The sequence below is a fragment of the Pongo abelii genome, chromosome 14, assembly GCF_028885655.2.
Source record: "Pongo abelii isolate AG06213 chromosome 14, NHGRI_mPonAbe1-v2.0_pri, whole genome shotgun sequence".
Lineage (NCBI taxonomy): Eukaryota > Metazoa > Chordata > Mammalia > Primates > Hominidae > Pongo > Pongo abelii.
Window position 1 is genome coordinate 59750811 of NC_071999.2, and position 72089 is coordinate 59822899.

At 35.0% G+C, this 72089-nt stretch overlaps 1 long non-coding RNA gene across 1 annotated transcript; it reads right to left on the reverse strand.

Moving 5' to 3' along the window:
- Positions 1 to 6850: 6850 nt before the first annotated feature.
- LOC129049539 (uncharacterized) lies at positions 6851 to 37239 on the reverse strand. The gene is made up of 6 exons (XR_008512701.2): positions 36742 to 37239; positions 24193 to 24303; positions 23307 to 23416; positions 8880 to 8937; positions 7480 to 7598; positions 6851 to 7095 (listed from the first exon to the last, which is right to left on the reverse strand). It is a non-coding gene; the product is annotated as an uncharacterized LOC129049539 (long non-coding RNA).
- Between the last annotated feature and the right edge of the window lie 34850 nt (positions 37240 to 72089).

Here is a 72089-nt window from a genome sequence, read left to right on the forward strand (position 1 = left end):
CCCTCCAAAATAAGTAAACCAAAAGCCCCTTCATGAGTTCATTCATTCAATGGCTACTTTTTTTACTAATGTGCCAGGCATTATGCTGTTGACTTGAGAGTCAAGGGTGAATAAAATTTTTTACTGTGTGGTAAGAGGTGCAGATAATTAAACAGACAATTACACACTAGTGTAAACAGTGTTTTATGGGAGCTTGTAAGAACAACATCTGTTTCAGAATTATGGGGTCAAGCAAGGGTTAGCACCTAGTGCAGAAAATGATGTCTAAGATGACATCTGAATGATGAGTAGGAGTTAGCCAGGTTAATTTGAGAAGGGAAGAATGTCACAGAAGCAGCATGGGAATACTTGAGGCAGAGAGAGAGCACAGTGCATACAAAGAAATAAAGTAAGTTTAGTATATGGCTTATGGGAACTGGGATTCAGATATAATATTAGGTGAGAAGCATGAAGAGGTAAGCAGAGGTCAGACACTCAGTGCCTTAAAATTAATGTGAAGGTAATTTAATAGTTATTATGGGAAATGGGGCATTCCTCTAAACTGAAGTACATTGGGGTCAGGTGGAAAAAATCATTAATAAAGGTAAGAGATGTTAGAAGGTAATGATGTAACCTAGGCTAAATATTTTGGAGGCACCTAATAGAATTGTAGCACTGAGGACAGAAAAAAGTAGACCTATCAGCACTATCGTTTTAATAATGCATAATTAGAAAATTGGGTAAAATAAGGATACTTTCTATTGTTTCCCATTTTCACTTATCTTCATGCTTAAAATTAAATCAACTTTCTATCTCTTACATATTGCCAGCAGCAATTGAAGAATAAGTTTATCTGGTTAGTAAAATTCTCAATGATTCATAATCTGTTTAATCTCTTAATCTGATTATTGGAAGAACAACTTTGAATGAATCATAATAGGATGTCAAGAACACTTTCTGGTGGTCACAATTTTCTTAGCGTGTTTCTAGGTGATGATGCTTCAGTCATTAAGCATAGATCTACAATGTAAGCAGCAGTAAAGAATCTACAATGTCCATAGGTTGTGAAACTACAAATTAACAATTTTAATGACTTTACTTGTCAAAATTACCTCATTCTCTAAACTGTCATATACAACTTCATAACTTCATGAAAATGTCATTTCTCTTAAAAATGATATGGCACGGTGTGGTGGCTCACACTTGTAATCCAACATGTTGGGAGGACTGCTTGAGGCCAGGAATTTAAGGTCACCCTGGCCAATGTACTGAGACTCCATCTCTATAAAAAAACTTGAAAAAATAATAATAGTTGATTTAAAAATGTAGAAAGTAGAAATGTTTCTGACAATAAACAATTCAAAAATATTGTATCACTTAAAATATAATTAAACATAATCTTGATAAGGAAAATATGAATTAAGATGAATATAGTAAATAGATTTAGTTAATAGTCTATTATGTAATTGAACAAATTAATAGAGAAACTTTCATTTTTAGTAGGCCCTAAAGCTCTGTATAACCATCATGTCCATCTATCATGCCATCCCCATAATGAAGAGTTATAGAACAATTGATAAATTAGTAGTAAAAAGACTTACCTTTATTTAACATCCACTATATGTTCATACATAATCAATAGTTTTTGAGAGAGAAATTTAAAGTACCTTAATGTTATCAAATTCCCATTGAAGAAAAATGAGATCTATGCTAGTCTACACATCACACCAATGAGAGAATTGACAACACCAAAGAATTAATAACTACCCTAATATCACAAAATCAGCAAGTGGCAGAGCCAGTGTTCGGAGTGAGGTCTGATAACCTTCATTATTCGTGTGTTTTCCACTGTTCCCTGCATCTCATGTTCTTTAACATAATACCTCAATAAGGCAAATGTTGGAAAAAGAGTATTAATTGGACTTTTAGCTTTTTGTTAACTTTTCTATTTTTTGTGTATTTACCTCAGCATTATTTGCATATTCACTATCCATGTATTCATTCCTTCATCAAAAGTATTTATTGACTCAATTGTTATTATTCACTGCTCCTGCCTTAAGACAACTGACTTGTAAAGCTAATTAACACTGTGAGACAAAATAAAGTGCTATCACAAGAAAGTATATTATTAACAACTAATGACATTGTACACATAGGAATGCTTTTAAAAAGGAAAGCGCAAAATAACTGCCTATTCAGGCATTAGAAAATAATTTTAAAAGCAGGAATTTTACGATAATAAATATTCTCCACCCTTTCCAGGGATACTCTTGTAGAATTACTGTGCTTAATAATTCTGAAAGACTTTTCCCTTTCTAATGTATCTGTCTTTGGAATTTAATTCATATTGCCTGTGCTACAAGTTGGATTCTGACATTGCTGGCTGGCATCATTGAAAAGGCACCACAAACTAACTGATATCTCAAAATGTTGATACTTCAGTTATTCTCATTTTAACATGTCCACTTCCACAAATTCACCAAGACCTCTAGTACAAGTTTGCTCAATCATATGCTTCCATAAGACACAGCCTTTCTCACACGATTAGACAACATAAAACAGAATGGAATGCACCAGAACAGAACAGCATAAGAGATTACACATTCTTTTGCTGTTGTTGTTGTTGTTGTTGTTAGACGGGATCTTACTGTGTCCCCCAGTTTGGAGTGCAGGCATGATCTTGGCTCACTGCAACCTCTGCCTCCCAAGCTGAAGAAATCCTCCCGCTTCAGCCTCCTGAGAAGCTGGGACCACAGGCATGCACCACCATGCCTGGCTAATTTTTAGTATTTTTTGATATAGTCAGGGTTTTACTATGTTTCTCAGGCTGATCTCAAACTCCTGAGTTCAGGCAGTACACCCGCCTCAGCCTCCCAAAGTGCTGGGATTACAGGTATGAGCTACTTGTGCCTAGCCACATTCTTCTATAGACACATTATAAAGCAAATCATGTACACGAAAGCCCAGTTTGTCCAAGACATTTGCATTCATTTCACTCAAATTTTATGATGCCATCGTGAACCCCTAATCCTTTCTTTTGCTAATCTATAACTTGCAAAGCTAATTCAGTATAAACGCTGAATTTTTCAAATCAGATTTTTCAAACACACATAAAAAGTATTGAGCAAGTAAGATTTCCATGAAATAAACCATAACATGACTAGGAAGAGCCAACTACTTCAAATAAGATAATAACAGAAGAGTGACTAAGATGACTTCTGGATGAGAATTTTTATTTCTATCCTCCCAATTTTTGTTTGACAGACTTTATGTTTTATAGGTTTCCTCATATTAAACAACAGTATTTCAGAAAAGATAAGTGATAAAACCAGAGTGAAGAGACAGACAAAAAAATAGGTTTTTAAACTTTGAAAAGTTGCAAAAAGTTGCAATAAGAAGTTTGTCTAAGACTAAAGATAGACTTCATAAAACAGATATCAAGAGATTTTGGTGGGGCTTGGCTGCAGGTATGGAAGTTGAGCTCACTAGGAAAAAAAAAATTGCTCCTTGTTGGGATATATAGAAGAGGGACTGAAGAAGCTTTAAGATTATATTGGAGTGAAGTTGGTGTTTTGCTTTCAGAAAATGATGATTATAATTTGCATTTTGAATAATTACTCCATATAGGCAGAACTCCTGTGCCGGGAAAAGCAGTCTTATGTTATCTTTTCATCCCCAATGGGCCATAGAAGAATGGGTCTTGGTCCTGGTACACTTCATTATCAAGTGATACATAGTCTGTGATGAACTTGTCACCTTGAGCAGGAATATCTTTCCCTGTTTGAAGCTCAATGTGCACTCCCTTGTTCTGCTAAAGCACGTACCTCGGGACTTCTGACTTACCCCTAGCTTTCAGTATTTTATATTTGGGAGAGATTTCTTCCACTGCAGCACTAGAGGCGTACATGTAAGCAAATCGCCCTGCTTGGGCTCCCAGGGAAACCACTAGCCCTGATGAACCAGTGCAGACTATTGGAGCAGATGTTGTTCTGCCTCTACATGTAAGTAAAGCCTTGGTCCAACCAGTGATTAATCATGTAGTGTTTTCCTTGGGAACTCTGATACCAAGAGTCCTTCCCTGGAATTGACAACTGAGTCCACAGTGGACTGCTCAACAACTAGATTGTTAGATTTGCTATGTAATTTAATGCAGTCTTCAAACCATCTCTATTGTTAGGCATTTTATCAACATTTTAGAAATACGAAAACATGTTTCGAAGAAACGAAGTAACTTTGCAAACTTTATTAGAGAGTAAATGATAAAATTGTAATCAGCTCTGTCTTAACACAAATCACGGATTTTCTTTACTATGCTGTCAAGCTTAATCATCATGAGAATGTTGGCCCAGGCTTTGTTTTCTAGTCCATAGAAATTCCTCATATAATATTAAGACATAAACATATTTTAAAAATGTATAATACTGGTTTTCCCCCGGGTCAAATTGTGTCCGGAATTGGTGGTTTCTTGGTCTCGCTGACTTCAAGAATGAAGCCGCAGACCCTCGTGGTGAGTGTTACAGTTCTTAAAGATGGTGTGTCTGGAGTTTGTTCATTCAGATGTGTCCAGAGTTTCTTCCTTCTGGTGGGTTCGTGGTCTCGCTGACTTCAGGAGTGAAGTTGTAGACCTTCACGGTGAGTGTTATAGCTCTTAAAGGCAGCGCATCTGGAGTTGTTCATTCCTTCTGGTGGGTTCATGGTCTCGCTGACCTCAGGAGTGAAGCTGCAGACCTTCGTGGTGAGTGTTACAGTTCATAAAGGTGACGCATCCAGAGTTGTTTGTTCCTCCTGTCTGGAGTTGTTCGTCCCTCCCAGTGGGTTTGTGATCTCACTGGCTTCAGGAGTGAAGCTGCAGACCTTCGCGGTGAGTGTTACAGTTCATAAAGGTCGTGCAGACCCAAAGAGTGAGCAGCAGCAAGATTTATTGCAAAGAGCGAAAGAACAAAGCTTCCACAGTGTGGAAGGTGACCTGAGCAGGTTGCTGCTGCTGTCCTGGGTGGCCTGCTTTTATTCTCTTATCTGGCCCCTCCCACATCCTGCTGATTGGTCCATTTTACAGAGAGCTGATTGGTCCATTTCACAGAGAGCTGCTTGATCCATTTTGACAGAGTGCTGATTGGTGCATTTACAATCCTTTAGCTAGACACAGAGTGCTGATTGGTGTGTTTACAATCTTTTAGCCAGACAGAAAAGTTCTCCAAGTCCCTACCAGATTAGCTAGACACAGAATGCTGATTGGTGTGTTTACAATCCTGTAGCTAGACACAGAGTGCTGATTGGTGCATTTACAATGCTTTAGCTAGACAGAAAAGTTATCCAAGTCTCCACCTGACCCAGAAGCCCAGCCGGCTTCACCTCTTGATGGCACTTGGCATGGGACTTTGTGGCACCTAGCCCAGGCACTCCAGCAGTCCAGAGGGAGCTCATCCCCCAATCAAGCCCAGCAGGCACTGGCTGGCTGTGCTGAGTGCGGGGCCCGCCAAGCCCACGCCCACCTGGCACCCACACCGGCCTGCGAGCGCCATGCACAGCCCTGACTCCTGCCTGCACCTCTCCCTCCACATCTCCCCGTGAGCAGAGGGAACTGGCTCTGGCCTCGGCCAACCCCAGAAAAGGACCCCCACAGTGCAGCTGAGGCTGAGGAGGCACCAAGAGTGAGTGAGGGCTGCTAGCACATTGTCACCTCTCAAAATTAACAACTTTTAGTAGATATGTTTTTGGATTTTTCTTTTGGAAATACATGTTAGTACTCATTTTTATTCTTCACTTAAAAATCAGATAGAACATTGTAGAAATAGCACAACTCTGAAAATTTTTTATTTTTCTATTAAGCTTATATTTTTAATTGTTCTATATTTCAAGGAGATGTTTTTAAGGAAACATATATTTTGCTGATTACAGGCCTCTTGTATTAATGGCAAAATAAATTACATTGGTTCATAGTTCTATATTGGGTGAACTCATAAGCCCTTTCTTACTTGACCCTAAATTAGTCAATTTCTATAATTAAAATTTTATTGTTAATTATTTATTTTCATTCTCACTTTGCTTTTGCTGAAGAGATGTTGGCACTTTGGCATAAGCTTAGCTACCTCAGGCATGAATATTATTTGTTTCCCTTAATTTGAATTTATGCCAGAGACTTGGTTGAAATTGTTATTACTATGCTAAACATCTCCAGTTCCTGGTTTACTCACAACCTCTTCAGTCAGCATAAGGATTAATTATAACTCAAAATAGATTGCCAATTATCCTCATTTACTATAACCTGCTATCTCATTAACTTATGATTGGAAAACCCCATTGATATCAGGAGGTTTACTGGATTGCAAAACATTCACCCACTAGAATTTAGAAATTACTGAGATTACTGAGCAACTGCTGACAACTATTCCCCAAACTAACATACTAATCAAAGCTACTTTTTTGTAATGTATTAAAAACTAGCATCTTTATTTGTCCATGTTCTATACTTTATGTAAATAGCTAGAGCTTTTTTTTACTCTCTTCTATTTCAGTAGAGTATCTTTTAAATTCTGTACTAATTTGTCGTTTCCATTGTTTTTCACTTGGCATCCTTCTTTACCTTCTGTTGTATTTTTACCCTTTAATTTGCTTACCTTTCTTTTACAAAATCTCTTTTCCGACATTTCCTGTGACAAATCCATGTATCCATGAATAACTTATTATGAAATCTTTAAGCTCAAAGTAATACAATTTTTCTTCTTTTTTTAGACATTTTTCATGGATATATTAATCATTTATAAGTGTAAGCTGTACCTGCTCTTGGCCTTATTTTTCTGGCAAGAACATGTTAACAAAACACCAGGGGTTTGGTGTAGGTCCTGCTGCTCACCACACAGAAAGCCAATCACTGAGACGACACGTATTGCCAAGGAAGAAGGCTTTCTTTAATCAGGTGCTGCAGCTGAGGAGACGGCCACTCAGTCTCAAATCCGTCTTCATAACTGACTAAAACTAGGAGTTTATACAGCAGGGAAGTAATGTAACCATATTTAAGAAAACAACAATTAGGGAGGGGCAAAGAGGCATCTGGTGCTGCAACCTGGTGAGTTTCAGTTCTTTAACACTTTTTTTGAGAGGCCTGAAGGTCCTTTCCTGAGGAAAGAACACAGATAAAACAAATGCAAGTTTAAAGCTTTAACAGCAGAAGGGTCATTTTCTATGTTTATCAAAAAGAACAGCCTATGGGATTATTGGGCCAATTTCAGTCCCTCCTTTCTATTTATCAGTTCCTCAATCATTAGGAATCCTGTTGTGGCTCTTTCTGGCTGCTTCACACTGAGGAGGGGTGTTGTTGGCAGCTCCATACCATGAGTGGCCATGTGGCCACCAAGGAATCAAAGGTTAATCTAATAAAAAGTTTTCTTCTGAAACACATTTCTCCCTATGGTCTCCCACTTGCACCAAAGACAAATCACACCATCACCAAATTACCTGCAAAATAAGCTTCAGTCCCATATACTTGGCCTGATTACTCACATAAAGTGCAGTAAGAATCATTGTCCACAAAAGCTCTCCTAAATTGGACTTGATGAACCTCTCACAAGGCTATTCCAGTCAAAGCCCTGGGAAAATAACCAGTTCTTCCAACTGTGCCCCTATTACAAAAGAAAACAGGTTCTTATTAAATGTATGTAAGAGAAAATAACTATCAAAATTTTACTCTGTACATTCAATAATTTTCAATGTACGTTGCACATATGTATATACTCTACATATTGTAGTTTATAGTCTGTTTTATAGGATAAAAATAAAATCTATTGGCTTTTTTTCTTGTTAGTATCTCTACAAATAATTTATAAGCTTTTCTTTCAATAGCTCTCTTATATATTATTTAACTGCTCCCATGTTTAACCAATCCCATATTGGTTTAGTTTTATTTTTAACCTTTCTAGTTTTTTGAACAGTGTATTACTTAGTATCATGTAACACAAGCTTTGACCACAACCTTATTTTCTTGTAATAAATAGCCCTAAATATATTGTTGGATAATTTAAAATATTTAATTGTTAAATATATAAATATGCTATCAAATTTTTAAATTTCCAGCAGTAGTTATGAGTATGTCTCTTGCTTCATGACTTTTCCTACCATAATACCCTCAATCCACAGAACCAATGTATGGAGTCTGCCGTATGGAGTATACTCATTTCTGAGTATACATATTCCAATTATACATTCTAGAACTAGAAAAATAACCATATAATGGGTTTAGGGATCCACTAAACCACTATGGGATGGATCTGGGCTAAAACTCCATTAATCATCTGACCTGCATACGCCTCTTTTCAGAATAATGGACCACAGTGTCATTTGGATCTCCCAAAATTAATGTCAATGACCAAAGTCTTAGTCCATTTATTTTGCTATAAAGGAATACAGGAGGCTGGGTAATTTATAACAAAAATAGGATTATATGGCTCATGTTTCTGCAGGCTGTACAAGAAGCATGACACCAACATCTATTTCTGGTGAGGGCTTCAAATTGCTTCCACTTATAGCAGAAGGTGAAGGGGAGCAACTTGTAGAGTTCACATGGTGAGAAGAAGAAATAGAGGGAAGGGAGGTGCCTGATTCTTTTTAACAATCAGGCCTTGCAGAAACTAATATAATGAGAACTCACTCATTACCACAAGGATGGTATCAAGCCATTCATGAGGAATCTGCTCCCATGCACAAACACCTCCCTCTAGGTCCCTCCTCCAGCATTAGGGATCAAATTTCAACATGAGGTTTAGAGGGGTCAAACAAACCAAACTACAACATTCTGCCCCTAGCCACTGCCACCACCCAAATCTCATGTCCTTCTCACATACAAAATACAATAATTCTATCTCAATAGTTCCTAAGAGTCTTAACTTGTTCAGGCATCAACTTACTACTTTGAAATCCAATGTTTCATCTGAGGCTCAAGGCAAGTTCCCTCCAGCTATAAGCCTATAAAATCAAAAACAAGTTATTTATTTCCAAGATACAATGGTGGTACAGGCATTGGGTAAACATTCCCATTCCAAAAGAAAGAAATCTGCCAAACGAAAGGGGTAGCAGGCCCCACACAAATCTGAAACCCAGCAGGGCAGACATTAAATCTTAAAGCTCCCCACTGACTCCATGTCCTGCATCCTGGGGACACTGCTGCAAGGGGTGGACTCTCAGGGCCTCAGACAGTCCCATTCCCATGTCTTTACTTCTCTCATGGGTTGAAGTCCAATGCCTGCAGCTTGTCCAGGTTTCAAGCTGCTGGTGGCTCTATAATTCTAGGGTCGGGAGGGCTTTGGCCCTGTTTCCACAGTTTCACTGGGCAGTCCCCTAGTAGGGACCCTATGCAGGGTCTCCAACTCCACATTTCTGTTTGGCATTGCCTTAGTAGACTCTGCAAGAGCTCTGCCCCTGAGGCAGGCTTCTGCATGGGTACCCAGGCTTTCCCATCCATCCTCTGAAATCTAGGTAAAAGCCCCTAAGCCTTCATCCCTCTTGTATTTTGGGTGCCTGCAGACTTAACACCATGTGTTCCATGTTTCAGCCAACCAATCAAACTGTTAGAGCTTTTTTAACCCTTCAATCTACAAAATAGAATGCTCTTGCTCAGTTGACCCATAACAATAAATTCATCTTGATCCAACTTTATGTTCCACCATTATCTTTCACTCTTAATATGTATTCTCACACGTATTCCCCAGATTTCTGTCTCTATACACTGGAAAAAAATCATGCAGTTCTTTTAGTGTACAGTATGCTCATGTTTTGCTTCACCCAAAAAGAGGTCTCGCTTTTTGCTTCACCCAAAGAGAGATGCTGAGAATAATCAGCAGTGCCTTGAAAGGCAACAACCTCAAAGGAGGTTATTACAATTTCTCCAGGCAAAGCAGGGTTAATCTTTTCAGGCAGGAGTGATGGAAAGGCTTCTACTACCGAAAAGGAAAATTCAGCAGAATCTAGGGAGTTGATGTCTCCAGCTTTACCAGAATCTGACTATATTTCCTCAGTGCAATTTTCAGGATCTCATTCCTTTCCTATCAGTGGCCTCAGTTTAACAGAAGACATCCTGTTGAGATGGTTGAGAATTCAATTTGTTTTGTGATCCATCCACTCTCAGGATGAGACTCTGTGTTTATATTTCAGAATCTCCATCCTGCAGCTACAGGAAACAGGGTTTCTTTCAGGGAAGATACAGAAGATTTTAGGTCATTTATTCAGAGCTTGTGCTGAGATTCTAATGTGCTGTCTTTTTTACCCCCAATTTCTCCCCTAGAGCAACCAGCTAATCTCATAGTGCTCATTACTTTAAATAAAAATATTCTAAGGTAGGAAAAAAAATGGTAATCCAAAATTTTATATATACATACACACACACACACTATATATATATATTTATTTGTATATATAGATATATTTTATAAATATAATTTGATATATTTTTATATTTATAAACTATATTTATATATAAATTTATTTTTATTTATATTTATAAAATATAAATTTTATATTTATAAATATAAAGTATTTTTTATTTTTTATGTATAAATAAATATAAAATTTATTTATAAAATATAAATAAATATAAATAAAATTTATTTATAAAATATAAATAAATATAAATAAAATTTATTTATAAAATATAAATAAATATAAATAAAATTTATAAAATATAAATAAAATTTATATTTATAAAATATATATAAATATATTTATATAATATATAATTATATTTATATATTATATATAATATTATAATATAATATATTATGACATATATCATATATAAATATATAATATATGTATTATATATTATATGTAATATATAAATATATAATATATAATATATAATATATAAATATATAATATATAATATATAAATAAAATATATATATTAAACATATATAAAAATATATATTAATATATTATATATTTATATATTATATATAATATATATTATTAATATATAATATATAAATATATATTATATATTAATATATATTTATATATTAATATATTATATAAATATATATTATATATATTTATATATTATATATAAATATATGTTATATATAATATATATTTACATATAAATATATGTTTATATATCAATATATAAATATATATTTATATGTAAATATATATTTGTTAGAATAATTTAATGGTGATATTCTGTATATTTCTATTGTAATATCTCACCTTGGGCTACTAGTTTCCTCTTTATCACTGGAAATAGGGACATTTAATCAGTTTTAAGACCAAATTCCAGAAAACCAAGTACAAAATAAGAAAATTTATCTTTAATATTGTATTCCTCTAGAACAATGTTTGGTATTGAAATATTTACTCTTTTCCTGTAGCAGCTGCAACAAATTAGCATAAAAGGTCACTTAAGAGACATTTATTATCTCACAGTTCTGGAGGGCCAGAGATCTGAAACCAAGGTGCTGGCAGAGGCACTCTCCCTCTGGAACCTCTAGGGGATTCTATATTTCTCGCCTTTTACAGCTTCTTGTTGCTGTTGATTTCCTTCACTCTTGGCCACATGGCTTGCTCCTCCATCTTCATATTGTTTTCTCCTCAGTGAGTCTGTGCATAAAATTTCACTTTGCCTTGTTCTCACTTGTGATGGCATGGAGAGCCTACCTTGATAATCTAGCATCTAAAACACGTCTTTTGCCATGTAAGATAATATTAACTATTTTACCCTATGAGGTAATATTTACAGGTCCAGGGATTTGGACATGACATGTATTTGAGGGCGGGTCACCATTCAGTCCACTAAAATCCTAAGATTCTGCACTACTCAACATCACTTTGTTGTGTTTGAAGCATGGCATTGCCGTTTTCTTTAGTATTTGGTAAGAAAAACCACTCATCTTTACTATCTATTTTTGTGATGTTATAAATAATAATATTTTATTTTCTATTATACTTTTTAGTGACCATTGATAGTATGGAAAACACAGATGGCTTTGTAGGTTAATCTTGCATACAATAAATCTACTAATTTTTTCCATAATTCTATAAATGTCTCTTGATTTATTGTTTCTTTATGCAGATAATCATATCTTCAAATAACAGCACTTTGCTTTTTCCCTACCAATCCTTATAACTAATATATCTTGTCTTTTAATAATCTTGTTGGCTATGAATTTCTATCCTGTGCTTATCAGTAATTACAATAGTGAAGATGCTTATCATGTTTCATATTCTAAAGAAAGTATTTCTAACAGTTTTCCACTGAGAATTAGGTATTAATTTTTAATGTACAGATACACAGGTCAAAATAAGAAAATGTCTTTCTTTTACTTATTTTCTGGTTTTAAGCATATTAATCACATTATTCTAATTATATATATATACACACACACACATATATATATTTCTTTTATATTATGTGTTTGGCATATCTTTGGGAGAGGTACATTTAAAATGTCCAGCTACAATAGTTTATTTGGTCTCTTTCCCTCTCTAATTTTTTAGTTCTTCTTTACAAAATTAAGCGCTATATAAAATTGGGGGTTTTAAATTTTTATAACTTTTTTATCTATTTTCTATTTATAAGTATTTAAATTATTACCACTCATGATAATTTCGGCTTATATATTATTTTACATTAAAATTTTTATATTGAATATTTTCAGGTTCACATTGCCTGTAATATCTGGCTTTAACAATTTAGTTTCAGAGTTTTATATGCTTTTTAGTTCATTGAATTTCTCACAGACAAGATATTCTTTGATTATTAAGATATGCTTGAATTATTCTTGGATTCTTGTCTTTTCTGATTGATGTGATTATTCCATATTGTAAAGGGTGGCCCCCAAAAAGACATGCTGCTTTCCTGATCCCCAGAATCTGTGTACCTTATACGGCAAAAGATTGAATATTACTTTGTGTGGCCAAAGATGTGATTAAACTAAAGCTCTTGAAAGGAGGAGCTTATACTGAATTATCCGGGTGCGCCCCAAATGCAACTATATGTACCCTAATAAGAGAGAGCCTCAGGAACTCCAGGGACAGACACATAGATGAGAAGACATATATAAAAAAGGCAATGTGATCCTGGAGGTAGAGGTTGGAGTGATATGGCCATGAGTCAAGGAATGCCTGAATCCACGGGAACCTAGGAGAGGAAAGAAAGGAATTCTCTCCTACACCCTTTGGAGGGAGCACCACCCTGTTGACACCTTGATTTCAGACTTTGAGCTTCCAGAATTGTGAGGGAATAAATTTCTGTTTTGCTAAGGTTGTGGCACTTTGTCATGGCAGTCCTAAGAAACTAATACACCTCATGGACTTATATTGTAATTACTCTTGTACTAGTATTAAGTTTTGCTTTCTTGTTGGATATTTTCTGCTTAAAACTTTTTAAAAAAACTATCTCTTATTGTTCAATTGAATAAATACACTTTATCTACTGGGTTGAAATTTAAAATTCACTAAACTTCTCTGTGCCTCAGTTTTCCCAAATCCTAAATAGTAAAATGAATGCATGGCTTGTTTTCTGTGTAGCTTACTTGTGAGGATTAAATGGGTTGCTGGGCCCCAAGTCATTCGGTTTTCACTCCTACATGGCTGTGCTCTCTAACTAAATTTTAAAACTTAGGCTAAGACCGTGGATAACATAGGCTTGCAATAATAATAATAATAATAAATATAAATAAATAAATATAATAATAAATAATAATAATAACTACTTTTTATTCCTGAGATTAAACTTTATACACATTCTATTCAGTAACATAAGCAACCAGGGTAAATATGGAATGCACATATGAGTACAAAACTTAAAAATTGGTATGAAATCATAAAATACAGCACAAACATAGTAGTTTTAGTAAACTAATATTAAATGAATGTTAAACAGTATCCATTAGAATTATTTATCATATCATATTTTATTGAATAAAACATTTATCATAAACACAAAAAGTGTCCATAAACCTCAGAAACCAACACTGAGTGAAAACATTAATAATTAGTAACATTGTATTCTAAATACTGCCACCAATTTTACAAATGCCTTAAAATTATTGTCACTCTTTTAGAATTTTTTCAAAATAAACAAAATTATTATATGACATTTAAATGAAAAATGAGGAAAAATTAAAGAGTATATGATTTAATCATTGGGAAGTGATAAAAAATTAGTTTATTCTTACTATTTTTTCAAGTTATATAGAACAATATAATTAAGCAACCAAAAATGAAAAGTATATTTTATGGTGTTTTAAAATGTGGTTTTTGGAATTTGAAAATAAGTAAACATATGTAGAGTACATGTTTTAACTCTAAATAGATAAAAGCTTCATGAAAATATAAGAGCTAAATTAATTGCAAACTCCTAGATTTAAATTAAAAGTGCTTAATATGTTGTAAGAAGACAGGAACAGATGCCCACATTTATACTAGTCAGTGTAATTCATATACTTAGACCTTAAAATGGCACACACTTAAACAACTTGGTAAAGTATTCATTGATTTTTCAAAAATGTACATAGGAGTTTCTAATTCATCTATAAACACAGGTAAAACTAACTAGAGAGAATATTACTAGGATGTGTTTACAATAAATAAAACTATGAATATTAAGAGAATGCTTTATGCTGTTGGCAATTTCAATCTAAGGAATATGTAGTTTCACAGCTATCTGTGTATACTAAGCATTCACATTTTTGACATTTGCTAACATTTATTTGTCACTTAAAATAGGCCATGACTGTCCTAACTGATTTTTTCTTATTAATGTAATACCTATAAGTTATGTATTATCATCATCCTTATTTACAACAGAATAAACCATGGCAGAAAGCAGTTAAACAGCACAACCAAATTCACATGACTAGTAATGGCTGTAGCCCAGATTCAAACGCTGGTATCTAGATTTGAGTTTGGTTCTAGAACTCACAAGCTTCACCATTTTGTGAGCCTGCTCCTGAAGGGTTATAACAATTACAATCAGTTCACCAGTAAAATTGATATAGAAACAGTGTTTGTCCTCTAAACACTCAGCATTTTTTATCATATCTCTCTCTTCCCAAAACTCTAAGTAGCTCTGAGGTTGATGCTTTTTCTAATAACTCCCTGGATGATAAATAATAAGAGAATACATCACCTATCTGCTACATTTATATTTTAACAGTTATACTGGAGATGTACCCATAGAACCAAAGAGACAGCTCTCAAATTGTTAAATTTGATAGTGTGCAAGGCAATAGTAGTGATGGAGGCAGGGGGTTGGCAGGGGCAAAATTGTAAGCAGGAGACCCTATTTAGTTCACCTTATGCTGCACAGTAGTGATATTTAATGTTTCCATCTATTTGTGCTATTTGGCTATTCTTAAAAATATAATATTCTTGCCTAGTTTAATGGCCATTTAAATGTATAATTTAATTAATCATCTGGTATTTTTGGAAAAAAGAAATTGTATTCAACCGATGTTTAAAATCACAATGCCCCCGAAGTGGAACCCTACTGAGATGTTACTTGAAATGACCAAATGCCATTTTGTAATTGTCCATAAAATAATGTTTCTTAAGATTCTTGTCCAAATTCAGCATTTGAATGTGCCATCCTTACCTTTGAAATATGCTGTGCTCTAACAGATGGAGACACAGCAGCAATCACAGAAAGGCTTTTCAAATGAGGCGCATGTACCCTGAAAGCCAAAACAGCTTCAGTGTGGACAACCAGAGGCTTGTGACCTTTGCTATAGGAGAAAAGTGTCTATTGACTCTTGGACTCATGATTTCACATACTGAGCTATTAATAGTTGGATTAAACTTTCTTAGAATGGAAATTCCAGTTTCCAACACAAAGCGACTTTATTTTAAATAGCAAAAGTGCTATTTCTTCTTTTTCTTTGATAGCCATTATACTTCTGTGTAATAAGCTTCAAAGACACGGTATACATTGAGGAAAAGGAATGGAAGACACAAGTAATCAAATCATATTTTTCTGTAACTTCCAGATCAGGCAGAAATGAGGGAAATAAACACCTCTGTAAAAATAATTTCACTTCACTCATTCTAAAATCTAAGGTAGCTATAAAAATACTATGACTTTATTTTCAATTATATGTGTTTATATGTATGTTAATCTTGAATCTTTTTGAATATATATTTTACTCTTTCTGTTTTCAAATTGCGTACTTATATTTAGCTTCCCACATAAATATTATAAATTTGTTTATTTGTGAGACCTAAGATTTCCTTCTCCTGTGGATTCCATTTTATGAAACATTTGAGTGGAAATGTTTAATCATGACTTACACCAGGGTATAAGAGAACATGTAAGTCAAAAACTGAAGATAAAGAGACATATTTTCTGATTGTAGAGACTCCGCTCATTTCCTTCTGCATGCAGATTTTGCTTAAGTGGCAAAAGTCATATATAAAAAAAATCCTAATGTGTGGGGGATGTTATTTCTAAAATAGTAGCAGCTTAAACAGAGATATCCAGTTCTCTGTTTCTAGGTCGGCACTGAAATATCAAAAGCAATTTCCGCAGCGAGCAAGAACATTCCCATTTGCCATAGAAATAGAAGAAAAGTGTCACCTCATATCCCTAAATTTGTAGAGTAGAAATGGAAATGATAGCAGGTTAAAAGAAAGCACTGAGACAGGGCTCACATCTTCCCTCCCAAGTGTCACTGAGGAATCATGGGAAATGAACAAAGAAAAGAGTAAATTTTTGTACAACTCTACTATTACCACTTATCTTATTAGAATTCTACACATTCCTGATTTGGAAGGTAAAGCCCAGGGAAATGATGGGATGGAAACAGATCTCTCAGAATCCTAGTATGCAAGAAAAGCTATTCTGGAGACTAGGCTGTGCGTGGTGACTATATTGTATGCAAAGCTGGCAGAGGTTGTGCACATGTAATGGAACCTTGCTGTCTTAGAGAATAAAATCAGGAAGAAGCCTGGGCATAATCGTAATTGAAGAGGTGAGCACAAAAGATGGTAGAATATCTGTCTCTTGGCTCTTTCACTTCATCTAGCAGAAAAAAATATGTATTTTTCCCCCAGTTTGGAGAGCTCATAGTCCTAAGTCATTCTACTCGATGTTTAATTTACAACAAATAAATCATGTAGCTTAAAGTCTGTGTCTGTATTTCTGAGAGTAAACAGGTAGAAAAAGCGAGGAACAGCAGAAAATGCACTCACCATATTTAGGAGTTATAATCATGTATGTAAAGTGTGTTCTTTGTTTAAATATGAGTAAGTACAAATAAGCGAAGGGAAGTGGGACCAGTAAACTAGAGACTATATTGTCAAGAAAACTTAAGAAGTGTTTCAAGAGTAAAACTCTTTGCAAAAGAAGCTGTCAATCCATTGAAATGTGTCCCAAATTGGTGGGTTCTTGGTCTCACTGACTTCAAGAATGAAGCTGCGGACCCTCGAGGTGAGTGTTACAGTTCTTAAAGACCGCATGTCTGGAGTTTGTTCCTTCTGATGTTCAGCCGTGTTCAGAGTTTATTCCTTCTGGTGGAGTTCGTGGTCTCCCTGGCTCACGAGTGAAGTTGCGAACCTTCACGGTGAGTGTTACAGCTCATAAAGGCAGTGTAGACCCAAAGACGGAGCAACAGCAGGATTTATTGCAAAGAGCGAGAGAACAAACCTTCCACGGTCAGAAGGGGAACCCAGCAGGTTGCCACTGCTGGCTCCATCAGCCTGCTTTTATTCTTATCTGGCCCCACCCACATCCTGCTGATTGGTAGAGCCGAGTGGTCTGTTTTGATAGGGCGCTGACTGGTGCCTTTACAAACCTTGAGCTAGATACAGAGTGCCAATTGGTGTATTTACAATCCCTTAGCTAGACATAAAGGTTCGCCAAGTCCCCAGCAGACTCAGGAGCCCAGCTGGTTTCTCGCAGTGGATTCCCCACAGGGCTGCAGGTGGAGCTGACTGCCAGTCCCCCGCCGTGTGCCCGCACTCCTCAGCCCTTGGGTGTGGATAGGACTGGGCCCGTGGAGCAGGGGGCGGCGCTCGTCGGGGAGGCTCCGGCCACACAGGAGCCCACGGAGGTTGGGGGGCGCTCAGGCATGGCGGGCTGCAGGTCTGGAGCCCTGCCCTGCAGGAGGGCAGCTAAGGCCGGCCGAGAAATTGAGCACAGCAGCTGCTGGCCCAGGTGCTAAGCCCCTCACTGCCCGGGGCCAGTGGGGCCGGCCAGCTGCTTCGAGTGCGGGGTCCGCCGAGCCCACGCCCACCCGGAACTCGCGCTGGCCCGCAAGCACCGCGCGCAGCCCGGGTTCCCGCCCGCGCCTCTCCCTCCACACCTCCCTGCAAGCTGAGGGAGCCGGCTCCGGCCTTGGCCGGCACAGAAAGGGGCTCCCACAGTGCAGCGTCGGGCTGAAGGGCTCCTCAAGTGCCGCCAAAGTGGGAGCCCAGGCAGGGGAGGCGCCGAGAGCGAGTGAGGGCTGTGAGGCCTGCCAGCACGCTGTCACGTCTCAGAAATGCTGGGAAGAATATGAGAGCTAAAAACTTTATCTTTTGGACTTAAGAGATTTAGATCCACAGTGAATTTATTCAGGGTGATTTTAGTGGAATGATGGTGACAGAAACTAAGAAGGCTGAAGAGCTAATGGGAGGTATGTAGTGGCCTGAATAATGTCTCTCACCAAAGACGTCAAAGCCCTAATCTCAGGAATCGGTGAATGTGTTATGTTACACAATGTAAATACTTAGAAGATGTGATTAAGTCGGGGATCATGAGACAGTAGGATTATCCTGGATAATCCTGGTGTGTGGGCCCAATGTAATCATATGGTTTTTTATAAAAGTAAGGTTTATAGGGGTCAGAGTCAGAGAAGGAGATGTAATGAAGCAAGCAAGGAGATGTAATAAAGATACTTTGTTCCTGATTTTGAAGATCCTGAAGGGAACAGAAGACAAGGAATGTGGGCACCCTCTAGAAGTTGCAGAAGCCAGAGAAACAGACTCTCCCCTGGAATGTTCAGAAAGTGTACAATCCTGCCAAGACCTCGGTCATAGCTCAGTGAAACCCATTTTGAAATTCGGACCACCAGAACTGTAAGTAATAAACTTGTGTAGTTTTAAACTATTAACTATATTGTGGTAACTTGTTACAACCGCAATAGAAAACTAATGCAAGGTAGAAAAAGAAAGAGTATAAATTATTGCACTGAAAAATATGGCATTGATGCAAGAAGGTGATATTTGTTTAATTAATAGGTTTTATATTTTAATAGGTTAGGCTTGATTGTAAGTAATCATGTATTGGTTTGAGAGGGTCTTGTTGATAATATAGGACACAAAACATGTAAGCAATAGTATACAATTAGTGAGAAGGCATAAAGGGGTACTATTTATAGGGAGGATTGGCTTTTAATAAGAGAGATGCCTTCTTTCCTCTTGCACTGTGGAAGTAGAGCTGCTTCCAATGCTTAAACCCTCTTCAGGTGCACACATAACCAGGTGAAGTGAAGAATGCAACATCTAAAAGAGTCAATTAAACCCTCCTTTATTTTCTAATAAACATTGAACATTCATTCATCTACATATGATGAATGTAAGCAACCAAGCATCATGTTCATGTTTAAGGAAAGAAGGAGAAAAAAATAATGCTTTCTGCTCGCAGGTATTTGTGTTTCTAATTGAATTTTTTTTAAAGCCCCATCATTCTTCTTTGACATTTCATTGGTTTGAGTGATGTCATGGAACTTAGTGTAGAGAAGTCACTGGCAGAAAAGAATGAGTTATGGACAACTGCCCAAGAAAAACAGAAGACGTATAGCTTCCCTGAGAGTAGACATTCCTACCAGACAGAATTGTGATGTTAAATTATCAGGGAAAAAATGACATATCTGTTGGCCGTACTATGTATGTGAATAAATACATTTATACATATAATTATATATGAAAAAATATATGTATTACAAATCAATTTAAAATATTAAGATGGAAGTTACTTTTGTGAATGCACTGTAGTAAAAAAAAATTTTCCCCTATGTTTTAGAATAAAAACCAACAATAAATATAAGCAATATGCCCAGATAGATATATAGTCATGAATATAAAACTAAAACTACCAAACCCTTCTTATCTTTCATAGCGTTAGGCTTTCAATTAGTGATAAATCCGCCATATGCTTATTTCCTTTGTTTGAGCTTAACTCCTATTGTGTCAGATTTATACAAATAAATTTAATTTTAAATTTACAGACCATATGTTGAGTTAAACTTGGAATCTCCCAGGAGTCCTACAATAAGATAAATATTCAAATTGGTAAAGTAAATTTTCACAACATAACCCCTACTTCTCCTTATTGCATATCCAACCATTTTTGTACAAGCTGCAGTACATAAAATACACATTGTATTATCCTAGCCTTGCCAATCACATTACTCCAATTAATATAGGAAAATCTAATGTGAATTGAACCTCTGCTAAAACTGTCACTCTACAAAGAGTTTCTCAAAGTATTTTATGAAGATTCTGCGTTATAGAACTTCACAATATAAAATAAAATACTAAAATAAAGTCACTTCCTGGAGAAGTAGTGCTTTCAGCCTCATTTGATGTATCATCCCTCTTTGAAAAAGGAGAGCAAAAGAAGTAATTATCTTGAATGAGTGAGCAGACTTCTATTTCAGGAGTGATATTGGTGACCTCAGCTTGCCTACGTTTTGTGCAAAAATGAGCTAAGTGCTTCTTTGTGGGAAGGAGCTGGGAAAGTAATAAGAAAAGGGCAAGTGAGGGTTGGGGTAGAGAGGAATAGGGGTGGAAGTGAAGAAAAAAGCCATCTTTGGGGCTTGCTCAAGAAAATCTCCTTTAAAAAATCGGAACACTCTTTCTGATGAAAATAATATAGTTCCTTGAATATGGAAGCTGTTGCAGTTGCCAAGAGAATACACTTTTTATATTGTTGTTGAGAGAGAGCATAGAAAGTATCTGTATAGGATCTTTTTATAGCAAGTCCAAGCTGCAGGCAAACTGGCTTGCTATTGAGTTCTATGGTACTGGAAGTTTCTGGGAGATATGGATATTCTGGGAACCTCTGACAAATCTCAATATGGTAATCATAGTGTGGACCCCTAGGGCTTTGGAATAAGGCATGTCTTTTTCAGGAGATAACTATTCTATGTTTGAAAAACATCTCCATGCTTCCTATTGGGCCCTAACAAAAACCGAATGCTTGACCATGAGCATTAAGGGACTATGAGATCCAAACTGCCCATCATGAGCCTGGCATTATCTGATACTGCAAATCTAACAACAAACAAATAAGCAAACAAAAACAAGACTAAGAGAGCACCAACATGTTCCTGCTAAAGGATAATCTACGTTTTCTATTAAGTATTTCTATTTCCCTTTATCCTGCCTGTCTGTGTGTGTTTTTCCCTTTTTATCATATAAGAATAATGATGTTGGCTAGTGCTTCGGTGTAGGCTTTGGGTAGGACTGTAATTACATTGACATCAGCTAATTATAATTTGATAACTGATGGACAGGAAGAACAGTGAGAAACAAGAGGGATGAGCTGTGCTAGATATTTTTATTTTCTATCTCAGATCCAGTCCCCAGTGTTTCCCACTACTTCTTTCTTCCTAAAAGTCATCCTCTATTTAAAGCTTCAAATCAGTTTCCTTGGCTTTTAATTACTGAGTGAGTTCAGAGCTCAGCAATAGCTGCATTCTCTGGGTTTAGAGCTGGAGTGGTAACAGATTTGCATGGCTGCTACATCCTGAATGTTTCAGCATCCCATGTCACTTCTCTTAACCCTGCCTACATATGTGGAAAAGCCTCTTCCTTTAACTTTTTTAATAACCTTTTGAGAGTACCATCTGTTTTCTGATCATCTCTAACAGATACAGCTGTTCTGATGCAGCTGTAACAAAATTGTTTGCTAAATAATTTTAAAAATTTCAAAAAGCTGTTCTTATGAATTACATCGCATGTGCACTACACATCTCTGAACTTCATAATGTCTCCAAATCATGTCCTATTTCTTTGCCCTTGCTTCCCTCTCTAACCCTTGGCCAGCATTTCTCCACACTATACTCAAAAGATTCTCTCCACACCTTTGATCCCAGTGCTGCTGGAGTCAAGGATGTGGTGAATTTGTAGCTCAGGAGTGGAGTGAGGATGTTTCTTAGGTATATGACATGACAATTTTGAAAAAGTAAAAACTTAATTTTTCAAGGTCTGAACAAAAGGATCCCAACATCAATTGTGTCTGTGTCAAAGTGGCCACATCCAAATGTCATGTACCATACTTACAGGTATTTCAGTATATTAATATCCAGGACCATGAATAGCTAGGCTAACTTCTATTATACATGCTATAAAATCAACAAAAGGAAGGTTGCAGCCTTCAATTTTAGAATGTAAGTTTCTCACGGAGAGTGGAATGGCGAGAGGGTTTTTTCTGATGAGAATACATTTTCTTCATGGATTCTCTGCTGGTGTGCAAATCCATCATATCACCTTTTTAGTCCTAGAAATGCCTTTATTTACTTTTCAATGTTTATTTGATCTGAACAGCTTGAAATTCGCAAGAATTTGGTCAAGTATACACAAGGAAAAACAAATTTAGAATCAGTGAATAAAAACAGTGAATATAAACTTATAAAGCTGCAGATACAGGTTGAATCTGGATCAATTCTGTTTTGTAAAAGTTTATAACTATTTGTTGCTGTCTTTAAAACAAATATAAGTAAACATTTATTTTCCATATTATCAAATTCTACATCTGTATCTTTCAGGTGAACTTAGAAGTTGTGTGTCTAAAATGTGTGATCTATAGAAACATGACACAAATGTATGCTTTATAAGCTGACAGCTGACTGGCTGAAACTCAGGGCTTGATGATATGGAATTTTTGCACCAGAGTTCTAAGTCCTAGCCTGACTTTTCTTTCTTCAAATATTTTCCATCTTTTAATATACAAGTCCAGCTTTGAGGCACAGAGTGATGATAACAACATTATAGGCATACGACTTCATTGGAATCTTTTCGTTAGAGTGTTTGAGGCAAAGTTTTTTTTCATAGATGCCGTTAAAATCAATTCATGTTTCTGTGTAAGGTTGAAAGTGGCCTTTGAACTGACTCCAAATAACACTGAAATGGAAAGTTGATCTCAATCCATCTTTTTAAACATAACGTTTTTTATGCTGTCTTTGATCTCTTTTTTATCTTTTTTTTGTTTTTAGAGTTCTGCATTTGTAAACCATTTTCCTTGGTGCTTGATTTGACACTTTCATAAAACCTAAAAAAAACCGCTACAATAGAGAACTGCCAGAAACTTTTTTTCTTCAATGTTGCCATGTTTTCCCCCCTCAATAATCCAAACTCACCGTTGTTTATAACATCTCTCTCTCTCTCTCTCCCCGTCTCTCTCTCTCTGTTTCTTTCTCTATCTTAGTCACTCTTATTCTCACTTCGTCACTTCAGTAGAATTTGACTTCTATGGGGAACAGAGTAAAAATGTCATCATGATTGAGTCTTATGGAAAAATGAGAAACATATTTATTACCTAGATTAATCCCCTCTTGGTAGTGTTCCAGTTAAATTTAGAGCAAATGAGTAAACAATATTCATTAAAATTCAATACACGCATGAGATAGGTTGACTAAGAACTATTAATAAACATTTCTTTCTATCACAATGGTTTGAGTTTGAGGGCTAGTACTGTAGCATTAATTGTTAATTTTTCTTAGGATTCATGCTGACATTTGGAGGAATTTTCACCTGATTGATACTTTTGCAAATGTTGACACATCATATAGGAATCCTTCAATAAAATTATATATTGATGTATGCAATTATATTGTAGCTATATTAATCATAACGTCATGTATGCATAATAATGTATTCATTTTATATAAGTGAGTTGTCAATCACACACGATTTTATCTCTTATGATTTCACAAAATTTTGTTTATTTTTTAATAATATTAATCACATGAAATATGGTAATCATAGTGTGGTGGTTATCAGGAGTGTGAGTTTTAACAACTGGTAATTTTCTTAACTCAATAGGGCCTTATTTCTCTTATTTATCAAAAGGGAATAATGATTCTGGCTGTATGGGTTTATGATTACATTTAAATATTAGGTTGGTGCAAAATAAATTGCAGTTTTTGTCCTTAAAAGTAATGTCAAAAACCGCAATTACTTTTGCACCAAGCTAATACATGATTTATGTAGTCAATTTATGCAAAATTCCTTACATATACTAACCGCAAACCAAATGGTAGTAGTCATGATGGTGGTGGCAGGAGCAGCGTTTGTTTAATTTGTTCTTTTTGTCTTTTCATCTGTTCCCAAGTGTCATTTAGACATGAAGGAGGCCTACAATAAAATAAGTATGCTCAGTGTTCTGAAATATGTTTCTTATTGCTGCTCTAACAAATCACCACAAACTTAGTGGCTTAAAACTACAACACTTTAGCATCTTAGATCTCTGGGTGTTAGCAGTTCAAAATGAATCTGACTGGACTCAAATCAAGGTGTTGCCTGGATTGTGTTCTTTTTTAGGATGCCTAAGTGGGAATCTGCTTCCTTGCCTTTTCCAGCTTCTAAAGGCTGCCTACACGCCCTGGCACCTGTCGCCTTCCTCCATTTTCAAAGCCAACATACTTGTAACTCTCTGTGCTTTTTTTTATAGTCATATCTTCCTCTGACGCTCCCTTCTACTAACCTCTACCACTTTTAAGGGCTCTTGTGATTTTATTGAGGCCACCCTCCATGATCCAGGAGAATCTCCTGATCTCAGGATCTGTAACTTATTCACATCTGAAAATTTACTTTGCTTTGTGACATATTCATGGGTTTTGGGAATTAAGACATGGGCATTGTTGAGGGATAATTATGCCTAGCCCAAGAGACATCCATCTTTCAAAATAGACCTTATACTGTCTTCTGGTTAATAAGATAGCTCTCTTCACTAATGAACTTTGTAAATTAAAAATATGTAAATAACAGGCATATGTAATTTAAAGAATTATAACAAAAGGAAAACACCTACCACTCAAGTTAAGAAACACAACATTGTAAGTATATTTAAAGCCTACTGTGTAGTCCTAACTAATCCAATTTTGCTTTGTTACTCAGACCTAGAAGCAATTAGTATGCTAAATTTAGCAATATAAACATTATTTTTATTTTTTCTAGTATACACACACACAAATACATAAAAGATACATTTTATTCATTTTTTCCTATCTTTGAGCTTATATAAATTTGTTTTTGAGTAATATGATTTTCAACATTCATCTATATTGATACACATAGCTGTATTTTATTTAATGGTAGCATAATATTTTTGTAGAATACATTGTAATTTATTTATCTTTTCTAATATTGATGAGCATTTGGGTTTTTTTTATTCCCTTGTTATGATCTACAATATCACTTCAAACTTACTTAGGAACAGCTCCTGGTATTCAAGAGTGAATGTTCCTCAGAGAAGATGTCTAGTATTAGAATTGGATATTTCTATGTCCAATTCTAAATAAATGTCATATTTAATGGAAATATGACATTGCTTAGCATCCTTTCCAACATTTGGTTTTGTCAGACATCTTAACTTTTGAAATGTACTGGATATTAATCTGCACTGAGATTTTAATTGTACTTATTTTTATATAATGATATGGGACACTGCATGCTTTTTGCTTCTGCAGTTTTTCTTTCCTTTGAAATATCTGTTTATGGATTTTGCCTGTTGTACATACTTTGCTTATTTATTCAAAAAATTATTTATAAATTCTGGATACTAATATTTTATCAGTTACCAGCCTTTTAAATGCATATTCTTAGTCTGAAACTCATCTTTTTATTCTCTTCCCTAATAAAAGATCATAAAGTCATTTCCTTGTACTTTAAGCTTCTGCTTTTAAAATTTAATCTTTGCTTATTGCTGGAAGCTCACAAAGGCAGAATAGACACTACAAAATATATTATTCTTACCCACCAGAGAAACCTTAGGATTTCAAGGCTTGCCTATTAATTTGATTTGTGGGAGATAAAAAAATGAAGATTTCTGATTGGAAGTGCATATAGATATTTTGCAGTCATCTTTTCAAAGCTTAATATACAGAATGCCATGCTACAATGTGTTGAGTCAAGTGACGTGAGTTAGTGACAAGCTCTGCAAAATCAGTCAATGGAGTCATCAGCACAAAGATTATAATGTCCTATGAATGGATCAGTTCACCAATGTAAATGTGTAAGGAGGCTGAGAAGAAACATCCAAAGAGAAACAAAAGAGAAGAGTCAAAAAAGCCTAACACTGAGGAAGTTAAGGGAATTTTTATTTCAAGAAGGAGGTTATAGCTTACAACATCAAATACTCCATGAAGAATAGAAATATTCTTTTGACATAGCAAAAATAAAAAAATAATCAGTAAAAGTTTTGCTAAGAGCTCACTCAGTGGATGAATAAGGAATAGAATATGTAATGCAATGATCTAAACAGTAAATGGAAAAAGAAGCAGATGCAGGGATTTTGGATGTATGTTTTTTTTTTCTTTCCAAGAAGCTCAGCAATATTAGGGAATAGAGATAGAGATAAAACTGGAGAGGCTTGAAGTTTAAGAATAGATGGGAGAGGCATGAGGAATTTTCAAAAATGCAAGTAGAAAAAGAGAGAAAGACTAGAAAAAATAAAATAAAGTCTAAGAATTGAAATGAAATTCCTGAAGTAGCATTTATAGGACTCGGAGAACAGGTAGAGGAGTTAGCTTCAATCAGGATGATATATTTGTTATCATAATGAGAGAAAGAAGTTAGTTATAATACACCGTCACTTTTGGAGATGGGATGTCAGGAATTTAAAGGAGTTCTTATCTGAGTACTTTGTTATTTCTGTGAGGTAGGAGACAAGATTTTCCGCTAAAAATGAGTGGGAAGGTAATAAAGTAGGATGGTAGAGATAAGAAATGGTTTGATTAGGTATTATGGAAAATGGAGAAAAATATTATCAGAACTGAGAAGAATTGATGAGCAGTGTAAATGGCCCCATTGTGGTCAGAGGACATTACTTTGTGGAGGCAATTTTCTGAGGGTTTTGTGATTTTTCTCCAGTCAGGTTCAACTGCCTAGGTATAAGCACAAAGACCTCAGTCAGTTGAATTGCTCTAGCTTAGGGTTTGCTAGCTGGGTTCAAATAAGTAGACAATTGAATTGAAAATTTTCGTAAAGCCTTAGTTGAAGAAACCGAGAAGCTTTGTAGGCTCAAAAAGAAGAGAGAGAAGCTTAGGTAGAAAGAAGACCTTACATATAGTTGATTGTATATCACAGGAGTGAATCCAAGTTAGCCTGATGAAATAACATGCAAATTTTTTGCATGCACTTACCCATCTTTGTCTACTTCAAGGAAGCACTGGAAGATTAGGAAGTACTAAAGACACGGATATAACTTTCCTGTCAATTTGTGTGATTTTCTTATCACGCTCTTTCTAAAGTCATTCTGGTGGAAGAGTATTTTGTCCACATTTAGAAAAAGCATCAAGAGACAGTTTCTAAACTCTTAGCTTCTTTTCCCTTGGATCACTAATTAATGCGATATTGTTTCCTGAGGTCTTTCTTTTGCAGGTTTCTTATGCAACATTTTTAATCTGGTATTTTCAAGCTCATATAACCAAGGATAAACATTAAGGGATAATACAATTTTTTAGAAAATCATTTACCCCTTTGATCCACAAACTCTTATAAGTTTAAATCAGATGAATGTCACTTTTGACATTTCTTAGTGAGATCAAATGTATCCATCACATTTTGGTCATTTATTCTGATCCAGTACATTTTCTGCTTTTCTCTAAAGCCCTTCCCTTGTTGAATTTTAGTTTATTAATATAGTGATTCAGAACTCACTAGAAGACACAGGTAAGTGTTGGAGACTTTACAAAAAATTGTTAAGTTGGCTTGCATAGCACTGCAAAGTTTGTTAAGAGAGAATGCAGGTCATTGCACTGCTGGGAAACTTGGGAAGCAAGAGCAAAGGATTTCACCAATATTGCCCTTCAAAGTCCTTATCTAGGTGATCATAAGTATTCTGCAGGACCATGCTCCTGCTGTTATACATCAAACACCTTCAGATTATGGTCCATCGTTCTGATTATTGCAATTTTTATTGTATAAGAATGGAAGAAATTCTGGTCTTATTTTCATATTCTTGCCCAGATTCCACTCCATCCATGTAAACACAGACACGTAATGACACTGTATAATCACACTGGGGTTAAAAATACTCTCTTGTTCAATTTTATATCTTCATCTTTGCTATTGATTATAAAATATTGAGTACTTTTATCTGGAGACATTCTGTTCTTAGCATACTGGTCAGAGAAGGTTATCTTTAAAATCCCCTCTAAATCTCCCAAATTAATGTTCTGTTAAGTGAGCACCTGCCAGCTTTGATGCAGTTATGGGATTAGGCATTTTTGAATTATTTTTTGACTCTGAAGGTTGTTCGCATGCTGTTACCAAATCTGGCTGTATTTCAGCTCCAGCATCTTCAATTTCATAAAGGATTTGCTGTGAACCCAATAAATGTTTTCATGTAATTTTATAATTATCATACTTAGAAACTGCCTTTATTAGAGCTTGGCACTTTCTTGCATATAACACTGCTGCTCCTGTAATTGACTTTAACCAAGGCAGTAATAATCCATGATATTTCCTTGAAGGTGAGCTTGGCAGCAGGGAGGCTCTTTATTACAGTTTTTTGTCTTTGATAAACCTGATAAGATAAATAAAAGCGTATTTAACTTATAGATATCAAATTAAATGCCATAATGAGACAAAGTTAATTCAACATCCATATGTTGTAACATGTTATGACAATTCCATTGAAGAGGGAACTAAAGCTGATCAGAGAGAAAACATTAAGAAACAGACACTAAGTTAATGACAACAATGCCTTGTACATATCTCAAATAATCTGAATATCTTATTTTCATAGAGTTTTTGACAAAGAATGTAATATAGAAGAATCATTCACCTGAAGGCAAATGCTCTCAGAATCAATCCATATAATATTTCCCAATAAACATTAAATAAGTTAAAACAAATATATACTTTATGTTATAAGCAAAGAAGCATATGTACCTACTTGAAAACTGTTAAATAAACTTAGGTATAAATCAAGAATTCAAATTACAACATTATTGTTGTTTGAGCATTTTATTTCTTATATAACTAAAAAAAGACTCTTTTTTTTTTTTTTTTTTTTTTTTTTTTTTTTTTACTTTAAGTTCTGGGATACATGTACTGAATGTGCAGGTTTGTTACATAGGTATACATGTGCCATGATGGTTTGCTGCACCCATTAACTCGTCATCTAGGTTTTAAGCCCTGAGTGCATTATTTGTCTTAATACTCTCCCTCCCCTTTCCCCCAACCCCACGACGGGCCCCAGTGTGTGATTTCCCCTCCCTGTGTCCATGTGTTCTCATTGTTTAACTCCCACTTATGAGTGAGAACATGCAGTGCTTGGTTTTCTGTTCCTGTGTTAGTTGGCTGAAGATGATGGTTTCCAGCTTCATCCATGTCCCTGCAAAGGACATGAACTCATTCTTTTTTATGGCTGCGTAGTATTCCATGGTGTATACATGCCACCTTTTCTTTATCCAGTCTATCATTGATGGGCATTTGGGTTGGTTCCAAGTCTTTACTATTGTAAATAGTGCTGCAGTAAACATACATGTGCATGTGTCTTTATAGCAGAATGATTTATAATCCTTTGGGTATATACCCAGTAATTGGATTGCTGGGTCAAATGGTATTTCTCATTCTAGATCCTGGAGGAATTGCCACACTGTCTTCCACAATGGTTGAATGAATTTACCTTCCCACCAACAGTGTAAAAGTGTTTCTATTTCTTCACATCCTCACCAGCATCTGTTGTTTCCAGACTTTTTAATGATCGCCATTCTAACTGGCATGAGATGATTTCAAATTGTGGTTTTGATTTGCATTTCTCTAATGACCAGTGATGATGAGCTTTTTTTCATGTTTGTTGGCCACATAAATGTCTTCTTTTGAGAAGTGTCTGTTCATATCCTTTGCCCACTTTTTGATGGCGTTGTTTTTTTTTTCTTGTAAATTTGTTTAAGTTCCTTATAGATTCTGGATATTAGACCTTTGTCAGATGGATAAATTGCAGAACTTTTCTCCCATTCTCTAGATTGCCTGTTCATTCTGATGATAGTTTCTTTTGCTGAGCAGAAGCTCTTTAGTTTAGTTAGATCCCATTTGTCGATTTTCGTCTTTGTTGCAATTGCTTTTGGTGTTTTTGTCATGAATCTTTGCCCATGCCTATGTCCTGAATGCTGTTGCCGAGGTTTTCTTCTATGGTTTTTATGGTTTTAAGTTTTATGTTTAAGTCTTTAATCCATCTTGAGTTAATTTTGTATAAGGTATGAGGAAGGGGTCCAGTTTCTGTTTTCTGCACATGGCTAGCCTGTTTTTCCAGCACCATTGATTAAATATGGAATCCTTTCCCCGTTGCTTGTTTTTGTCAGGTTTGTCGAAGACCAGATGGTTGTAGATGTGTGGTGTTATTTCTGAGGCCTCTGTTCTGTTCCATTGGTCTACATATCTGTTTTTGTACCAGTACCATGCCAGGGACCTCCCTCCCCCCAGCCAAGAGAAATCGTGAGGGACTGTGCTATCCAGCCCAGATACTATGCTTCTCCCATGGTTTTTGCAGTTCACAGACCAGGAGATTCCCTTGTGTGCCGACACCATTTATATATAGATCATACTTCTTTTTCAGAGCAGATGGCAACATCAGAGAGAAGGTGTTAATTGACTATCTCACATTTCTATTGAACTTAGTGGGACTAATTTCCTCCTATTTGCCTTTTGCAAGGTTCTTGTTGCCTTTAACTTATAGCAAAAAGTTTGCTTTTTCAACTATGGATACTGAATTCTCCTCAAAACTGTCATCTGCAATTGAAATTAATATTTATCCAGCAGTACAATGAGTGATTAGGACTTAATAATAAATAATGTCTTTGCCTTAAGTAGGTTATCTTGAAGAAAAATGACCAAGACAAGTAAGTAAACTGGCTATTGTGATGTGATTGTGATTGAGAAGTATGATTGGGGTGGTGGGAATAAATAATATGATGCTATGAGTGCATAAGGGATATATTTTTAACACAAGGTTAGTAAAGGTCAGGGGAAGTTTACTAAAGATGTGAGGCCTTTACTACATTTTGTAGTAAGAGTCCAGGCAAGTGAGGGCCATCCAGACTAACAAAACATGTAAAAAGATGTAAAGGCCAGTAAGATCAGAGCACATTTGTGCAACAGGGTAGTTAGTAGATGGCTGTACCTTTCATTGTGATAGGAATTAATACATTGTATAGTAAATTTATTTAAAATCCATAAGCTTGAAAATACTTAAAAATGGAGACTCATTGAGCCTCAAATCCCATAATGCTATGTTCAAACTAGGAAAAAGAATAGCAGAAAAGTTGTACCTATTACCAACATAAGTATTTAAATTAATCACATCTATATGTGTTATTACTTTCCAGTCACATTAATTTATTTTCTGTCCTCTATGAAATAGCCATCTCAATCTTATACTCATTTCACTCATGCTGTTTCTTTCCAACATCTGTCTAGTAAACAATTGCCACTTCTTTTTGAAGATACATATACAATGTATTTTCTAGACTCTATCTCATTTTTTAGCTTTTAACTCTCAGAGATGAGTGCTTTGTTGATTCTCTTTCTCCATGTCTTTTTTTCTAAGTATAAAAGGACAGGATTTGTAATCATGCTGCTGCCCCATAGGCATTAGGCTAGGCACTGAGGATACAGAGTAGAATATTTTGAAAAACTTTACTTTTTTACACCTCCAAACATGAGGTGTAAAGTGAGGAATATATTCAAATCACTGAAGGGGCCTTAAGAAAATCTATTTAAAAAATTTCATTCTTATTTTGAGCTTTTAAAAATTCTTATGCTTGGAGTTCCTTGCTTATAAAAGTCTGTTAAGCTAATGAGGTGGGAATTTGAAAAAATAATCCAAATTATGTTCATCTACACTCATTTATTTAAGACTGTGCCACACTTTTGGAGCCACAATTTCTGCATTGCACATGTATTTGTGGAGCTATGCTCAAAGGGTCATAAACTTAGATGGTAAATAATAGGTAGAAATGACAATTTGGAGTAAACATTTAAAGGTCGCAATCTAACATTTATTTTTGGATTAGCATGTAGTAAGAAGTCACTGGAAGTCTGTGAAGAAAGAGGTAACTTGAATCGCCAATTTAAGTATGTTTGTAAAGTATGATAAGCAAAGGGAAGCTGAACCTTTGAAAACTTAAAAGATAGAGACAATGATAACCCTTAACTAGCAAAAAAAAAACTATCAATTAAAGAGCTATAGTAGGTGTATGAAAAGAGCATGAGATAACATCTGAATTCCAAAAAGATTTCAATTTAATCCCAGGATTTTCATTTATATGAGGTGTTCCTATGTACAAGTTAGGTTAATACTATGAGCTTGCTTTCTAATATATAAAACATATTCAGTATATTGCATAGTTAATATTACTATGAGGTCATGTATATTCAAGAAATGGGAGCCTTATTATTATTTTGTTTTCAGTGTTGTTAGTAATAATAATAATGGGACATACTAAGAACTATGGAAAATATAAAAGTCATGAACTTTGTGCATTTTTTTACACTTAAAATCTACTGTAAAGGTGACACAAATAAAACATCCAACCTCAATAAAAATATATTCCAATCAATGACATCATAATGATTCCTATTTGCACCTAGGCCATACTTTATATGTTGATTTTCTCTATAAACTGTAGCAATCTAAAAAGGGAGCATTTCCTCTGTTCTACAGGGGAGAAAATTGAGTTTAGGGAGATAAAGTATTGTGCATAAGGCCACACAACTATGCTGGCAGTCTAGGATTTGAAAAGAGGCCATCTGCCTTCACAGCCCACCCCTTTCCATTATAATGCATGCCTATAATAATGATTTTGTTTAAATATTACTCTTTAATGTCTTCTCTATTCTCACCTAAGTTAAAGTCCTATTTCCTTTTACACTTGCTACAGCAAAACACTTTTAAATGATTCCACACCTTTAATTTTCTCTTCATTGAGTTCTTTCTGTACCTATTTGAGTAATTATTAAATGCCTGGCACTGTTATAGGCACCGGAAATACATAAATTAATTTGTTCCGGCAGTCTTATAATAGAGGAGTCATTTGACTATTAGTGACAGAGGGAAAAATATTTGGATATGAGAGGGTGATGTTTGATAAACAAGAATTTAACAGGTTAAGGGGATTGGAAGTTATAAAAAAGTTATAATGGGTTGCGTAGTGATACTAAAGTTTGGTAGTAATAGAGTAGTGTGGCTAAAGCAGTGTTTTAGAGAGAGAGAGAGACAGGTGATAATGATGGAGAGATAGTAGAGACTAGACAGAAGGCCTTAAAAGACCAGAATGAGAATTATGGCTTTTTCTCTAAGTGAGACAAGAAACCAGTACAAAGTAATAATTAGAAAAGTGACACGATCTGGCCTCTGTTTTAGCAAAGTCATCCTGTCTGTTCTGTTCTCATTCAAAACATAGCTGATTACATTTACAAGGCAGAGCACCAGTCAGGCTGCTTGCTCACTCTTAAGCCCATAGCGTCTCATCCTTACATTCCAATGGCTTTAGTTTCTATTTAAAAGTAGCAATGGTGGTGTTGGTAGTAGTCGTAGTAGTAATATTCATAATTGTAATAACAGTCTCTAGTTCATGAGTACTAACCCTATGGATCCCTTGATTTATAGGATACTCATTCTTTCACAAATTTTATTCTTCTAAAGAATCTTTATTTCGAATGGAATATCCATTTACATCTCAACAGATATTGATGTTCCAGAAAATAGTTTTGAAAATTATGTTCTAAAGAATTAATATAAAATTCTTTAGTGTACAAGTCACATTTTTAAAATTTATTCGTGCCACATTTTTTCTCTTTGTGGATGGTCTTTTTTTTTTAGTTCAGTTTCCATAACTAAATTATATCTGTTCTTCAAGACTTGTTCAAATCCTACTCTCTCTAGGAAGTCTTTCTTGATTTTACTTCATGAAAAGAATCACTTTCTCTTGTGATCTTCTATTGATGTTGATTCATATCTTTCTTAACAGCACTTATCATTTACTATATTCTATTCTACTCTATCTATGCATTAACTCTTTCTTATTTCTAGTGCAAGGATCTGTGAGGGAAGTCTCTTTGCCGAATTCATCTTTATGTCTAACATAGTGTCTTAAACACAGTAGAAAATAAAGGGCTATGTCAACAGTCAGTTTATTTTTAATTTGGTCATATCTATTCCAAGTACATGTGTCATTTATTTCCATGATTCAGTTGTAACATCTTTTAAGTAGCAACACGTTTTTATCCCTTTAATGTGACCCCCCCATGTGTCTCAGGTAGACTTCTGTAACATTTTCCTTCAGGTCTTCAAAAGTTGATTGACTGAATGGTTGATTAACCCTACAGGTTGGAGGAATTTGCCATTGGGTTAAAAGATTTAAATCATCCCTAGAGCTCAATTCTGAAGAAAGGATTTCTTAGTTTCATAGTGTTTGTGAAACGCCATGTATACTGACTAAAGAAAGAGAGATAGTGAGGCCAGGCTCAAGGCCATTCTCCAGTGGCTCTCTAAAAAGCTGAGAATCCACAATTGGGGTCAGAAACTTTAATATCTGCTATCATAGTTTTTATTGCTATGGCATGTTTTGATACACTCCAGAGGGAACTGTCATCTTATCTTGCTTATTCCACAGGCTGGGAAATAGGCTTGTAGGGGATGTTGAAATAAGAAGAAGAGATGAAATACAATCTCCATTTCATTTAGTCTTAGAAGATTGTGTGAAGTATGAAGGTGTAATATCCTGTAAACCAATTATGAAAATGTAAGTGAGTTGAAAAAACTCAATTAATTATACCATATAAACATATTTTAGCTTTGATATTTTTAAATGTTATTTATCTTATACAAATTAATACTACAAGTACCAAACAAGCTAGATAAAAATCTAAAATCAAAGTAATATGTTTTCATAAAACTCTACATCTAATAATTGTAAAAATACCCTACATTTCAATAATGAAGATTCTGCCAAGTTGCAAATAAACATTAGATAAATGACATGGAAAATGCCAATGCATGATTTAGGCAGACTAAGGACAAATCATTTTAAGTTCAAACATTATCTTGCTTTTTAAATTGTATATTTTTATAATCTTACTATTTGCTCATCAATTGCTATACATCTATGCTTGGCACTTTAATACTTGTCTGCTGCCTGAAACTCGAAGACTTGTTTGAGATTCAGCCAAATAAACACTAAATAATTCACTGTCAGGCCTCCTGCAGCTTGGAAAGAGTGAAAAACTAGAACAAGAGACTAACAGACATAAATCAAGGAGAAAATGAGAAATTCAAGATTCACTCTATAGCACAGGTATAAGAGCACAGATAAAATAAGAAATTGTATTCAAAGCTATATAGAACAAGGGGAGAAGGATGAAATTTTTGTTCATGTAGTAAAATAATAACATATTTTAATAATGTTAGTCTGCAAAAATATTATAAGTAGTGATATGTTTTTCCTTAAAATCACTTGTGCTTGCAAGTCCAGTAAGAGGAAAGTAAGATTTTTGTGCAATGTAAGAACCATAACTCAGTTATTTCAAAATCTAATGCAAACATCTTAATGATCTTTGAATCAGGAAGAAAAGATAGAAGGTATTTAATTTGACAGAAGTGAGATTAGCAAGAAGCAGTTTTGCTAGTGTTACACTGGGAAGTGATTGGCTGGGACATAAGCCAGAAAGTAACTGGAATCTTGAAACACCTTTTCTCTTCTGGTTTTTTTTTTTTTTTTTTTTGAGATGAAGGCAAGCTTGTAAATCTCTTTGAATAATGAACTTTGGGCTTGTTTATCTGATCTATGATGATGCTTCATCTTGAACTTATTTATCCTAGTCACATAAAGTCTTTTTCATTTAGTTTTCTGATATCTTACTATTTGTAATTCATTAAACTATTGTTTTACAAATATTAACTAACTTTTTTGAAACCTATAGAAAATAGGAATGATTCTTCTCTCTTATAATAAAACTCATTGACTGCTGTTTTTATTCTTATTCATACTAATGCCTTTCATTTTTGGAAAAAAGCAAACTAAATAAATATATAAATAAAGTACCAGTGTGTCTCAGGACAAAATTGGAAGACTAAAAGATAACTGAGTGGCCCTTCTTTGCTTATCTCTTGTATGAAATGGAAATTTCTTACATTTATCATTGTAATTTAGGATACTAAATGATACTTTGTTATGTCCAACGGAAACTTTTTATAATATAGCTTTTCTTTTAAGTATTATGATTCAGAATTTTGTATCTGCTTCTAGAAAGTTAGAATAATATTCATCTACCCTCCTTTCTTTAAGGTTTATACTCCTAATTTAAAAGGAAACAAAAATAAAAATGGAAAAAGGAAATTTTTTTTATATTTTTCTAACTTTGAAATTATTCAATAACAGTTATTTCTTTTAATTTTGAAACACATTTTTAAACTAAAATTATAAGTAAGGGATCATGAGGCAGAGCAAGATGGGTAAATAGAAGCATTCATCAATCATTCTTCCAGCAGAAACATAAAATTTAACAACTGTCCACACATAAACGCATCTTCACAAGAATCAAAAATCAGGTGAGCAATCACAATACCTGGTTTTATCTTCATATCACAGAAAGAGGCATTGAAGACATTAGTAAAAGCAGCCTAAAATTGCCAGTGCCACCTTTTCCCCATCTCCTGGCAGTGGCCCTGGCCCCATGGTGTGGAGAGAGAATCTGTGTACTTGCTGAAGGAGAATGCAGTGATTGTAAGACTTCACATTGGAACTCAGTGCTGTTCTGTCACAGTGGAAACTAACAGAGGGCAGAATTCAGCCTGTATGCAGGGAAGGAGCATTTATACCAGCCCTCGCCAGAGGGGAATCACCCACTCCAGCAGTCAAAATCTGAGTTCTGGCAAGCCCTGCTACCACCACAGGCTAAAGTGCTGTGGGGTTCTAAATAAACTTGAAAGGCAGTCTAAGCCAGAAGGACTGCAATCCCTGGGCACATCCTGGTGCTGTGCTGGGCTTGAAGTGGAATTGGGGGCATGTGACCTAGTGAGGCACCAGCCCCCAGTTTCACTGGGGGCATATGACCGAGTGAGACACCAGCTAGAGCAGCCAAGGGAGTACTTGCCTTACCCCTCACCCAACATCAAGAACCACAGCTTGCAGCTCCAGGCAAAACTCCTTCTCTTCACTTGAGAGGAGAGAAAAGAGGATTTTGTCTTGTGACTTGGATATCAGCTCAGCCACAGTAGGACAGGGTACCACACAGAAGTTCTGAATCCTCCATTCTGTGCCCTAGCTCCTTGATGACATCTGTAGACACATCCGGGGTCAGAAGGGAACTCACTGCCTTGAAGGGAAGGACCCAGTCCTGGCAGGATTTATCACCTCCTAACTAAAGAGTCCTTGGGCTTTGAATAATTACCAGCAATACCCAGGCAGTACTCACTGTGAGCCTTGGGTGAAAGTCAGAGATGTGGTGGCTTCAGGTGTGATCCAGCACATTTTTAGCTGTGGTGGATACAGAGAGAGATTTCTTCAGTTTGAGAAAAGGTGAAGGAACAGTAAAGGAGACTTTGTCTTGGAGCTTAGGTACCAGGTCAGTCACCGTGAGGTAGAGTACCAAACTGGCCCTTGGGGTCCCTGATTCCAGGCCTTGGCTCTTGGCTCTTGGACAGCATTTCTGGACCTACCCTGGGCCAGAGGGAAGACCACTGCCTTAAAGAGAGAGTCCCAGCCTCACAGCATTCACCACAAGCTGATTTAAAAGCCCCTTGGGCCTTGAATGAATATCAGCCATAGCCAGGCACTGTTCACCATGGGCCAAAGGTAGTGGTGGCCTCAGAGAGAGATTCTACTTGTGGAAAGGGGAGGAAGGAATGGGAAAGACTTTGTCTTATGGTTTGGGTGCCAACTTAGCCACAGAATAGAGCACAGGTAGATTCTTAAGGTTTCTGACTGTAGGCGCAGGCTCCTGGACAGCACGTCTGAACCCACTCAGGGACAGTGGGAACTTGTTGCCCTGAAGAGAAGGACAAAAGCCTAGCTGGCTTTGCTATTTGCTCATTGTAGAGCCCTAGAACCATGAGTAAACATAGGTGGTAGGCGAGCAGTGGTTACCGTGGGCCTTGGGCAAGACCCAGTACCATGCTGCTGTCATGTCTGACTCAGCACAGTCCTACTGGTGGTGGCCACAGAAGTACTTGTATCACCCTTCTGCCAGCTCCAGGAAGCTCAACACAGAGAGTGAGACTCCATTTGTCTGGGAGAAAGAAAAGGAAGAGAACAAGAGTCTGATTGATAATGGAGAGAATTCTTCTGGATCTTATCCAAGACTGCCAAGCTTGTACCTCGATGAATTTGCAAGAGCCAGTGTTTCAGGGTTTGGGGTACCCCCTAATGCAGACAGAGGTTCAGTGACCAAAAGCTTAGTTGACAACACCCAAGTTCCTTTGAATAGCTGGAAAGGCTTCCCAAAAAGAATGGGTGCGAACAACCTAAGACTGCAAGGATTATAATAGATACCTAACATTTCAATACCCAGACACTGACAAACATTCATAAGCATCAACACCATCCAGGAAAACAGAACCTCACACACAAAAAAAAAAAAACAAAAAAAAAAACCTAAATAAGTCATAGGGACTCATCCTAGAGAGATAGATATATGTGACTTTTCAGACAGAAAATTTAAAATAGTTATTTTGTGGAAATTCAACAAAATTTAACATGACAGAAGGAATTCAAAATCGTATCAGATAAATTTAGCAAAGAGATTAAAGTAATTTAAAAGAATGAAGGGGATCTTCCACCATGATTGTGAGGCTTTCCCAGCCACATGGAACTTTAAGTCCATTAAATCTCGTTCTTTTGTAAATTGCCCAGTCTCAGATATGTCTTTAACAGCAGCATGAAAATGGGCTAATACACTGTAGAATAGTATATCCGGCAAAAATATCCTTCAAACATGAAGGAGAAATAAAGAATTTCCCAGACAAACAAAAGCTGAGAGACTTCATCAACATCAGACCTATCCTACAAGAAATGCTAAAGGGTGTTAATTCCTCAATCTGAAAGAAAAATCACGTTAATGAGCAATAAGAAATCATCCCAAGGTACAAAACTCACTGGTAATACTAAGGACACAGAAAAACACAGATTATTATAACATTGTAATTGTGGTGTATAAACTACTCATATATTAAGAGGAAAGACAAAAAGATAAACTGATAAAAATGATAACAACAACAACTTTTCTAGACATAAACAGTATAAGAAGATATAAATACAAACAACAAAAAGTTTAAAAATGGGAACAAAGTTTAAGTGTAAGTTTTTATTAGTTTTCTTTTTGCTTGTTTGTTTATGCAATTAGTCTTAAGTTGTCATCAGTTCAAAATAATGGGTTATATGATTATTTGTGGTGGATCTGGCAAGATGGCTGAATAGGAACAGCTCTGTTGTGCAGCTCCTAGCAAGACCAATGCAGAAGGAGGATGATTTCTGCATTTCCAACTGAGGTACTCAGTTCATCTCATTGAGACTGGTTAGAAAGTGGGTGCAGCCCACATGGGGCTAGCAGAAGCAGAATTGAAACTCTCACTGCCAGCACAGCAGTCTGAAGTCAATCTGGGACACTCAAGCTTGGTGTGGGGAGAGGGGTCGCCCATTACTGGGGCTCGAGTAGGCGGATTTACCCTCACAGGGTAAACAAAGCTGCCAGGAAGTTGAGACTGGGTGGAACCACCACAGCTGCGGCAAAGCCACTGTAGCCAGACTGCCTCTCTAGATTCCTTCTCTCTGGGCAGTCCATCTATGAAAGAAAGGCAGCAGCCCCAGTCAGGAGCTTATAGATAAAACTTCTATCTATAGAAGTCGACGCCTCCCAACAGGGGTCGACAGACACCTCATACAGGAGAGCTCTGGCTGGCATCTGGTGGATGCCCCTCTGGGACAAAGCTTTCAGAGGAAGGAGCAGGCAGCAATCTTTGTGGATCTGCAGCCTCTGCTGGTGATATCCAGGAAAAAAGGGTCTGGAGTGGATCTCCAGCAAACTCCAGCAGACCTGGAGAAGAGAGCTCTGACTGTTAAAAGGAAAAGTAACAAACAGAAAGTAATAACATCAACATCAACAAAAAAGACACCCTCGCAAAAACCCCATCCAAAGCTCATCAGCATCAAAGATCACAGGTAGATAAATCCATGAAGATGAGGAAAAACCAGCAGAAAAATGCTGAATAGTCCAAAAACCAGAATGCCTCTTCTCCTCCAAAAAATCACAACTCCTTGCTAGAAAGGAAATGAAACTGGACAGAGAATGACTTTGACAAATTGACAGAGTAGGCTTCAGAAGATAGGTAATAACCAACTCCTCTGAGCTAAAGGAGAATTTTCTAACCCAATGCAAAGAAGCTAAGAATCTTGTTAAAAGGTTACTGCTAACTAGAATAACCAGCTTAGAGAACATAAATGACCTGATGGAGCTAAAAAACGCAGCACAAGAACTTCGTGAACCATATGCAAGTATCAATCGCTCTGGAACAAGCAGACCTAATTGATCTACAGAACTCTCCACCCAAAATCAACAGAATATACATTCTTCTGAGCACCACATAGCACTTATTCTAAAATTGACCACATAAATGGAAGTAAAACACTCTTCAGCAAACGCAAGAGAACAGAAACCATAACAAACAGTCTCTCAGACCACAGTGCAATCAAATTAGAACTCAGGATTAAGAAACCCACTCGAAACCACACAAGTAGATGGAAACTGAACAACCTGCTCCTAAATGACTATGGGGTAAATAATGAAATTAAGGCAGACATAACAAAATTGTTTGAAACTAATGAGAACAAAGGCACAATGTACCAGAATCTCTGGGACACAGCTAAAGCAGTGTTTAGAGGGAAATTTATAGCACTAAGTGCCCACATCAGAAAGTGGGAAAGATCTAAAATAGACACCGTAACATCACAATTAAGAGAACTAGAGAAGCAAGAGCAAACAAAATCAAAAGCTCACAGAAGACAAGAAATAACTAAGATCAGAGCAGAAGTGAAGGAGATAGAGACATGAAAAACTCTTCAAAAAATGAATGACTCCAGGAGCTGATTTTTTGGAAAGACTAACAAAATAGATAGACTGCTAGCCAGACTAATAAAGAAGAAAAATAAGAAGAATCAAATGGACACAATGAAAAATGGTAAAGGCGATATCACCACTGGTCCCACAGTAATACAAACTACCATCAGAGAATACTATAAACACCTCTATGCAAATAAACTATAAAATCTTGAAGAAGTGGATATATTCCTGGACACATAAACCCTCCCAAGACTAAACCAGGAAGAAGTCGAATCCCAGAATGGACCAATAACAACTTCTGAAATTGAGGCAGTAATTAATAGCCTACCAACCAAAAAAAGCCCACACCGGATGGATTCATAGCCGAATTCTACAAGAGGCACAAAGAGGAGCTGAGACCATTCCTTCTGAAACTATTCCAAACAGTACAAAACAGGGACTCCTCCTTATCTCATTTTATGAGGCCAGAATCATCCTGATGCCAAAACCTTCCAGAGACACAACAAAAAAAGAAAATTTCAGGTCAGTATCCCTGATGAACATCGATGTAAAAATCCTCAATAAAATACTGGCAAACCAAATCCAGCAGCACATCAAAAAGCTTATCCACAACAATCAAGTCAACTTCATCGCTGGGATGCAAGGCTGGTTCAACATACACAAATCAATAATTATGTAATCCATCACATACACAGAACCAATGACAAAAAACACATGATTATCTCAATAGATGCAGAAAAGGCCTTTGATAAAATTCAACACCCCTTTCATGCTAAAAAACACTCCATAAACTAGGTACTGATGGAACATATCTCAAAATAATAAGAGCTATTCATGAAAAACACATAGCCAAATCATACTGAATGGGCAAAAGCTGGAAGCATTCCCTTTGAAAACTGGCGCAAGAGAAGGATACCCTCTCTTACCACTCCTCTTCAACATAGTATTGGAAGTTCTGGCCCAGGGCAAACAGGCAAAAGAGAAAAATAAAGTGTATTCAGACAGGAAGAGAGGGAGTCAAATTGTCTCTGTTTGCAGATGACGTTATTGTATATTTAGAAAACCACATCATCTCAGCCCAAAAACTCCTTCAGCTGATAGGCAACTTCAGCAAAGTCTCAGGATACAAAATCAATGTGCAGAAATCACAAGTATTCCTATACACCAATAATAGACAAACAGAGAGCCAAATCCTGAATGAACTCCCATTCACAACTGCTACAAAGAGAATAAAATACCTAGGAATACAACTTACTAGGGACGTGAAGGAACTCTTCAAGGAGAACAACAAACCACTGCTCAAAGAAATAAGAGAGGACACAAACAAATGAAAAAACATTCCATACTAATGGATAGGAAGAAACAATATCATGAAAATGGCCATACTGCCCGAAGTAATTTATAGATTCAATGCTATTCCCATCAAACTACCGCTGACTTTCTTTACAGAATTAGAAAAAATTACATTAAATTTCATATAGAACCAAAAAAGAGCCCGTATAGCCAAGACAATCCTAAGCAAAAAGAACAAAGCTGGAGGTTTCACGCTACCTGACTTCAAACTATACTACAAGGCTACAGTAACCAAAACAGTATGGTACTGGTACCAAAACAGATCTATAAACTGATGGAACAGAACAGAAGTCTCAGAAATAAGGCCACACGTCTACAACCATCTCATCTTTGACAAACCTGACAAAAACAAGCAATGGGGAAAGGATTCCCTATTTAACAAATGGTGTTGGGAAAACTGTCTAGCCATATGCAGAAAAATGGAACTGGACCCCTTCCTTATACCTTATACAAAAATTAACTCAAGATGGATTAAAGACTTAAATGTAAGACCTAAAGCCATAAAAACCCTAGAAGAAAATCTAAGCAATAACATTCAAAACATAGGCATGAGGAAAGACTTCATGACTCAAACACCAAAAGACATTACAACAAAGACCAAAATGGGCAAATGGGATCTAATTAAACTGAAGAGCTTCTGCTCAGCAAACAAAACTATCATCAGAGTGTACAGGCAACCTACAGAATGGGAGAAAAGTTCTGCAATCTATCCATATGACAAAGGGCTAATATCCAGAATCTACAAGGAACTTAAAAAATTTACAAGAAAAAAACAACCCCATCAAAAAGTGGACAAAGGATATGAACAGAGGCTTTTCAAAAGAAGACATTTATGTGGCTAACAAACATATGAAATAAAGCTCATCATCACTGGTCATTACAGAATTGCAAATCAAAACCACAGTGAGATACCATCTCATGCCAGTTAAAAATGGAGATCATTAAAACGTCAGGAAACGAGATGCTGGAGAGGATGTGGAGAAATCGGTACACTTTTACTGTGTTGGTGGGAGTGTAAATGAGTTCAAACATTGTGGAAGACAGTGTGGTGATTCCTGAAGGATCTAGAACCAGAAATACCATTTGACCGAACAATCCCATTACTGGGTATATACCCAAAGGGTTATAAGTCATTCTTCTATAAAGACATATGCACATGTATGTTTATTGCAGCACTATTTACAATAGCAAGGACTTGGAACCAACCCGATTCCCCATCAATGATAGACTGCATAAAGAAAATATGGCACATATATACCATGGAATACTATGCAGTTATAAAAAAGAATGACTTCATGTCCTTTGCAGGGATATAGATGAAAGCTGGAAACCATCATCTTCAGCCAACTAACACAGGAACAGAAAACCAAACACTGCATGTTCTCATTCATAAGTGAGAGTTAAACAATGAGAACACATGGACACAGGGATGGGAACATTACACACCGGGGTCTGTTGGGTGTAGGGGAAAGGGCAGGGATAGAATTAGGAGAAATACCTAATGTAGATGATGGGTTGACGGGTGCAGCAAGCCACCATGGCACATGTATACCTATGTAACAAACCTGCACGTTTTCACATATATCCCAGAATTTAAAGTATAATAAAAAAATTATGTACAGAAAAAAAAGATTATTTGCAAGCCTCATGGTAACAGAAAAAGAAATACAACAGATACACCTAAAATAAAAAACAAGGAAATAAATCATACCATCAGAGTAAATCACCTTCACTAAACGTAAGATAGGAAAAAAAGAAAAAAGGAAAAGAAAAGACCACAAAATAAGTGGAAAGCCACAAAATGACAGGGGGAAGCTGTCTTTTATCAGTAATAACATTGAATGTAAATGGACAGAACTCTTCAATCAAAAAACACAGAGTGGCTGAATGTATTACATTACAAAAATAAAAAACAAACAATCTGTTCCCTACAAGAAACACACTTCACCTGTAAACAAACACATAGACTGAAAATAAAGGGAAAAAAGTGCAGGAGTTGCTGTACTTATTTCAGAAACAACATGTTTTAAAAGAAAAACAATAAAAAGAGTAAAAAAAACGCCATTATATAATGATAAAGAGGTCAAATCAGGAGGATGTAACAATTTAAAAAATATATGCACCAAAAACCAGGCACCCAGATATAGAAAGCAAATATTATTAGAGAAGAAGAGAAAAATAAGTTTAGCTGGAGACTTCAACACCCTACTTTCAGCATTGGGCAGTCATACAGAAAATCAACAAAGAAAAATCAGACTTAATCAGCACTATAGATCAAATGGACCTAATAGATATTTACAGAACATTTCATCCGGTGGGTACAGAATACACATTCTTCTCCTGACCACATGGATCATTCCCAAGGATAAACCATATATGGTAGGCCACAAAACAAGTCTTTAAAAATTAAAAAAATTGAAGTTATATCAAGTATCTTCTCTGACTACAATGGAATAAAACTAGAAATCAATAAGAAGAGGCATTTTGGAGACTATATGAACACATGGAAATTAAACAATATGCTACTGAATTACCAGTGGATCAATGAATAAATTAAGAATGAAATTGGAATATTTTTGAAACAAATGATAATGGAAACACAACATGCCAAAACCTATGTGATAGAGCAAAAGCAATACTAAGATAACAGTTTATAGCTATAAGGATCTACATCAAAAAAGAGGAAAAACTTCAAACAAAAAACAACCTAAAGACGCATCTTCCAGAATTAGAAAAGCAAGACCAAATCAAATCCAAAATTATTAGAGGAAAAGAAATAATAAAGATCAGAGAAGAAATAAATGGAATTGAAATAAAGAAAACAATACAAAAATTATTAAAATGAAAAGTTTGTTTTTTGAAAAGATAAAATCAATAAACCTTTAGCCAGACTAACTAAAAGAAAAAAGGCAGAAGACTCAAAATTTTAAAAATCTGAGATTAAAAAGGAGACATTACAACTGATACCACAGAAATTCAAAGGATCATTAGAGGCTACTAGGAGCAACTATATGCCAATCAATTGGAAAAACTGAGCAAAATGAATAAATTTATAGATACACACAACCTACCCAGATTAAGCCTTGAAGAAATCCAAAACCTGAACAGACCAATAACAAGATTGAAGTTGGAATAAAAAGCCTTGCAGCAAAGAAAAGTCTGGGACCCAATAGCTTTACTGCAGAATTTTACCTAAGATTTAAAGAACTAATACCAATCTTACTCAAACTATTCTGAAAAATAGAGGAGGACAGAATACTTCCAAACTAATTCTACAAGGGTAGTATTACCCTGATACCAAAACCATACAAAGACACATCAAAAAAATAAAACTACAGGCCAATATCCCTGATGAATATTGATGAAAAATCTTCAACAAAATATTAACAAACTGAATTCAATATCACATTAAAAAGATCATTCATCATGACCAAGTGGTATTTATCTCAGGGATGCAAGGATGGTTCAGCATATACAAACCAATCAGTGTGATACATCATATCAACAGAATGCAGGACAAAAGCCATATAATCATTTCAACTGATGCGTAAAGAACATTTGAGAAAATTCAACATCTCTTCATGATAGAAATCCTCAAATAGCTGGGTATAGACAGTGTTAGACTGAAAGAAAAAAAACCTGAAAGTCTTTCCTTTAATATATGAAATATGTCAAGGATGCCCACTTTCACCACTGTTATTCAATATAGTACCAGAAATCCTAGCTAGATCAATCAGAAAAGAGAAATAACAGGCATCCAAGGAAAGGAAGAAGTCAAATTACCCTTGTTTGTAGGTGATGCACTCTTACGTTTGGAGAAGTCTAAAGACTTCACCAAAAAACTATTAAAACTGATAAACAAGTTCAGTAAAGTTGCAGCATAGAAAATCAACATTCAAAGGTCAGTAGCATTTCTACATGCCAACAGCAAACAATCTGAGAAAGAAATTAAGAAAGTATCCCGTTTAAATAGCTGAAAATAAAATAAAATACCTAGGGATTAATTTATTCAAATAAGTGAAAGATAGCTACAATAAAAAACTATAAAACATTGATTTAAAAAGTTGAAGAGGACACAAAAAATTTGAAAGATATTTCACGTTCATGGTTTAGAAGAATCAATATTGTTAAAATGTCCATACTGCCTAAGGCATTCTACAGATTCAATGTAATTTCTATCAACATACCAATGACATTATTCAGAGAAATAGAAAAAAAATACTAAAATTTATATTAAACCACAATAGACCCAGAATAGCCAAAGCTATCCTGAGCATAAAGAACAAAACTGGAAGCATCACATTACTTGACTTCAAATTATACTACACAGCTATAGTAACCAAAACAGCATCGTGTTTGCATAAAAAATAGACACACTGACCAATAGAACAGAACAGAGGAACCAGAAACTAACTCCATACAGTGAACACATTTTTGACAAAACTGTCAAGAACATACATAGGGAAAAGATAGTGTCTTCAATTGATGGTGCTGGGATAACGATATCCGTATGCAGAAAAATGAAACTAGACCCCTATCTCTTGCCATATACAAAAAGCAAATCAAAATGGATAAAAGACTTAAATGTAGGACCTCAAATTATAAAACTACTAAAAGAAAATACTGGGAAAAATCTCCAGTACAATAAACTAAGCAAAGATTTGTTGAGTGATGTCCCGCAAACACAGGCAACCAAAGCAAGAATGGACAAAAGAGTCACATGAAATTAAAAAACTTATGCACAGCAAAGGAAACAACCAAGTGAAGAGACAACCCCTTGAATCAGAGGAAATATTTACAAGCTCTCCATCTTACAAGGGATTATAAACAGAATATATAAGTAGCTCAAACAACTCTATCGGGAAAAAATTAATAATCTAATTAAAATGGGCAAAAGATCTGTATGGACATTTCTCAAAAAAATGTAGAAATGGAAAACAGGTATACAAAAACATGCTCAATATTACAGATCATCAGAGAAATGCAAATCAAATATATAATGCGATATCATCTCACGCTAGCAAAAATGGCTTTTGTGCCAAAGACAGGCAATAAGGAATGCTAGTGAAGATGTGGAGAACCATCAGACACTATTGGTGGGAGTGTAAATTAGTACAACCACTACAGAGAACAGTTTGGAGGTTCCTTGAAAAACTAAAAATACAGCAACCATATGATCCAGCAATCCCACTGCTAGATATGTACTCACAGGAAAGAAAATCAGTATATTGAAAAAATATATACACTCCCATGTTTATTTCAGCACTATTCACAATAATTAAGACTTGGAAGCAACCCGTGTCCATCAACAGATGAATGGATAAAGGAAATGTGGTACATATGCACAGTAAAGCACTATTTAGCTATAAATAAAAGAATGAGATCCTGTCATTTGCAACAACATGGATGGAGATGGAAGTCATTATGGTAAGTGAAATAAGCCAGTCACAGAAAGACAAATTTTGCATTTTCTCACTTATTTGTGGGAGCTAAAATTCAAAACAATTAAACTCATTGAGACAGAGTAGAAGAATGGCTACCAGAGGCTGGGAAGGGTGGCCAACAGGGGTGGGGGGATGGAGGGCAGAGATGGAATGGTTAATGTGTACAAAAATAGAGTTAAAAATGAATAAGATCTAGTTCTTGATAGCACAACAGAGTGACTATAGTGAACAATAATTTATTGCACATTTTTAAATAACTAAAATAGTATAAATGCTTGAGGTGATGGATACCCCAATTACCTGGATGTGATTATTGCACATTGTATGCCTGTGTCAAAATATCTCATGTGCCTCATAAATATAAACATGTACTGTATACCCATAAAAATTAAAAATTAAAAATTTCAGAAAAATAAATGTAAAACAAATTTTTTTAATTTTATATATATACAATTTGTCAACTAAAAGTTTTAAAAGTAAAATGATATGTTTTGATAAAAATTATTTTGTCAATTAGTAATATAAACATGTTCTTCACACTATTAAATTAAATTAAATGTAGCCTACAGCTGCCTTTATTCTTTGAACTCCTACATAGTATACTTCAACCTAGCTTCGTATATAAACAAACTGCAACCTAACTAAAAGTTTGTTTGTAAACAGTGAAGTTACAGCCAATCACAGGAGTCAGACTTCAGCCAATCATAGGTTGCCAGTTGATCAGACTATGCTCATAAAAGGCAAATGCTGAGCTGTAATCAATCATACTGCTTCTGTATGTCATTTCCTATTTCTCTCTATTAATACTACCTGCCCACTCTTGCTGGGTGGAGCTGTCCTGGTTCAGGATGCTGCTTCATTCATGAATTGTTCTTTGCTCAAATAAACTCTGCTGAATTTAATTCGTCTAAAGGTTTTCTTTTAAGAAAGCTAAATGAGAACTTCTTTTAAACTATGATGAGTGTCTTTTTGTCCGCAGCAGTAAAAATTCTACTGTCTTGAAATAAATTCATGGAGTGTTACAGTCTGGATAAGCATATCTTCCTAGTTTTGGACTTCAGCATTGCTAGAGAAGCTTAGATTAGAAGTGTTTCTCTAGATGCCTGAGAGCATGGAGTGGGAGGATTGAAGTGCTCATGCATTATGCTAGTTTAACATGAAGGTTTTTTAACCCTCCACTTATGAAACTGTGTATTAACAATTGAAATTTAATAAAACATAAAAGGGTTAGGCCAATTATGAGATTTTGAGTCTATAAAAGGTCAAATAAATGCAGTGGATAAGGTTAAGCAAGTAAATGAACAACTGCTCCTCATTCAAGGATTAAGCTTCTTATTATGCAAAGCGTAGGGTAGGGTACTGGGAACAACTGTAGAGGCACAGAATGGTCTCCCTTCCCTTAGAAAGTTTTAAAAGTGTTGAGGGAGACATTACCTGTATTTATAAAGCATCAGAATTCAAAACAGTGACATAGCAAACATGTATTTAAAAGGCACATAAATAGATTTTTGCTTATAGACAACTAAACAATGTAGCATATAATAGCATCTTCTGAAATAAAAGGAATGTCAAATGTAATTTCTTTTTTATTTTTTTATTTTATTTATTTATTTATTTATTGAGATGGAGTCTGGCTCTGTTACCCAAGCTGGAGTGCAGTAGCATGATCTCAGCTCACTGCAACCTCTGCCTCCCGGGATCAAGCAATTCTCCTGCCTCAGCCTCCCGAGTAGCTGGGATTACAGGCATGTGCCACCATGCCCAAATAATTTTTGTATTTTTAGTAGAGACAGGGTTTTGCCAAGTTGATCAGGCTGGTCTCGAACTCCTGACCTCAAGTGATCCACCTGCCTGCCTCAGCCTCCCAAAGTGCTGGGATTACAGGTGTGAGCCACTGCACCTGGCCCAAATGTAATTCTAAACTGTCACTTTAAATTTGTGTGGGGGGGAAGGGCGGGCGAGGTGTATTAAAAAAAGTTTTCTCCCTAATTTTTAACACACTCCATTATTTTTTACTAATATACTTAATTTTCCTCAATTTGTTTTCCTTTCAATTACTAAGGCTTGTCTGGTTTTCTAGTGCCTAAAGCAAAAATGAGTAGATGATTATCTTATTTGAAACACTTCAACAATGACAAGGTAACTAATGGCATGAAAGAGTTAATTAATTGTGTTCTCTGATGTGCCTTGTTTTTCCTAAAGTGTTGTTTTGTCTTTAATTACAGTCGTGCATTGATTAACAACAGGGATAAGTTCTGAGAAATGTGTTGTTAGGCAATTTCATTGTGAAAACATCATAGTGTGTACTTAAACAAACTTAGATGGTATAGCCTTCTATATACGTAGGCTACATGGTATAGCTTATTGCTCCTAGACTATAAACCTTTGAGCATGTTACTTTACTGAATACTGTAGGCTATTCTAACACATGGTAAGTGTTTGTATATCTAAACAAATCTAAACATAGACGATACAGTAAAAACATAGTGTTATGATCTTAACAACTGCCATTTGTATATGTGGTCTGTTGTTGACCAAAATCTTCCATTGTTGACCAAAACATTGTTATTTGGCACCTGACTGTATTTCTCACTGTGGGATTTCATTCATTTAAGAAACAATTTGAGAAGACTCACGCTTTAAATTTTTTTAAGCAGACAAGTATTAGAGGCAAAATAATAATACAAGAAAAGTCATGAATAAGCCTAGAAGGAATAATGTAGACAATCAAGAAAGAAGACTTTTCAAAACCTATCATATCATGAAATCTTTTTAAAACCTATCATGTGAAAATTGTATACAGAATTTCCTTCAATTGTATTCACAAATATGGCCAGACAGAATATAAGCACTGGAATAGAAAAGAATAGGGAAAATAGAAGATATTATATTAATCTCTCTTTCTGTATTCAGTACTATAAGATTTGATTTATCATGTGGTTCAGTTTCGAACAACCTCTAAATGTAGAGAACAGGTTAAAAAATAGCATTTTACTGGAGCATCACATATGATTTTAATGCTTTCCTTTGCAGCTTTCAGTGAAAAGTAAATTCTGTTGAAAAACATTTATGAAGAGAGCTACTCTTTGGAAAACAAATGTTTTTGAAAGACATACCACCTTTTTCAATAATGTTATTATATTTCACCCCTAAAATTAGGGATAGAACAAGTGTTACAACAACAATAGATCTGTAATGTGTTCTTTTTCCTTTGCAACCAAGTCTTTAGTTTTGTTTCACATGCTTAGAACCAGAGAGGCAACACTGGGCAAGAACACCAATTGTCTTTTGCATTTAGTGTGAATTTAAAAGGGAGTTAAGAAAGTCAGTCTCCTTAGAGTTACATGTAATTTTAAACTAAAATAACTTTTACCACCTTGTTAATAAACATGTTGGAATCCAATTAATTTTCAATTTCAACATTTTAAATGTTTATTTGGAAGGTAAAATATTATTTTATTAATCATAAGGATTCATTTTATTTTGGAGCCAGACTGCTCATCTTCAAATCCTAGCTATGCTATCCTATATTCTGTGAGCTTAGGCAATTTTCCTAAGTATCTGTGACTCAACTTTGTGATTTAAAAATGAAGATGGTGATGATAATAACTATCTTACAATTTCTTGTATGATGATTAAGTGTGTGTGGGGGTGTGTGTGTGTGTGTGAAAGAGAAAGAGAGAAAAAGGAAAGGGGGAGAATTTACAGGAATGCTGACACAGTAAGCCATAATCAAATATTATGTGTATTGAAACTCTGTTTTAAGACACAGTCTTCATTATTGTGAATTAAGTATAGCATAATTGTCATTAGGCTACCATTTTCCAAGAAAGTCTTATTCCCATATTATTACAAAATAAATAAGATTACTAACTTCTAATAGCATAATTCCTCATTCTATAAATTTGAGCTTTTTTTCTTCACTCCTATCAATATATTAGATTATTATATTTATATGGATATACATAAACATGTACTATTTGTTTTACAAAAATAAAATACTTTTTGAAATTAGCCTATATCTTGAATTTTTTTTCTATTGTTAGATAACAAATTACCACAAATTTAGTAGCTTAAAGCAACACGTGTCTATTATCACACAAGGTCTGTGGGTCAAGAAGCCTATACACATCTTAGCTGTTTTCATCTAGGTCCTTTGATCCTTGGTGCTGATGGTAGTTTGAGTCTTATCTGATACTTAGGGTCCTTAAAAGCTCTGGTGGTTGTTAGCAGAATTCATTCCTTGCAGCTGTGGAACTCGTAGTGGCTTTTTTAAAGACCTTCAGGATAGTGTGTGATTTATTTCTTTAATCCTTGGACGTTCTTTTAATGGTTTCACCTGATTAAGTTAGGCTCACCAAGGATAGTCTTCCTTTTGATTAACTTAAAGTCAACTAATCAAGAGCCTTAATTACATCTGCAAAATACCTTTACCTTTGCCACACAATTTAACATAATCATGACAGTTATAGCTCATCACCTTTGCCATATCCCATTCATCAAAATTAATTTAAAAGCTCCTCCCATACTCAAAGGAGAGGGGATTATACAAAGTCATGGACCACTGGAAGTCATCTTAGAATTCTGCCTACCACAGCTTTTCTGCTATCTGGATTAGTATACCTGAACTTCTTACATTGTTTCACTGGTTATTTGAGTTTGTCACTCTGTATGACTTTTTTTTCTTATTTTGATTTTGTTTTTTGCATATCCACCATTGTGAAATATCAGGTTAGTCTCAGTTATGTGCTCTTTATGTGTGGCTGTCAAGGAGTAAAATGTGTTCAATTGCAAGTAAATTCACAACACATTGAGTTGTGATAATTTCACACTAGATAATTTTAACATGTATTTTAAATATTTGGTGCTTCTTGCCTAAATTTTTGGTAAGCAGTGAATTCAGTTGTTGGACATTAGTGCTTCACCTTAGAGGCAAACATTTGTCAGCATCATCTGAAGCTTCTTGATCAGTTTAATTGGAGAGTGTACTCTGCTTTCAATGAGAACTAATAAAAATACTGTTTGAAACTACTTAACTGTATGAAACTTGAATTTCTAAAAACTCTGCCATCCAAACAAGATACAGAAATAGATGCTGAGGCTGATATGTCAGCACAATCATCCACAAACCATATATTGCAAATCTTGTGGTTATTATTCTCTAGTTATATTATTATTACTGATTTCAAGGATTAAAAATGTAATCTTATACAATAAATATATGGTTAAAATATTCTGCTTGTATTTACAACAAGTGTGATGATTGAGGTTGGTGTTTTGAGTGAGATTTTGCTTGATTAAAGGGTCTATTGCTTTAAAAAGCTTGGAAGCCACAAAAGTTTGAATAATAATCTTGGAAAGGCTTGATCTACAGTCAGTAAGTGAACTTAGAAAATTTAGAAGCCTCATCAAGTAATAGTTAACTTCAACTATTTATTTGAAGGGACTTATAGAGCTATTTTACAGTTTTACCATACTTACCCAATCTGATAATGGGACTGCTAACATCACCTCTTCCAGCTAATAGTTGTGATCAGTTAAGACCCCATTCATTCCCCCCTACAATGAAATATAATAACCCTTCTATGTGGCTAAGTTATATATGTGAATAAATATTGCTTCTACCACCAAGATCCAATGATATGTATTTCATCAGATCATGTTGGCTATTTCCATCATAAACTGTAATTTTAGTTAACTGTAGGCTACAGATGGTCCATGATATTGTTTTCTAAATAGATTAGATACCTTAGTAGATTGTTCCTAAGTGACAAAGGTTCCTCTCTTGGAATTTAGGCCAGGAAAATACCTAAATCTAAACATCCTAAAGTGTTTTGCTTCTTAAGGTTTTTTTGATTTCTAATCTTATTGAATTATAAAGAGTGCCAACCTCACACACTGAGAGTACAATTTAATCAGTCTTAACATATGTACATACCACAATCAAGATAGTGAACATCTCCATCAGCGGCAAAAATTTCCTTTACCCTTCATAAATCTCCCCTCCCTCCACAATTATTCTCCCTCCAGAGAATAATTGATGTGCCTTCTTTTATTACAGATTAATTAACATTTCTGGACATTTATATAAATGAATCATATAGTATGTGCTCTTTTTGTCTGGCTTCTTTCACTCAGCCACTGATTTTAAAATTCATTCATGTTGTGGAGAACATCAATAATTCATTCCTCTTTATTGTGTAGTAGCATTTCACTGTATGAATGTAAAATATATCTTGATATATATTTTGGTAGAATACTGTAGGGATATTTTATGTAAATATCATAAATCTACCTGCTGATTTTATAATGGTTGCATGGTATTAAATAGCATAATGATACTATTTAATCATTTAATGCTGCAACAAACCCGTTTGTACCTGCAATTTTTTGTGCATGTGGATATTTCTGTAGGAGAGATGTCAAGAAGTGGAAAAGCTGCCTCAAATGATATGCCCAATTAAATGTAGGTAGATATTGTATTATGACCTCAAAAATTGCAACAGTGTACAATGTAACCAATTTTATATGACATCATATTTCCTACATCCCCTCTAAAACTAGTTTTATCAATAATTTTAATATTTTCTAGTCTGATAAATAATCATATTTTATTTAAAATTCTAATTATGTATTTACTAGTGAATTTGTATGACTTTATACTATACATGGCACTTGTACAATTATTTTTAAAATTGAATCTTCATATTTTTATCAATTTTTGTCATATTAGATTATTGTCTTATTTTTATTGATTATTAGAAACTGTATTTTATATTCTTAGACACATCTTTCACTTCTGTTAGGAATCTTCCTTGATTTACATCTGGTATTTAAACATTGTTTACTATGCTATGTTTCTTGCAGAAATCGAATATTATACTACAATCTAGGATTCTGAGATTTATCTTGATGATAAATTGATAATAACATAATTATCAATTATGTTTTACTTAAAACATTATCATTTATTAAAACTTTTATAAATATTGTTTTATTTAGTTCATTATGGTAAGGGAGAATGTAAGTCTTTGTTTTATATGAACAACTGAAATGTTAAATACCATCTACTGTTTGCTCTTTCATCAATCATCCGGATAACCAACTTATCACATTTAGAGGTCTTCAGTGTTTTTGCATCTTATTTTAGCATTAGAGTCCTTAAAGTTACGAAGTGGCTTAAATAATCGGAAAGAAACTCAAATACAACTTTTGCAGATGATGTGATTGTATTCATAAAATATGCCAAAAAAGGTCAAAATATAAATAAAATAAATTAATAACAAGGAGTAGTAAGGCCACTGGATTTTAAAAACCCATATACCAAAGTCAATTGAATTGCATTTATAAACATCTGCAACAATTAGTTAGGAAATATAACTTCAAATGAAATGTAAAACCTTATGGATAATCGTAAAGATATATTGAAACTTAGGATACATTGTGCTTTTTATAGGACGGCAGAAATCATAAATGAGTCAATTCAGTTTTATTTGCTTATAAATAATACAAAATATAAAGGGAGTTAAAGGATAGAATGCAATAATGAAAATCTGTTGTGATTTTATTAAAATCAGAAAAATTAGCCTTCTGAGACCAAAATCTTTATGAGATAAATATCCATGTATATAATAATAATTTTTATAATTCAAAAAGGATTTTTGAAACTTCTACATTTTAGAGCTAAAAAAAAATGAGTCATCTAAAAAGGTAGAATAAGAAGGAGGCATGGCTTTCCAGACATAAATATTTAACATAAATGTAAATTTATTATTATATATTGGTATTAGTGAAATTATAGACAAATGGGCCAAATAATCTGAAAGTGACCCACACATATATGTAAATTTTGTTCCCAAATCTTTGGATATCGCATGTTTATAACAAGAAGATGCTGTTATAATGATAATGATGCTGGGACCAGGGGGAGATAAAAGTTTAAGAATTGTAAAAAAACTAATTAATTAAAAATAAAAACAAGTGTTTTTTCAGCAAAACATCACAAAAAGCTGTAAGAATATTACAAAGCTCAAAGATGAAAGCAAATGGAAAAGGTAGGTAAAAGATATTTACTAGAATATTGTTGAAGAAATCAATATACAAAATATCAAATTTTGAAGCAATCTTTCCCACCTCACTAGTAATCATAAAATAAATATTAAGCCACAATAAAATATTATTTTATACTCATCATACCAAGAAAAATAACCGAAGTTGGGCAATTTTTATTTGGTGAGCATGCTAGGCAATCTGACCTTTCATCCACTGCCATGCAGAGTATAAACTAGTACAATCACTTTGAAAGACATTTTGGGATGTATCAGAAAAGTTGCATAGTTGCATTGATCCACAACTCTGCTTTTTAATATATACCCTAGAGAAACTTGTAAAATGCCCCAGGAGATACATACGAAAATATTAATAGCAGCATAATTTACATAAATAAATATTGGAAATAACCCAAATAGTTATCACAAAGAATATATATACCTAAATTGTGATGTCTTAATTCAATGGATACTATTCAGCAAAGGAAATTAATAAATGACAACAATATACCTCAACAAAGCTGATTTAAAAATCAAAATTTTGAATAATGGAAGCAAGTTAGAGAAAAAATTACATATAATTATCTTTATGTATAGCTAAAAAATGAGCTATAGTTAAATATTGTATTGTTTAATAGTGAATATGAAAGAGGTAAGAAGGAGGTAATAATTAATATAGGACATGATGAATGATTATATCTTTTTTTTTTTTTTTTTTTGAGACAGAGTCTCGCTCTGTCACCCAGGCTGGAGTACAGTGGCATGATCTCAGCTCACTGCAAGCTCTGCCTCCCGGGTTCACGCCATTCTCCTGCCTCAGCCTCCCAAGTAACTGGGACTACAGGCACCCGCCACCATGCCTGGCTAATTTTTTTTTTGTATTTTTAGTAGAGACGGGGTTTCCCCGTGTTAGCCAGGATGGTCTCGATCTCCTGACCTCGTGATCTGCCCATCTCGGTCTCCCAAAGTGCTGGGATTACAGGCATGAGCCACCGCGCCTCGCCGGTGAATGATTATATCTATGAAAGGAGGGTTAGGCAAGCTGAGAGAGAAACATAAGATTCTTATGTACTAGCAATATTCTATTTCGTAAATTAGAGTGCAGTACATATATCTATGTTTTATTTTTTAAAGATGTTATGTCTTTGTTGAAATGGTCTGTCTTTTCATTAACGTTCTTTATGCATTTGTTTATTTTTTGGACGTATTAATCACAGATATTTTGGAGTGTTTTTCTGCTACTTGTAATATTTTGAGTTTACCTGTGTATCTTTTTTCTATTTTTGACTTTTCTTTCTCTTGATTATTGGTTACATGACCCCATAAAATTAAATACTATTACATTTTTAAATAAATGATAGATATTGTGATTAAAATGATCATGAAGACTCCGGTGATACTACCTTCCTTGGGAAGATCCACCTTTTTCTTTATTAAGTAGGTAGAATGAGGGACTGTTCCCCTGAATCCAGTCAGGATAAGTAGTTCAATCAGGAAGTAGCTTAAGGATGAATTTAAGTTTTGATAAGATTTAGTTGACTTCTGGCTCTCTCCTGCTAGGGCTCAGCTTTTCATAGTTTACAAATGAGAACTGGCATTTCCTTAGCCCAGGCACTCTAAACATTTCCACCCTTCTTTTAGCCTTTTCTTAAGCTTAACTCTTTAGCATTCTGCCCAGAGCAGCTCCAGTATTTCCAAATGTCTTGTGGAGCAGACTGGCTATTTGAGTAACTATCTAAACAACTCCTGGTTTTTCTCTGTTCCAGTTTTGCCTTATGCCTGAGACACATCCAGACCTTTAGCCTCCAGCCTGCAGAAATTGGTAGATTTCTTCCCAGGAGCAAATTTTCAGCTCAATTCTGCAAGTTTCAATCTTCACTGGAATTTTAATCCATCATCTTCTATTTTTATATAACTTTCTTATGTCTTCAAAAATGTGACTTTTATGATTATTTTGTTTTTCTACCTATTTTCAGTAGGAACATTGGGTTGCCATAGAGTACTCAGTTATACCTAGAAGTGAAATATTTATTTTAAAAATATGTACATGCATATTTTCTTGATTAGTGACAATGTTGAGTACATGTTAAAAGATTATTTGGTTATCTTCTTCGGTGAAATGCTTCTTAAAGTCTTTTCTACTGTGCTGCCATCCTTTTTTATTGATTTCCATTAGTTCATTATAAAATCTCTCATTCTGTGGCATTTTATAAATAGGTGTTCTAATTTTAATGTCATCAAATTATTTAACTTTTAATATTAAAGGTGGTGTGTCCTATTTAATAAATATTTGCCTAACATAAAATTATTACATAGCCTCTTGTTTCTTGTAAAAGATTTATTCTTTTCTGTTTCATATTTATAGCTGCAATCTATTTGGAATTAGTTTTGGTATGTAGTGTGAAGTAGGGATTAAAATGTATTTTGTTCTATGTACACCTTTGTGTTTATAATATCTTTCACATGAGAAGATTCATAAGTTGAAATAAAATTTAGTCAGAAATATTTGAATAAGAATAAACTAGGAATTTTACTATTTAATTTTATTCATTATTATTATTATAAGAAACAGAGTCTCACTCTGTTGCCCAGTGGTGCAATCATAGCTCACTGCAGCCTGGAACTTCTGAGCACACACTCCTGGGCTGCCTGCCTCAGCCTCCCAAGTAGCTGGGACTATAGGTGCATGTCACCACTGTGGTCTCACTGCATTGCCCAGGATGGTCTTCAACTCCTGGCCTCAAAGGATCCTCCAACCTCAGCTTCTCAAAGTGCTGAGATTACAGGCATGAGCCACTGCACCTAACTAACATTTACATTTTAAAATATAATTGTTGAACCTAAAATGCAGTGAATAATTTTAAAAGCTCTAGAGAGAAATCACAATGGAAGCTAGAGCTTAAGAAATTGTGTGAATTGGCTGGGCACGGTGGCTCACACCTGTAATCCCAGCACTTTGGGAGGCTGAGGCGGGCCAATCACGAAGTCAGGAGTTTGAGACCAGCCTGACCAACATGGTGAAACTCTGTCTCTACTAAAAATACAAAAATTAGCTGGGCATGGTAGTGTGCACCTGTAATCCCAGTTACTCGGGAGGCTGAGGCAGGAGAATCCCTTGAACCCGGGAGACAGGTTCTGGCTCTCTCCTGCTAGGACTTCTGCAGTGAGCAGAGATTGCACCCTACAGCCTAGGCGCCTAGGCGACAGAGTGGGACTCCGTCTCAAAAAAAAAAAAAAGAAAAGAAAAAAGAAAAAAAGAAATTTCGTGAATACAGCAAAGAAACAACAACAAAAGACACAAAAGAGTAGTTAAAGGACATGGATTACTGAATGAAAAGACCACCAATGTCTGTCATTTCTAAAGGAATCACAAAGAGGCTAATGAGTGAATTGGGAGGAGGAAATACAAAGTGAGGACAGTGTTTCAGATCTGACAAAAATAATCAGATTCAGAAAACAAATTACTGCAAGCAGGATGATTGAAACAAGTCTTCATGCAGAGATAGCCTAGAGAAACACACTACATAAAAAAGACAAAAAATAGATCTTAAGGTAAGCCAGAAAAGAAAAAAAGATGGTAACTTGAAAAAAGAACAGCTCTCTACAGTAATGATAAAAATCAAAGAAAATGAAACTATAAATTGGAATTATACCCATCATACTATTTATTAATTATTTTCTAATTTACCTAACCCATCAATATTATATTGATCTTTAATAAGGTATTTTTAAAATATTTACTGATATTGCACACCATTATTACATTATTTAAGTCCCATGCTTTCCCTGTGCTTCTGCAATAAGAGCAAATGGGGAGCTACACTCCTGCTTCTAAAGGGATAACAATCACTTTTTTTTTTTTTGAGACGGAGTCTCGCTTTGTCGCCCAGGCTGGAGTGCAGTGGCATGATCTCGGCTCACTGCAAGCTCTGCCTCCCGGGTTCATGCCATTCTCCTGCCTCAGCCTTCCCAGTAGCTGGGACTACAAGCGCCTGCCACCACGCCTGGCTAATTTTTTGTATTTTTAGTAGAGACGGGGTTTCACCCTGTTAGCCAGGATGGTCTCGATCTCCTGACCTCATGATCCGCCCACCTCGGCCTCTCAAAGTGCTGGGATTACAGGCGTGAGCCACCGCGTCCAGCCAACAATCACAATTCTAACAGTGACCACATATATCCATGACACACTAGGGCACAGCGCCAAACCACAGTACAAAAGCTGAGACAGAATGGGTATCTTCTTTCTTTAAGAAAAAATAAAATGGAAAGTTTAATGAAATGCAATGGAATTTAGCACCATGATGATTCTACAGTTACTATGTTTATGACAATAACCCTAAAGGACTAAGACGTTCTCACGTATCTTCTAAATATTAAAAGGCATTTGAAAACAATTTAATTATAATATTTAGTGCTTTAAAATATTTAAATGTTTTATTTAGAAATGTTGTCATATAAAATATTTGACTCACAGCATACTATTTATTCCCTTACCAACGCTGACAACAGAGTGGAAAAAGAAAAAGGAAAAAAAATGAGAGAATACAAGAGACATCAATTTGACTGTATTTTTCCAAGCTGGCTCTACGCTTCAGGATAATTTGCTGTAATTATTTTTCTATTCTCATGAACCATACTAGTGTTACAACTACATATAGTCAAGTTCATTTAAATTACATGGTTAGGAAAACTTTTTTCCTTTACTTATTTTTCCACCTGGTAAAATCGTTTTTGAAACATGCTCAAAATTTCTTCCTAAATGTTCTCATTTACACCTTTTACTGCGCAAACACACACACACACGTGTGTGTCTTCAAAGATGATGAGAAAGTACTCTGCTCTATGGATAGATTTTTTAAGACTTGTATTTTGTTTAGAGTGGCTCAGCAGACTTGAACACATCCCACTCTGCCTTTGACAACAAAATGGCACACTAATTAGAAATACAGAATAAAAAAGGCATTCACTCTTTATATTGCTCTTTTCTATTGAAACAAGCAAGATGTGCTTTTGCCAGCACACTCTTCAATGTGGCATTTGGGTGGTTAAGTAATCAGTGATCTTTGTTTTGTATTTTTTGACAGCAAAGCATTATATGGAGAGATATACTAAGTTCTAATTCCTTACCCTTTTTCCAAGTTTTATAACTAAATAACCTTTTTAAATAAAATATTGCAACAGTCCTGCATTTAAGGATGAAAGTGCTGTTTTCTAAAAGGTCAATTCAATCTGGGAAATGTTTTCGGTTTAGACAATACATTATAAACTGTAGAAACCCATGGCAATTTTCAGCACCACTAACAACGTGAAGTAAATTTCAGTCACTCACAGTAAGATGGCAATGTGGTGACATTTGAAGCCTGGACGTGAGCTCTTACATTCATTGTAGGTGACTGCTGTGCAGCAGGGGCCTGTTTCCAACTGCCAGATGAATTTCAGATACAAATGAAAAAGATGATCAGAACGCTTTACAAAATGAGTGAGACCCCATCATCTGAGCGACAATATTCTTTTACGGCAGGCAAGGATTAAAATACATCAAATTAATAAATCCCTAGGAAACCAATAATCTCACATTTGCTGAACAATTGTATCTTCTAGTAGTTATTATCTTTGAATTACAGTGAGCCACTATCTTTGGTTCATTTTCCAGATATATGTCCTTGTCCATCAAAAACTATGGCAGTTGCACTATACAGTCAAGCAATAAATTTATAAAACATCTCTCTGAAGTGTATGCTTGTTTCATAATCCTGATTCCATATCTTTATTTACTTCAAAATATATGGTACTGTCAGCATGAGGGTCAGAAGATTACAGTACGTTCTTTGTTTCTTTGCTAGTGTTTTTATTTAACTTGAAAAATAAACTGCAGCACCAAGGGAGTGATGAAATAAAAGATATATGGAGTCACAATGGCATAAAAATGGTAAACATACAACTACAGCTATACCATAAGAAAGACTGTCATATCAAATCATAAAAAAAGTTTACTTCAGTAACTCACATAGGTAACTCACATACCATCTTTATTAAAACTTCTAAAAAATACAAAAAAAGTGTAAGAGTTTTAAAATGAACAGAGAAATCTCTGAAATTTTTATGCTATCATCTGACTTTGACCTTAAGACGCTGTTTACTGTGAGTGTGATTCTCTGTTGTTGTTGGTAATGGATTCATTAAGCATTTTTAATCTACTTGTGCTGAAAAACAGTAAACCTCATAGAATAGCATATCCTGTAGAAGGCTGAAATTTACCTGGAAAAGCTATAAATACATAACTTGACTGTTTTAAATTTAAGAGAAACATCTCATGAAAACCAACAAAAAGAATATACAAGTCGGCATCAGAAATAATTTCTTACTTTAGAGTGCTCTGACTTGGAACTACTTACAGTTTTAGAGTTCAAAATATCCTTTAGTTTAATTGAATTTACTAAGATAGCAGTAATTTAAAAAAATTCCTCTCTATATAAACATGAATTAAATATTGAAATTATTTTATATTACATCATTAATTAAATATGTTGAAATTCTTTTAATTACATATTAAATTTCAAAACATTATGGAAAATCAACTCTATTTCTATGATTAATTTTTATGATTAGGTCCTGTAAAAAGTTTTGGGAAGCATTGGGAGAGAATTGGGGGTATTTGTTATTGTTTGTTATTTGATTTTTTAAATATTTCTGTCATTATTCACATTTTACAAATGTAGAATTATAGCTTCTGATATTTCGTTACAGGTATAAATCACTATAACAGTTTTGCCAATCTTTTACTCACCTCTACACTTTTTAAAAGATGGCTTTAAAGATTTACCAACGATTTCCATAACAACAATAAATAAATATACTAGGCCCAGTTCGGTGGCTCAAGCCTGTAATCCCAGTACTTTGGAAAGCCAAGGCGGGCGGATTGCTTGAATCTATGAGTTTGAGAATAAAAATACAAAAACGTTAGCCAGGTATTGTGGTGCATGCTTGTAGTCCCACCTCCTTAGGAGGCTGAAGTGGGAGGATCACCTGAGTCTGGAAAGTTGAAGTTGTGGTGAGATGTGATCGTGCCACTGAACTCCAGCCTGGATGAGGAGAGTGAGACCATGTCTCAAAGAAAAAAAAAGAATAAATGTAGTTATATGTTCCTTTGGTAATTTAATCAACATTTCCCTAAGAGCCAGGAGACTTATTCAATTTCTTAGAGCCTGGTTCACAACCTTATTATCTGGTTACACCATTTATATTGTGTTTCACATCTTTGGGAATGCTATGTTGGTCATTCAGTACATCTAGAGTTGAGTACAATTTTCATTCACAAGCAGAGTACAAATATGAAATGCCTTGAGGCTTTTTGTTCTTCATGCTTAGAACTAAGTAAAATGTTCAGAGTCTCATAGGACTTTCAGGTCAAAGCTTCACTGATAATATTTTCTGAGCAAAATTAAATAGGTTTAGGGGCAGCTATCAGCTATCACTGCTCCTAATTAATTACTATCTCTTGCTCCATTTTTATTAACCAGTTATATTGTTCTTCTTATGCCTACCATTTTAACACTTCCAGTTGGATAACTAGGCATTTGAGACTTAATATGCATAAAAAAGTAATAATTTATTTCTCCTCTACCACTTCCCATCTTCTATCTCCTGTGACCTTTGAATATTTCAGTGAGTGGCATCACCATTTTCTCATCAGACCATCTTTTATTCCGCTCTTCCCCTCCTACTACACATCCAATGCATCATGCTGTCCTATAAAATTTACTTCCAAAATGTACCTTGAATTTTATTCTTATCACTGCCTGGCTCAAAACATCACTGTCTCGCTTCTGAATTTCTACCACAGTCGGTTACCTGCTTTCCCTCAGTCCATTCTTGTCCCCAGCTATTCCATCTGCCATTTCTAAACATTAAATCCTATCATATCACTACACAGTTAAAAACTCTTCAGCCGATCCTCCTTATATTAAAAATAAAACCCAAAGCTTTCCTGTAACTTTTATATATATATATATATTTGTTTATATAATATGTATAATTATATTTTTCTTTGGGAGTATTTTTTCAGTAGCAATATTCTCATTTTTAAAATTTGAGTGAGTTTGAAATAGATAATTGTTTATATAACACTTTTAGAAGTCTACTGTTTATTATGCTATTGACAATATCAGTTATTTAAATATATATATTGCTACTGAAGGAAGTATTTCCAAACTAAAAATAAAATTATTATATAAAAAAAATTAGATAAAATGTGTTGATGATTTTGTGCCTAAAATCCTTTGGCCTTTCTAATATTATTATAAAACTTCCTTTTTAAATATCGCTGTTTTACTCATGCAGTCTGTCTACATGAAATTGTCATATGAATCTAAAGCTAATCATATTCTGAGGCCTTTATATGACATGTAATATGTGAAAATACTTAATATTTATAACACTATATGTGTACTCTATGTTTATTGCATGCAAATGGTATGTCTATCATGTTGATCATTACTATGTAGGTAAATAATATGTATAAAAGCTTAATACATAGAATAACTAAATGGAAAACATTTTTATATCTCTACAGTGAAATAAAGCAAGTATTTTAACTTTTAACAAAAGGATACTTTAAATTCACAAGTGTTATCTAGAGTTGAGCCTAAAGCATTTTCAGTAGATAACATGTTGAAGAAAATTTTGTATTCTATGCAAGTGCTTGTTGGTATTTGTTTGTCTAAGAGGAGGTAACATATATTAGTGGTCATTATAAAGTTATCACCATCAACTAACCAATTAAATTCAATAGTATTTTTGTTGTTAAAGATAAATTTCAGCTATACAGCATGTTATTATTTAATAACCATACAAGAAATAGTAATCATTAGCAATATTGTTTTTCATTTTATCTATATTGTTTTTCCTAACCAACAAAACCTAAACTTTTCCTATAAAGTCATATACAAAATAGAAAAGTTCTTAAATTGTTCAAACTTTGATATGCACTCTGATGTTGGAATTTGAGGCGATGGTGGGCTAGTAGACACAACTATAACACTCACATAGGTCTTAACCATTCCTATTCATCAACATACTAAATCTTGCCGTCTGTCTCTCTTCTTCAGAAGCAAAATTCTCAGGGCAGAGGTGTGCCAAGACTTAATTTAGGTGCATGCTGGGAGATCATTTGATGCCATTTACCTTCTTTTGATGTAGCGTCAGAAAGGTAGGGATTGAGGGGCAGAACGGATGGAGAGCTAATTCCTCCACACTCCCCTCTGAAAAAATTTGTTCTGTTTGGCATCCCTAAAATTTTTCTCAAATTGTTGCTCCCATGAAGTTAACATCTGCTTTAACATCTCTGACTTTGTTCTTATTCAAAATTCAATTTTATTTTTCAACTTTTTACAATATATACATATTTCTAATTCCTACATTTACCTCAAAATATATTAAGTAATATTGATAAGAATTCCCTCCACATCACCTTCCTTTCTGAGTATGTTGATTTAGTTCCAGAAGTGCTAGAACTAGTGCAGTTACTACAGGTAAACAATGATGATAGTTACTTGTAGTATGCACAGTAGACATAATTGCTGCCCCCACAAACTATTTTAGCTGTCGGTATTTAGCATAGATTTTTCCCCTGAGGAAACACTGCACCACATTTCCAGAGGGTATCTTGGGACAATCTCAGAGGGCAAGTGATTTAAATATAAGCAAATTATATACAATTGATACATAATTATCTCTATAAGAAATGAATGTACGACTCTTCATGTCTCTATATTTCAAGATCCTCTGAAATTTCTTACTTCAAACTTTCTTCTCATGTGGAAACATACTAAGAATAACATATCACTGGAGAATTACCCATCCTCGTGTATAATTTCTATCATTTTGCTCTGCTATTTAAGAAGTTTTGGTTGCTCCTGATTCTTGACCACATCAGATCCACACATTTTTATTTGGATTTTAAGATGTTTATGGATCTGATCTCAACCTGTCTTTACAACCTGCTTTTCTATTACTCTCCAATATGAATAATATGATCTTGTCTCTAAAATAATATGTTCACTATCTTTGAATGTACTTTATAAATTATATAATCAGTTTTTATTCAAGGGTATATTAATTATTACAGGTTTCCATGCAGTATATAAAATATAGATGCATATTTCTTTTCCATGCTGGATTCATCTGGTGGCTTCATAAATCATGGTATTTTACCACCATATCTACATTCCTGCCAGCACAACGGGGAAAAAGAGAAGTAGGGGGCATGCACCTTCTCTTTTTGGGCATAATCCAGCAACTACACACATCACTTGTGCTTGCATCTCATTGGCCAAATCATAGTAAGATTATAAACATATATGTAATTTTAAAATGAATTTCCAAACATTATTTTTCAACTTTTGGTCTCACCTGGTAGTCCACCTCTCCAAGGTTCTATAGTGCAAAGCACCTAATTAGCATTGAATTTTCTGTCCCCACTCACTCCTCAGATTCAGGGTTCAAATTTTTCCCTCTGCTAGTTATCACCCAACCATTTATTTCTCCAGCTTTTGATATTTTGTAGGAACCTTTAAATCATTGTTTTCATTTCTCATTTTTATAATTATTGAAGGTTTAAAATCTTTTAAATCATTCTAAATTTATTTTGTGGTATTTTGTGAGGGAAAAAGCCATTTATATTAATTGGATTATTAACTATATAAGAAATTAAATATTCATTGAGCAGTTACTAGAGGGAAACTATGTTGGCAGATACTTGTAGTATGCACAGTAGATATAATTGCTGCCCACTACAAATGAACTATTTTAGCTATTGGTATTTAGCACAGATTTTTCCCCTGAGGAAAGACTGCACTACACTTCCAGAGGGAATTTTGAGACCATCTCAGAGGTCAAGTGATTTAAATATAAGTAATGTATATACTGTACATTTTTATTTGCAAGTTTTGAGCATTCCAAAATAGAGAAAGAGCCTGCTATTCCGGGAAGTAAATATCTTTTTTCTTATTTTGTAGAGACATCTTAGTCAAAATAATGAAGGGACTATCAAAACATTGGCACAAAAAATAACATAAACAGGAAAAAAACCCAAAACATCAATTAAATGCATATGTTTTTTTCCTGTATTCCTAGATTCCTTGTCATGAGTGACTCTGAGTGGTTACTATATTTATTTATTTATTTAATCTCTTTAAATAAAGGCAACAAGCAAAGAATATGAAGATGGAGGCCAAGTGTGCATATATCTATTATGCCCTCTGCTTCTCAGTAGTCATGTGAGACAATCTGATATCACCTTTATTAAATAGGTGTTTTATTCATTTCTTAAAAAACAAAATAAAACCTACAACAAAAAACTTTTCTAGATATTACCTTTACCTTTCAAAAAAAAAGGAATACTGTAGAAACTTAAGGTTATCTTTCAAATGGAATGATTTTGCAGTCCCAGTGGAAAACAAGTCTTCCAGAGAGGCCATTTAAACAAGTAATGGGAAGGACACACTTTCAATTGCATTTCAGAATGGTATTGTTTTTGACCTTTAAGTGATTTCCTTAAGCATCTAACACTTATGAAAAGACATCAAATTGGTAGTTGATTGACAACATAAAAGGGATTAACTGTACCCTAGCCCCTTGGAGTCTGAAGTCAATCAATCAAAAAAAAAAAAAAAAAAAAAACCAGAGTGGGAGGTCATAAATGGAGTGTACTCAGAGTGATAAAAATGAGGTTCATTTTCGTCAAGTTCTGTAATGCTGTCCTGGAAACCAGGATAAATGACAACCAAGGTTTTTACTTAGGCAATCCTAAAACTTCATAAAAACTGTGGAAGTTTCTTACATGACTATTATAAGAATTTAAATCTAAAATTTTATCAGTAATATTGCTGGTATTCGCCTTATAAAATATGAATGGATCTATGCCCTGTTTGGAACAAAGTATGCTTGATGCTTGTACTTTTTTCTAAAGGCTGACACTATAGAAAATAACTTCTTTCAGTATAACATGTGTTACACTGTATTAAGTTGGGCAATTTTTATTTAAGTGGATTAACCTTCAGATACCCATTATGAGCAAAAATAAATAGAATGTTAAGGCTTCTGTGTTCCTGTATTTTAATATTTTATATGTATCACTAAAATCTGGAAGTGATGAGGCTCAAATTGCAGTTGTATATATACACTAAAGGGAAACAGACATATAGCAAAGAAGTCTTTGAAAGATAAATGTGGCTGTCTTTTGGTGTGTTGGCTAGCTTTCCTGGAAAATGCATATTTGGTCCAATGGGCCACAATTATGCCTAATGTATTCTATGGCTGGGGTTGCAAATGTTCAACAAGAGTAAGGCCAATCAAAATTGTGGCAATGTACTTTACCTTTATCTAAATAAACAGCATTCACAGAAGCAAGTTTTCCTAAAAATAGATCCAAACAATTCACTTCTGCTTGGATTCTCATGCACCATGCTACCCTTCTGTTATTTTATATCAAACTTCTGCATATTTGTTTTTCAGTTTACCACTCCCTTCATGCCTATGAACAACCAGTAGAAGTGACCTGATTCCATAGATCTTGTTAAATAAAATTTATAAGAGGCCGTGTTTCAGACCTCCTGGACTAGATCCCCACAGACCAGACTAAATTAGAATAAAGTCACTTGTGCTAGATGTTTCATAATCAAACTGAACATAAAAACTGGCCATTTTTCCAAAAAACAGGATATTTACAGCAATCAGTCTAAAGGAGCCCAGTCAACATTAGCTAGCATGGTAAAGAAGTCCCTTCTGCTTTGAGTCATATGAGGAAGTAACCTGATATTAGCCAATCTTCTCTTTGTACTATGCTGTTTTCTTGTCCCTGCTTAAGCTACCTCACAAAAACTGACAATTCTGCCACACCCATTGGAATTCTTTCTGTTTTGTACACTGGATGCTGTCTGGTCTGTGAATTGCCAATAAAATCCAATTCAATGTCTAAAATTCAATTTATTAAAATATTCTTCTTTGACAATGTCAACATGTTTTTGTTTTCAGACATTTCTTCTGTGAATTGGAACCATAAGAATATTATTGCCCCAATAATATTGATGTACTCAAAATCAGTAATTTGTTTTAGAAAAAATTTCATAAACAAATTTCTGCTGGTTATGAATGCATTAGTAAAATTATGATAATGTAAATGAAATAAAGCTATCAGTGAGGTGAAGTGATATTTATTTTTTATATCTCTTCTACTCATTACTTTTAAGAATCTCAGAACCTGTGTTTTAATTGAAGCGTAAATTCATTTCCTTCCATTTAACAGTTAAGATCTCTTCTCAATATGGCAAAAAGTAAACACTATGAAGATTTTTTTGTTGTTGTTGTTATTTTTTTAGATGGAGTCTCACTCTGTTGCCCAGGCTGGATTGCAGTGGCGTGATCTCGGCTCACTGCAACCTCTGCCTCCAGGGTTCAAGCGATTCTCCTACCTAAGCCTCTCATGTAGCTGAGAGTACAAGTGCACACCACTACGCTCGGTTAATTTTTGTATTTTTAGTAGAGACAGGGTTTCACTGTGTTGGCCAGGCAGATCTTGAACTCCTGGCCTCAGGTGATCTGCCTGCCTCAGCCTCCCAAAGTGCTGGGATTACAGGCGTGAGCCACTGCTTCCGGTCCAATGAAGAGTTTTAATTTCTTGAAATGGCGGAGTCCAAAGAGCAGTAGCTTGTCTCCCAAAAAAAAAAAAAAAAAAAAAAAAAACTGGACAAAATTGTCTAAAACAACCATTTTGTAGTTCTAGAAATTCAACAAAAGTAAACAAGTTTTGGAATGTTTATTTTAAAAAATTCAAATAAGGATAGCTGTGGTCTATGGATTTCTTTCCTGAGTCTCCTGAAACTCTACCCCTCACCCACCCCCATCCCCACCCCTGCAAATCTTCAGGTGAATTTGTGAGAACAGCAATTTTTATCACTTCAAAGTTGACTGGGAAAACCAGCAACTTTTCAGTCAGAGAAGACAGGCTTGATTTCGGGCAGAGGATAGAAACCTGCTGTCATTGCCATTGTAAGTAGTGAACTTGCTAGCAAATGAACAATAAAACACCTCAGCTCAGAAAACGTATTATTTTGGTCTCAGTTGGGGCAAGCAGTAGACAATGTGAACAATGAATAGGGAGATCATCAGTGTGAGAGAACAGTAGAAGAGGAGGGTAAGCTTCCACATATCCCTGTCACACTGGAAAACTATGCACATATAAGGGGAGAGCTGAAAAAGCACAGAGAAAAATCAAAGCTGAGATAGACATGTGATATGGTTTGGTGCTATGTCCCCACCCAAATCTCATCTTAAATTCCCACGTATTGTGGGAGGGACCCAGGGGGAGGTAATTGAATCATGGGGCAGGTCTTTCCCTTGCTGTTCTTGTGATAGTGAATAAGTCTCAAGAGATCTGATGGTTTTGAAAAGAGGAGTTCCCCTGCAAAAGCTCTTTCTTCTCTTGTCTGCCACCATGTGAGACATGCCTTTCACCTTCTGCCATGATTGCAAGGCCTCCCCAGCCACATGAAACAGTAAGTCTATTAAATCTCTACCTTTTGTAAATTGTCCAGTCTTGGGTATGTCTTTATCAGCAGCGTGAAAGTGGACAAGTACAACATGAGAACTGGCAGAACTCTGAATGTGTTCCCCAAACCACACAAGAGATCAGCAGAGTGGAGGCCTACCTGGCCTGAGGTATTTGGGTATATAGTCTATGCAAATCAAAGGGCGACCACTAAGTCATGCAGAAACTGTGGCAACCCTTAGGAAACTAACCTTAAAATAAAAGATAGTTTAAAAAATTTTTAATAAGAAAACAAATAAAAAAATCAGCAGAATAAACAGCAGCTGTACACCATTGAGAGATAAATTTTACATTTGAAATCTAGGTGTGTTACAAAACATGAAACTTCAACTACTGAAAATCTCTAAGTGAAGGAATTAGAATTTGAAGTTGCCATAAAATATTAAAGCCTTACACTTTTTAGAAGATATCAAAAGGCATAAAAATAAAAAAGAATGTGTTAAAGTTATCTTTCGCAATGCTTCACCTACCACCTGCAATTCGTCATAATTAACATCAGGCAAAAAGCGTAGTAATTATGATGGGATTGCAGTTAGACTTAGCACAACCTCACTGACCACCAGCAAGTAAGTCTTTATTGCCATCAAATTAGTGAGCAATCTAGACCCACTCTTGTCCTGTGCTAAGTGGGGTCTCTCATTATAAGCAATAGGCAAACTTAAGAATGGAAGACACAGAATGAAAGCATAATGTGATAAAATATCAGTTTGTTCTTGGACGAAGTTCATCAGAGCCCTTACAAATGTGAAACGTGGACAGTTGAGGCAGAAAGGATGCAAAAGAGATGCTTGGCACAGTTACCATTTTGAAAACAATATTATCTCATAAGTGTATTTAAGGTGACAACTTGAGGGATTTTTATATATTATAACGCCAACTGAGTAAAAACACATATAGAATTTTATATACATTTTATGCTTATTGAACACATTAACTACTTTTTTTGTTTCCACCAAAATTCCATCAAAATTGTGGCATAATTACCAACACCTTTTTGTAGCCTTATTCTATCATTGAATTAGAAGCATTCTATGACTTAAAATATAATGTAAAATAATTTTTACAGACATAGCAGGGTCAATAAGCTTTTGAAAACTGAGATTTACTGAATTGCTTTCGTAAATATTTTGAAATTGAATATAGCTAAAATTGGAGAAAACCAAACTTAAATTTTATGAAATCAACAGTAATGATGGCAAAGGGATCAATTCAACAAGAGGAGCTCACTATCCTAAATATATATGCACCCAATACAGGAGCACCCAGATTCATAAAGCAAGTCCTTAGAGACCTATAAAGAGACTTAGATTCTCACACAATAATAATGGGAGACTTTAACACCCCACTGTCAACATTAGACAGATCAATGAGACAAAGTTAACAAGGATATCCAGGAATTGAACTCAGCTC